The sequence below is a fragment of the Accipiter gentilis genome, chromosome 18, assembly GCF_929443795.1.
Source record: "Accipiter gentilis chromosome 18, bAccGen1.1, whole genome shotgun sequence".
Lineage (NCBI taxonomy): Eukaryota > Metazoa > Chordata > Aves > Accipitriformes > Accipitridae > Astur > Astur gentilis.
In genome coordinates this window covers 10,772,332-10,844,420 of record NC_064897.1, presented here as the reverse complement: position 1 = coordinate 10,844,420, position 72,089 = coordinate 10,772,332, and the positions used below count along the sequence as shown (strand labels likewise).

Sequence of the window (72,089 nt, the reverse complement as noted above, 5' to 3'; positions counted from 1 at the left end):
CTCTCCCTGTTCTGGTTAAACGTCAAAAACATTTTCTTTTTTTAGCTTGGTGGGCTTTTTCTTCTCCACCTATTTCTAAGCTAAACCATCACCACTGGAATTGAGGAAGATGAGGTTTCCTTACATGAAGTGCCGGGTACCTGCAAGACATTGTATTCTTACAGAAAATAGGAATAGAAAGACCAGCAGATAGAAGATTTATGAACAAGCTCTTAAAATGCAAATCCAAAAGCTACTTTTGTATTACCTGCATAGCAAACAAAGTATAATTCTAACTTCAACTGGTCATAACCAAAAAATACAAATGTAGGATATTATTGTACAATGCTGGATTAATGGCTCAGTCATACAATAATATCCTACATGTGTCTTAAAAAACTCCCAATGATACAACTGTATAAACCCATAAAAAGGCTGTTATGGGATTCCTTATTTAATAAAAATAATTAACTTTACTTTTCCAATTTTTGTTCATTTAAGAGAACTCAGGATTAAGACTATAAATATTCAGCTTGCCTGGTCATGTCACCATCCTAAGACAATAACCATAATTAGCAGTACTAAGCTCTTAGAGGCGTTCACCCACTAACACATTTTAGGTGCCTTAAGTAGTTACTGAATAAAACCAAAACCTCATCTGAACTGTACCAGTAACAAACTACAGCATGAAATAATTAAAACCAGAGTACCTCATGCTTTGGTCTCTGAAACACTAAAAATATTATTAATAACACCTAGTGTTTAAATAACACTTCTTAACACACAGATCTCAAAGGACTTTATAACAGCAGGAATCATCATTATATCCAACTTACAGACAGACAAACAGAGGCAATGCGAAGAGGGCATGAGCGAAGGTGACTCAGCAAGTTGGTAGCAAAATCATGGCTTGAAAACAAATAGGTAAGAGAAAAATAGGAAGACTCCAGTCCTTCTTGTTAGAGGGAGGATTGCAACAACACTGCAGTATTTCAGGTGCATGCATGGTAGTATCATTGAACCCATGCATGGCAGATTTCCTACTTTACTATCTTAGCCACATAGATCTTGTAGTAAGGACCCGATTCTGGAAGACAACATTTCAGACTTTATCACTCTGTAGCCATAGACACTACAAGCACAGCAGCAACACATTCTAGCATACAGACTGTTACAGAGCACTGCATACCCAAAAGTGCCACCCAAACAAACGAGACCTTGACTGCATCAACTCAGCTCTGACTAGACTAACCTGGTATGAGCTGGAAAAGAAAGCAGTAGATGAACTTCATTACGTAAGTGCTGTTAATTTCATGCTTTTTGGACCACATTTGGGCCAAAGACCAAAGAGTGATAGAAACCACAGAGGAACCTTATATGTCCCTAGGCATGGAGAAAGTCAAAGACTTTGGGCTGGGTCTATATAATTAGCAAAGCCATCAGTCTCTTATGTCTCCCGTTAAATCTTTGGACAAATTGATGAAGTACAGGCTACATAAACAGACAGTGAGCTGGACTGAAAACTGGCTGAACTGGTGGGCTCAAGGGGTCATAATCAGCAATTCAAAGTCCAGATGGAGACCAGTCACTAGTGCTGTGCCCCAGGGTGGTCAGTACTGAAGTCAATACTGTTTAACTTCTTCATTAATGACCTGGATGATACACTGCCCTCAGCAAACTTGCAGTTAACGCAGAACTGGTGAGAGTGGTTGATAGACCAGATGGTTGTGATGCCATTCAGAGGGACCTCGAGAGGCAAAAGAAATGGGCAGAGAGAAAACCCGTGAAGTTCAAAGGGAAATGCAAAGTCCTCCAGCACCTGAGGAGAAATAACCCCACGCACCAGTACAGAGTAAGGACCAACCAGCTGGAAAGCAGACCTGCAGAAAAAGGCTTGGGGTCCTGGTGGACAAGTTTACCAGGAGCCAGCAATGCACCTTTGCAAAAATACCAACAGCATCCTGGGCTGCATTAAGCAGAGTGTCCCCAGCAGGTTGAGGGAGGTGATCTTTCCCCTCAGCTCAGCACCAGTAAGGCCACATCTGGAGTGTTGAGTCCAGTTCTTTGCTCCCCAGTACAAGAGAGATGGATTTACAGGAGCAAGTCCAGCAAAGGGCTAGGATTAAGGGAGAGTTGGGACTGTTTCCCCTGGAGAAGAGGCAGCTTAAAGGAGTGGGGGTAGATCTGATCAGTCTGTGTAAATACCTGATGAGGTGAGTAAAGAAAACAGAACCAGACTCTTCTCAAGAGTAGCCAGTGAAAAGGCAAGAAGCAATGGGCATGGTGAAATGCAAGAAATTCCATTTAAACAAGCAGTTCTTCTGTTGTTGCCGTTTTTCTAACATGACAATGATCAAACACTGGAAGAGGTTTCCAGAGGGGCTGTGGAGTCTCCACCCTTGAAGACATTCAAAATCTGACTGGACACAGTCCCAAGCAACCTCTTTTAGCTCTGCTTTGAGTGTGGAGGCTGGACTAAAAAAACCTTTGAGGTCCCTTCCAACCTCAAACATTCTGTGATTTATGGTATTCCTAAATCCCGCAGACATTTGATATTGTTTTCCCACTGTTGCCTCCCCAAAGTGGCAACAACTTACTTGTTATACCTACGCACAATCAGCTCCCTTCACCAACAAGCTTCACTTTGAGTTTTAAAGAAAACCAGAAATCAACAGAAACTTGTTGCCATCTTTTGGTGTTTGTTGTTTTTTGGTTTGTTTGTTGTTTTTTTTTTTTGTTTGGGGGTTGTTGGGTTTTTTTTCCAATTTCAGAATAAACCCTCTTAATAGCAAATGTTGTAACAACGTTGCTTGCTTTGTTCTCTAAAAGAAGGTAAGTGACTAAAGAGCTCAAATAGCTTTCCTTTGTGGTTGAAACCGCATTGGGCTCAGTTGTGAAGGCTGGTTTCAGGAAGTGCCATGGAGACAATGGCGGTTGGTTAATTACCAGGTTTCTGCATGGGTTGTGATGACAAGCGGCCTCTGCTCCCTTTTAAGTGGACCCCCCTTCTTAAACATACCAGTCAGATAGAAAAATGGCAATGTCCCAGTATTTACAATGTCAATCCAGAATTTACAGGTGAGTAATTAGCAGTGAACTTGCTATTTTGAAGGCGAGGAGAGAGGGGAAATAAAAATACCATGTTTTTTCCTCTGACAGAAATAACATACAGAAGTTCCCAAGAGCTTAAAATAAAATGGAGAAGACTCAAAGAACATTTTTTTCCTCCTCTGCTACTGAGAGACAGTAACTCACGGCACCCTGTCAGAGGGTGCAGGTCCCTCCTGCTGGTGTTTAAGTCCCTGTTTCTTGCCTCCTCGACCTCAGTTCCCACTTCTCGAGGGGGCAGGAGACCAGAGATCTCCTCCCTTTCCCTCTCCTTAAGCCATGAGACAATGGGAACTATGGCAGCCAGAGCAGCAAGGCCTTTGGAAAGGAGAACAAAATGCCATACCCTGTTTCTCTCTCCACTTACTTTAGCCTGTCCACCACAAATTCATCTAATAAGGATATGGGCTTTGTCTCATTGACTAACCCCTCCCATGTAACCCAAGTTATACACGGTCTAAGCAGAGAAATAAAAAACTATTTTGGTAGCAACACAGCTCAATGCTTTGCAGAGATACCAGCATAAACCCCAACAACTAACTCACCATCGAGATCAGTGTGCTCACATCAGCATGGGGTACTTCCAGGTCCACAGATCCATGCTAATGCGCATACATTTCTCTCAGGGCCTCAGCAAGTACCTCTGGGCAGTACAATCTAGACTTCTGCAGCTACCTCAATGCATTTAAATCTTCTCTCTATATGCATTATCAGTGAGATTGCTGAAAAAGAGGTTCATTTTCTCTTGCATAAAAAGAGGTGACCAAGAGGCAGAACCTGTTTTTATCTACTTCCAAGGATGATTTTAAAAATTGAGTTTCAGTTTACTCCTCTGTGAAATGGGTCTAAAAAAATGGGCCAGATCCTTGGCTCAAAATAGCTCCATAGACATCAGTATTCACCCTTGATGAAAAAGCAGTGTTTTCATAGAAAACAAGGAATATAAAAACAGACAGTAACTTCATTATTTTAAGCATCTTGTACTAGATTAAAGTTTATGTGTATGTCCGTCATCTGAAGGCACAATTTTGTGTGGCCGTGAAGAACAGTTTATTTGGAAGACAAATTTAATAGAAAATGTCTTTTCTTCTTGAGAGATTATGTGCCACAAGCATTTTTTTGTAATGGCTCATCCACTAAAGAAAGAATTGATGGCAGTTTAATTCCCTGAGTTAAAGGGGAGAAAAATGTAAATGATGCTGCAAAGGTAACTGGGCTACCAAGAAGCAGATGGCTTTAATTACGTATTTACAGGATTGTTTATACTGGGAATTTGAAAGAGACACACGGCTTAGAAACAATACTCATTGTGGGAACACTGTGTACATTTTAATTAAGCTGGATTTTAAATGGGAGTAAAAAGAGATTATTGAATGTTACCTGAAGTAAAATTAACACTTCAAAATCATACGTGCCTTGCGCACAAAGATTTACTTATCCCAGATGTGTACAAAGATACACAAATCCATACATGCTGAGCCTCATCCTCCTTTTTGCTCCTTTTGTTTCCCGGTGCTCCAGTCCTGCAAAGAGGCCACAGCTGTGTGAGGCACCATTACTGCACGCAAGAGACAGGTTCACTGGGTCAAGTTCGTTTCCGAAACTGAGTGAGGTTCTCTCAGAGGTGAATTTAACTCTTCGTGCTGGACTCCAGCAGTCTGAGCCGCATCTTCCTTTCCCTGAGAATCTTTTCATAGTGCCAGAATTTGAAGCAGTGAAGCACTACCAGCCTCGACCAGGTACTGAGCACCTGCTGACCTGGCCCAGCGCTAACTTGGGATGAAGTTATGGTGGCAACGCATTGAGCTGACCTAGCAGCTCACTGATGCCAAAGTGGGAGGATGAGCTCCCACCCAACAGCGTTACTGGCCTTTCTTCCCTACTCCCAGGTGATGTGGCCCATGTCCCATTACTTTTGTAGGTCCTCAGACCCCTTCCAGGAGCCTCTGTGTGTCATTAACCTGACAGAAAACTAAGCTAGAAGAAAAAAGAAAATGCTTTTTGCAGCGTAGCAAGCTCTCATGAGGCCCAGACACAGCAGGAGGAGAGAGCAGGACCACACGCTCCCTGGGAGCGGCTGCAGGGGAAAGGCAGAGCAGCAGCTCCGAGCTCTCCCTCCAGCAGATGCAAGCAAAGCTGCCACACATGAAACCACAGCCTCAGACCAATTTTTGCAAAACAGTTTAAACAAGTGCAAAGCCCTGTAGGGCCACCCGGTGTATTGATTAAAGTATAGTTTCCTTCAGATCTTCTGTCCCCTTCATTCCTTCCCAAGTGCTTTTATGGTCCAAACGTGGGCACACAGCCAACAGCAACCAAGTTTGCAATAGCTGACCAAACGGCACAAGAGCACTGGTCTTGCGCACGTTCTTTAGCATGCTAAATCCCAAGCAAAAGGTGTTCACTTGGAGCACTTCAGCATACACTACCTCTTCTACCTATTTACTAGATCAGTCTAAAATTACACTTGAAATTAAGCTGGTTAATGGATGCCAGGTGTTATCTACAACTCAGGGCAACAATGAGCACTTTTTTATAATCAAGATCAAACATAAGTAGCATAAACACACTAATAAATCAAGTGAGCAAATTATATCTGCAAAGAAAATATGCATAAAGAAGGGCTATTCAGCTTCAGTGACTCAGTACAAACAAACCCCTGGGGCAAAGAATAATTACAGTATACTGTCTACAAATGAACAAAATAACCAAATCAAGCCAAAATTCAAATGTATGGCAGTAGCTCTGAGGTACTTTTAAGTCAGAAAGAGAGAAGACATATAGAAACATTTTCCATATGAGACAAATCAAGAACAGCAGAAGCACTACCCCTTTACCTTCCCTGGAAAAACTGAAAATATACATAACTTCACAGAGAAAAAGCCTAAGCCAAGATATACTATTACAAAGAGAAGCATTCACCAAGAATTACCCTGGCAGTTTGTGGTATAGCAACATGCCCTCCACGAATGATGCCTGACATGAAATGGTTATATCAGTCCCCAGAAGAGTGGTGTAACACCAGAAATGGGACATAATAGCTCTTCAGGATTTCACAAGTCTGGATTGAAAAACTTTTTTCAGGCTGTCGTATATTTATGTAAAAAAAAAAAAAAAAAAAAAAATCAGTTACTTCTTACTCAGCTGAGACCACAGTCAATCTAAGCTCATAGATACTGGGTTTTTCTGCCCTTGCAAACTCTTTGGACACTTCCCTGTCCCTTCTCTTGGGCTGTGACTGGAAAGTCTTTGGGACTGAGACCACAATTGTTTCCTAGGTGTGTACACCGTGAGGGTCAAATCACAGATGAGGCAATTACAGCAACATGGATGTTCCTGTGTGGTGGTATTTTCAGTTTAGATACCATTTGTAGTTAACAAAACATCAGAGGTCACCTGCAAATCCTTCACAAATTAGTTTTTTAAATACCATACACAAAAGGAAGCACATAGAAAATTAAGAGAGGAAAAATAAGAGTAACAAACATTCAAAGCTTAGCCTAGTATTTTTTTTTCTGTTGCCAGTGAAAGCCATTACAGAAACAAGGGGATGTCGCTTTTTCTTTCTCCTGTAAAATTTTCAATGATCCAACTTCCTCACATTGATATAAAGGACTACAGAAGGTGCAAAGTCTCAAACCGAGTCCATTCTACATTGTTAAAAACATGTCATACTTCCATGGAAAACCATCAAACTGCAACAGCATGTGCCAGCTGGGGGCCTATTCTGTGTGAAAAAAAAACCTGGCCAAAAAGATGAAAGTGGCAGAATTCCCACTGCATTCAACAGGACTGGATGCTGTCCTTGAGAGTTTCTTCTATTTTTCATCTATGACAAGTTTCCATGGTTTATCTTTATCTTACTTCTAGATTCCAGGTACAGGTTTACTGTTTCATTTTATTTATAGACAGTGCTTTCTATTAATTTTTTTAATACTTTTTTTTTCCTATCATCCCTGCTGTTATGATTTTTTGGCATACTGACTGCAGCCTTCTGGACTATGCTAATCTCTGACAAGACTGAGACACAGACCTAACTAAAATTGTCTAGTACAGCCAACACTGTGCTTAAAATAGTTTCACATTTTTTTAATCTATTTTTACTAGCTAGGGCAGGATTTAATCTTTCAATCATAAGGTTGTGCCTTAGATTTTATTTTAAAATGTGTTAGAAACTTTTTAAATATCTGTTTTACTATGTGTATTTTCTGATGTGGCTTAGATAACTTCAAACCAATATAAAATTAGGAGATGTAAGTTAGTCTTCAGCAAGCAGAAATATCACATAACTTGCCTTTTCCAGAAGAGCATCTTATACTGAAAGTCTGATTATCATCATGCCAATACATGGTTATACCTGGAGGATATCCACATTTTTAATGCACAGTCACCCTGTCTCTAGATTGTGATTTATTTTTTAATTTTCCCCACAAACCAGTTGCTCACAGTACTATATTTTGTCCCCCTTATGCTGCTAGAAAAAACAGAAGAACAATAGTTATAAAAAAAGAATGAAATTGCTCTGAAGGTTGCTGTAGTTTCTGTTGGCTTTCTGTTCAGCTATGGGAATGGGTAAAGACCTGCAGGAGTCTCTCAATGGCCAGGTATTCAGTTGTAGCCCAAAGGATAGAGTTATCGGAGAGCATAGACAGTTATAGAAGTTATGCCACTCAAGTCCCTTACCCTTGTTTATAAGTCCAGACTCATTCCTTCTCTCTTACCATCTAGAAACTCTGCACTTGTTTTTGTCTTTTGGTTACCAAGCAGTAGCAATTTTGAATATTTTTATGGAGTTTGTCATTGAATTTTTAAAGGTTTTCCCCAGACATTCTAAAAAGCCTTTCAAGCCAAACACAGGATGAGACCCTGGCAGAGCCTATGGGAGAATGCAACACCTGAGCCTGGGACCACATGTTTTAAATGAGCTGCTATATATGAGGTAACAACAGGACCAGATATATGCAAAATTTATAATGCCCCATATAACATACCAAAAAAATGGCACTTGTATCCTGTGACTGGCAGATTACTAGGATGGTGGTAGTGTCTTTTACTGCAGGCCTCCCAGGAGCCAATCAAGACAAAGTACAAGGAACTGAAATAAGAAATTTGGAGATCAGCTTAAGTGCTACTTGCAGCTCTGCAGCAGCAGGCAAGGGGGAGCACCAAAGCCCCCAGAGCAGCAACCTGGTCTGTCCCACTCTTCTTGCAGCTGCTTGGCCTCTTCCTCACAGCCCCCACCAATGCATAGGAAACTAGCTTTGCATGCTCAAACCAACAAAAGGGCTTTTTTCTCAGTATCTCAGACCACCTAAGTCACAAAGGCTGGGAAGCCAAACAGCTGGCCATCATTGCCCACTTCTCTACGGCACTCGTCAATGAAACAACACAACTGAGGCTCAGTTCCCTTTGTCATGGATTTCAGGGTGAGAAAAAATGTTATGTTGGGATACCACATCGACTTGGCTCTTTGACTAAAGGGTCTTCAATTAAATTTCTTCCGGAAGTGGAGAGTGCTATTGTAAGAGAAAAGTTTGAGTTGGTATTGCATGGTTGGAAGAGAGAGCTGATAACAAGGACTTTGATATTCTGCTCTCAGCTCTGCACTTGACTCAGTAAGTCGCAAAGCTCAAATTTTAGATAGTTTTTGATCTGTAGCTACCAACAAGGTCGGTTATTCTAAGCCCTATATACATTAACGTCCTTTTGAGAAAGTTGTCCTTAACCAACTTAGGTTTCAGCTCCTCCTCGAAGTTGGGCATGGTAATGCTGACCTCCATCAGAAGAGCAAGAGTGGCTTAATTAATTGTTTATAAATTCCTTTGAGATGTCAGAAGAAAAGTACTACTTAAATATTAAAAATTTAGTATGAATTCCTTCTAATCTATTAGAAGTTGGAAAGTAATTTTCTCCAGATATGCAGAATCATCTAGAAGTGATCTGTGACTGAAGTTATGAGACATTAGTGGTATCTACACAAGTAACATGCAGGCAGACAAGTTCTCCTGGTTTCAGCTGGGATAGAGTTAATTTTCTTTCTAGTAGCTGGTATAATGTTATATTTTGGATTTAGTATGAGAAGAATGTTGATAACACTGATGTTTTCAGTTGTTGCTAAGTAGTGTTTAGTCTAAGTCAAGAATTTTTTCAGCTTCTCATGCCCAGCCAGCAAGAAGGCTGGAGGGGCACAAGAAGTTGGGACGGGACACAGCCAGGACAGCTGATCCAAACTGGCCAATGGGATATTCCATACCATGTGACATCATGCCCAGTATATAAACTGAGGGGGAGTTGGCCTGGGGGGATCACTGCTCAGGAATTCAGGGGTGGGTGAGTGGTGAGCAATTGCATTGTGCATCACTTGTTTCATATATTCCAATTCTTTTATTGTCATTTTATTATTGTTATTATCATTAATAGTTTTTTCCTTTCTGGTCTTTTAAACTGTGCTTATCTCAACCCATGAGTTTTATTTCTTTTTTTTTTCCAATTGTCTCCCCCATCCCACTGGGTGAGGGGTAGTGAGCAAGCAGCTGCATGGTGCTTAGTTGCTGGCTGGGGTTAAACCACGACACAAGTCTATGATTTTCATTAGAGATTTACTAAGGTTGTATTAATTTTTAAGTATATACTCATTAGCAAAACTACATTTGTAACATCTGACAAGTAGTGCCTCTAGCATAACACTGTAACTGGGACCTATGATCAAAGATATCAGCCTAGAGCATATTGGATCCTAATAACAAAGTTAATGATTAGAAACAATACCAGTTATTGAAACAGACTTTTAAATTAATAATTTGAATATCAAAAAGTCACATGTAGTATATGTATGTGTCAAATACACCTCTTTTCTGCAGATATTTCACATCTACAAAAAACCATGGGTTCTTCTACCAGAGAAGTTTTTTGCTGAATCAGGACTATGTGGAGCTGATTGTAACTTGACATCTTTTTAGAATGAAAGTTGTGTATTGCATAAAATTCTTTTCCTGGGAAGAAAAAAATATGCATTGAACATGTTTTTACAAATATTTTCTTCGGGGTTTTAGGGGGGGGGGTTGGTTGTTTAATTTTAGGGACACTGGATTTTGTCCTCTTGTGTTTTCCATTTTCTTTTTGTGGTTGAAAGACAGGGAAAGAGAACCCAAAGAAAACTTTTTAAAAACACATTTGCATAAAAGTGCAGAGTACTTTTTTTTTAATTTAAAATGAAAATAATTTGATGGTTTCTCAAAAACTGTCAACAATATTTTTTCTCTTATTGTCAAGTTCCAACATTACCCCAATGACTGCTGGGTTGCAGCTCTGTCTGTGGGGCAGCTATAGCTAAAGATTCCTGGAGGAAGCATTCAGAAATAGCTAGTAGTTTCCATTTCTATTAGTAAACTTCCTTGATTATGGGAGAGTAAGCTACTTCTAGAACACAGATCAACTCGTAATATACAGCCAATTTCTATACTTATTCAAAGCAAATGAAAAGCTAATGTTAACATTTGTGTGCTTTGAAAATGTAAAACATTGCATACAACTAATGCCAAATATAAACTTAACAATATTTGTTACCTAAAAATGAAAGGGTAACTTATTTTTCTTATGTTTCTCTGTTAATTTTCTGTCATTGTTTCAGGCTAACATACTGCTTCTTAAAAAGGATAGATTGTAGGTAAGGAAAACATAAACCCTTTATTTCACCATTAAAAAAAATATAAAACATAGCCTTATGCAGGAGAACTTTCTTCATGGTAGAGAAGTAATAGGGATATACTGAGCACAGGTTTTAGAAGCATGGATTCAAAGATCCATTTATTTTACTACCTCTGAAAATCTGATGTTCCCAGAATAACGCATCCAATCATCTTCCCTAAAAAAATTAGAACCTGTTAGTTTTATTAGAAAACTGAATCTGGAATTGCAGCTTCCAGGCTCTTCTTCTTTTCCAGTTCTTACAGTTCAGATAAATAAGGCAATCATGCTTTGTAAAACTAAGAAGCATCTCTGTTGCTTAAAGCAACTTTTCAAAAAACAACCTGCCCCCCCCCCCCCCCCCAAAAAAAAAACAACAGGACATGCTTCCTCATTGGTTTTAATAAATGCATAATAAATGCAGGACTAGGTTTCTAAAACACACATTTTGAAACCATATAGTAGTCAACACTGTCAGAATTGACTGGCAATTTAGGTGCAGTGAGTTCAAGGTGCCTAAATGGAGACACATCCAAGAACTTGGCTTTAAGAGCAAGGATGTTTTTAATCATCAGTCCCCATTGAAAATCTTGGCCCAGGCTTCTGTTAAGAGTAACCAGCATCAGCCTTTGTGCAACAGTAGCTGTGCACCAGCTTCTGCCTGAGAAAAAAATCCCTTTAGTCTCCTATGCAGGCAGGGACTCCACCATTCCCTTGCTGCTGGAACACACCTTCAGTTACTTCTATCCGTAATTAAAGCTGGCGTATCTTACTTGGGCCATTCACCTTTTATTCAACATGAACAGCCTGCAAAAATGGCTGAGAGGTTCACAGGAAGGAAGCAGTTAAATGATAAAAATGTGAAATGTTATGCAGCAAGCTGTGTACAATTAACTAGAATTCAAATATACACCTTGTTCCAATCCAAGCCATTTATCAGATAAAAATAGTCTGCTAGAAGAATGTCATGATTAATGAGGTGAGACTCCAGCTAATTACTGTTTCCTCCAGAAGTAATTAGGTTGGCATTGCTAATCAAGATGAATGAACACTCTGACCCGCTTTTTTAAATGTAAAACTATGAGCTGCAGCAGCAATAACATCATTTAGTTCAGGCAATGTAGTCTTTATTAGGCTTGTAGTTTGATTAAATTCTTTTGTTACACCAGGCTTTCCACACATGAACAGATGAATGCTGTGATGTTCAAAGAGTTTGTCACCCTTAATTAAAGGCTGAAAAGGCTTGTTCAATTCACAGGGCAATACACAGGACAGCTCTAAATTGATAGCTTTTAAGTGGGGGATAACTGAGGGAGTCATAGGGTTTGCCCATCTGCAAGAAGATCCCTCCTCCTTCCACAATTTTCCGTCATAGTAGCTGGAAAATTAATATCAGATATTTTTGTATTGATTCCATTAGGCAACACTCATTTCATCAGAGCACCTTTTCACACACAACTATACAGCTTTACTTGTACAGAGCAAATCCATTATAAATTAAGAGAAAGCAAGCCGTAAGAAGTACATTCAGAATATAAGCTAATTTATCATGCCGTTTCTGACTGTGACCCTTTTGCACAACTAACGAGTCCCAGAACAGCCTCACCCCCCACCATTTCAGCAGCTTACATCGTGACCACGTATATTTTTTCATACTGGGGGGGGGGAGGGGGGGGGAGGTAGGGGAAGTCACAGTGAAGTGTCTGAATGATGCAGAGATACAACATGTTATAATGGAGTTAACACATAGTAATTTCCTTTTTCACCTCTTCCTATTACATAAAGCACTTCCTTATTCCAAGGATTTATTTTTGGTAAATGCTAGATCCAAATTTTCACTTGAGAATTTTAAATTAAAGCACAGGTTAGACTGGATAAGATAGCAACCCTCATCCCACAGCAGCTTTTTGGATCTACTCGCTGTCTGCTGAACGAAAAGCGCTGCAGCGGAGACGGTGGGGCCTCGGGGCCAGGAGCAGCAGCGGGGGCAGAGGGACGGAGAGGAGGCGGCAGCACAGAAGGCCTGTCCCTTCCGTGGCAGCGGGTACAGGTTTAATTGCAGGCAGGCAGTTAGGCCACCGTGCGCCTATTTCAGCCTGGTACAAACCAGCAGCTGTCCTAGCTGGGGCACAGAGCAGCCCAGACCCTGCTCCTCCCAGCGAGAGGGGACATCCTCCTGATACCGCCACGACCCGCTAGCACCACTGGTAACAGCAGCTAACCCTTGGCCGCAGGATATGTCTTTATCAACTCGACAACGCAAAGACCAACCTGAGCTTTCTTTCATGCACGCTCGGTGGGCCGCAGGCTCGTCTTGCCAGGGGGGATGAAACCCAGCACTGGGGCTCCCCAGCCAAAGCTTTCTCCCTGACGTACCAGTACACAACGTGAAAGGCGCCTGACCTGAGCAACCTTAGACCTATCAGTATTTGGCCAAGAAGCTACCCACACACCTCAGGTGAAAGCCAAAGCTTCACACCTGACCACAGCACTCAGACACCAAGCAAGCAGAAGGTCGCCATTTGCCTCCTTCAGCACAGCTCCACTCAGCCGCTGCCCACGGCAGACACGACACCCCACCCCAGCGGGTAGAAGTCACTTGCTGCATCTCACACCTCCATCACAACGTTTAGTAGGACCACAGCAGCCCCCACAAGCCACACCACGAGGGACAGACAGGCATCAACCCTCTGAGAGAGCTCAGGCTCGCGGACCTTGCCATGCCCGGCTGGCACAGGGCTACACGGCGCCTTCTTCCTCTCCAGGCTTCTGGTACTTAATGATTTAACAAAAATCCTTACCTAGAGGGTGGGAATAGCATCTCTTTCCTTCCTCTGCCATCTGTTTGATATTTCCGCTCGCTAGATTGCAAAATCCTATTTTTAACCTCTTCTGCCTAATGATACTGCAATGCCAGCCGCTGATTGACACGCACTTGCCTCCCGCTGCTACTTCTCCCCGGCGCCTCACCCAGGCCAGGCCGGCCTCACACCCCGCCGTGTCAGGGAGCAGAACGGCAGTCAAACCCTCACACGTACTGAGGACCAGCCCGAGCAGCCACGCACAGGCTTTTCAGAGGGAGGCTCCAGGTGGAAACCCTGAGGGAGCTGATTTGGGGGGTGGTGCCTGGGAGACCACACTATAACCGATATAAAACCTCTCCTTCCTCACTGCTCCCTGATGTGGCCTTTAACTGCCCTCACCTGTTTTACCTCACAGCCACAGCCCCTCTCAGCATGAACATCTAAATCCCCCCCAGGAGGTGCAGTCCCCTGTCCTGCTGCCTGTGTGTCAGGCCCAGAGCCCCACTAATGTGTCTGTGGTGTGGGGGCATTTAACTTCTAATTTATGTGTTACTTCTTTTTTTTGTTCTCCTTTCCAGAAAGTGAGGGGTTTTTTCTAGAGTCAAGGCTTCCTCCAGTTGGAGCCAAGATGTTGGTGCTGCCATCCAAGAGCTTTGACTCATTTTTGTTTTGCTTACTGGATCAGCTTGCTGGTTACAGATTCCTGCGACGATGAATTCACTAGGAAACGAGGAAAGGAGGCACTGCCATCGTTCCTAAATGCTTCACTTCTCATCCCAGCAGTACCCCTTCATGGCTGTAAACAGGGTATTGCAGCTACGTGCAGGCTCGCCTGCTGCCTTACAACTGCACAGTACTAACCGCAGGGCACAAAACTCACCTCACCTTCAGCGTATATCTGCCCCACCTCCCTTTTAGTGGTTGAACAAGGAAGTACACTGTGTAGAAAGTTATTTAAAAACGTAAAACCGGTAAAAGACAGAAGTTTCATATGGCTGCACACCTAATCTCTCAGACAGGCACGCTAGTCTCACAAATGCAGACCTCTGGTTTCCTCATAATCCAGGGAGAAGCGTGAAAGGACAGACTTCAGGTACGCTGCTCTGAGCTGCGCTAACTCAGCTAAGCATGCTAAGTATTTCTTTATTAATGCAGTTGGTTCACGCATCCCTGGGTTGTCGATGGCTCCCTTAACTGTGTAGCTCTTAAAAGCGAAGCATGTCATTTCTGAGCTGCTATATGCTACTGAAGCAACTCTAGTGATTTATTTATGAAAGGTTTATTGACCCACCCAAGTTGTAGATACCCATTCACTTTTATTGACATCTACCCTTAAATCCTGTGGTGAGGACATTGGTTAACTGAGCCAAATTAAAACAGGGTCCCCTATAGAAGCAAGCAATTTCTAAAATCCCTTTCTCTGGTCACAGCTGTGCCACAAAGGTGGTTCCCTTTCTCTCCATGCGTTATTTCCATGCATTCCTGTTGCCTGAGTGTGCTCCAAGGTTATCCAAACAGTCCTATTCCGCAGAGCACGGGCAGCAGCTCTAGTGCTGCTTGAACACATTCATTTCCATGTCTCAGCCTGCTGCTACTAACAGTGTAGGCGTTGCATCAGTGTTGTTCCTTGGACTCCTTCAGACGCATCGCTCTAGCTGCTGCCCCAAGGAACAGTCTAGTGTATAGGGGCTGCTGGATTTTTTTTGGCTCTTCCCTTCTCTACATGTGGACTATGACCATTCTCACAGTGAACTGTGATGTCCCATCAAAGGTCTGCCGGGAAACAGACCTGTTTATGCAGGGGTTGTTGCAGACGAACTCTCATTTTGTTTAGGACATACGAGATCTGATTGATCACTTCTTTTTTTTTCTAAGTAATTTTTGTATTAGTAGAATTACAAACATCTTCGCTGCCAAAGACTGACCTCTACCCTAGCAGTGTAAGCAAAATTATTCTTAGTTCCCCTTTTTTTCTGCTGATAATAGGACCCAAGGGTAGCTTAAGAAATACTGAGAGAATTAAAATATTGGATGGGTAAATGAAAAATGCAAGTGAAAAAATGCAAGTGAAGTAAGAAGTAATAATAAGCTCATGAGGTCACTGATCATGTCCAGACCACATTGGGATGCAGGGAACTTGCAGTCATTCACACGGCCGCTATCACCCCCCATGGAGAAAGGAGGGTGGAGTCCAGATCTCATCAGTGAGGTCATCCTCTTTCTAATCCTACGCTCTTCGTACTTTTGGATCACGACCGCTGTGGTTTTAGCAGGAACTGAGCTCAGCCCTGCCAGCCAAGGGGCGCAAAGTGTCAGGAATTTCCAGACCGCTCATCGGTCCAGCCCGCTCCCCCCAGCTGACGTTGTTTATAAGTCCCTGGACCCTCTCTGCTTAAAGAGAGCTCTAGATCCACCTACTCCCTGCACATTTTGTGCTGTTGATGTATCACAGGATTGAACTTGGCCAGCCTGGGAACCTGACCCACAAACACTGGTGCATGCACTGGTGGCGCCAGGTTGGTGTGGGTTGGGTGTCTCTAGGTGCCTAAACCACAGGGCCAGTAAATCAGTCACACTTCTCTGACCCAAAGTGTATTAACATGAAATGGAGAAATAATTGTGCATTGTTCTGAGGGGTCCCCAGTTCACTGCCCTACTAACAGACAAAGTAGCAGGTACTATGCTTATTATGCATCATGCGTTGCATTCAGTCTGGTTTGGACAGCAGAGATCAGAGTGAGCTATTTTCCTGCCTGCTCTGCACAAGCAACCGGAACAGTTTGTCCCCATCCATAGGTGAGGAAGACTAGGTTTTATTAAAAGAGGCACCAGAGCTGGGTATACAAAGGTGGGCAGAAGGAATACTGTCCTCCTCCCATGCAGTTTTTTGGTGTTTTTTTTTACCTCCAGCAGTTTTCCAGCCATGCTCCAGGGCTTGTCAGATTTGTGAAAAGCACAACCTGGATCCGCTCAAAACTGTTCTTGTGCTTTTCAGAGCCCCCTGCCTATTGTGCTGCTGCAGCTATGGGTGAGGGAGCGTGGGCGCACAACCAGGCTTGTCTGCTGCGTGTTTCCTTTAGCTATTTTTTTTCAACAAATCTAATTCAGGTTTTGCAATTCTTGATGTGGGTTTTTCTTCCTGAAAGAATAAAATAGAAAAGTCACTGATGATTTGTTCTTTCACTATATTTCAGTGCCAATGCATCATTTAGCGCTGCAGCAGCCATCAATACCCACTCAGCCACTATCATGCAGCTTTTCCCTGTCATTCACTGTGTCATTTAGAAAGTGATAAAAATCCCAGCTTAGAGCAGTATATTCGCTTTTGTGGTCCCCTACTTCCAGCAACCTTTTAAAGCACTGAACAAAATTAGCAACAAATTACTTTATGAATACAGAGCCCTTTTGTTACAATGTTCTGAGAGTTTGCAATACTGTCAGATTTCAATTAAATTTAAGAAAAATTAAGCTGCTCTGTGTGGCTGCTTGCTTAGACAGTGAAGTAATTATATATAATAAGGAGATCTGTTTAACAATTGCTCCTAGTCATGGCAACGTTGCACCGTTATTGTGCTTAACATGAAGACAGACTGTTATATTGTTTTTGGGATGTGGGAAACCAGCAATAGCGGAGGCACACCATGAGCTTAACGCATAGAGTGGGATTTTTAAAATTACCAGCTGCAGTGAATTAATTGTTACAACTTTTTTGTTCTTTCGGGGAGTCTGGTTTTGCACATAGGTTCAAAAAGTGTAAGATCTCCAGTAACTTGTACGCTGTGCCTTCAGTAGTAGGCATGCAGCAAAAGTACCATTAAGTCTAAGTTTTTGTTGACCAAAAAAAAACAAGTCTATGGGTGCTGCTGTTTTCTTTTTTTTAAAGAAAAGGAGGCCACAGCATACAATAGTCATTGTCCTATCCATATGCCCCAATAAGATGTGATTGCAGATAGTAACATCAAACATCCTGGAAGAGACGTCTTCATCTCATCATCAGGCAGTGCCCGAATGCCTTCCTTTCAGCCATTGTGCCATGGGGTACGATAACTAGAGTATATACTACTGTGATTTTACAGTGCAAGTGATTCTGTGTGTTTGGGAAGACTAATGGATATGGAGAGTTCAGAAATAATCTTTCACACGTGGGCACAACGACTTTTGCTCCCTTTGCCCGAGCAGCCCTAAGGGCACACATGCTGTTTGCCTGGAAGCATAGCCTTCCACTGAGGAGAGGGGGCTCTGCAGAGCATTTTACCCTGGAGGATGGAAAGAGGAATTTTAGAAACAGTAGTGTAGGTTTTTTCTGGTGTTGGTAAAGTGTCTTGTTCGGGGTTAGAAGAAAGCAGCTCTATTCTGGGACTCTTCTTCACAGCAGTGTGGCATTTTGAACTCAGAGAAGCAGCTGAAAAAGAAAATGTCAAAGTTCAGTTCTGTTCAAAACTGAGTTTTGAATCTTGGCTAAGCTTAACTAGCTGATCAAGGAATGTAAGTCAGCTTGCTGATTTGTGCCATGAAAAGGAAACAGCTCAGGCCTAACCAAATACAAAACAAACAGCCACGCTTTTTTGAAGGGGACAATACAGAAGTCTGTGAAGATCTCTTACCAGAGCAGGAGGAGAGCTGGGGGGGAGGAAGCAGCAGGGAGGCACACACAAGAACTCACTTGGTACCGAGGGGTTTTAAGAAACATTTGAGAATCATTTCAAAACTAATACTGAAAACAGAGTGGAAACTTCTTGTAGGGCGTCGGTAGCCAAGTTGAGCTCCCAAATATCTCAACTACAGCTCCCACGCTGGGACTGTGACACAAGCCAGCAGCACAACTATTTGGCACAGGCAGCGTCTCGGAAATCCAAATGTCCAGCTGTGGGAGAAAGTTATTGGGCAAGTAGGTGATAAGGTAGCCAGGAAAAGCACATAAACACCAAGAAAAGCGAAGAACCGCGCTTAGGCATGGAGTCACTAACTATCACTCAGGAAAGAGCTTGGCGTCACTGCAGATAGTACCATAGGAACATCGAGCCCATGCTTCACAATGATCAAAAAGGCAAATAGGACACTGGGAACCATGAGGGAAGGAAGAGCGAACTGAACAGAAAGGAGAATCGCACACTCTGCCCGCGTCTGCTTCAAGTCCCTGTCGTTCCTCTCAAAAATGACACAAAGTATATAGAAACAAGAGGGTAACAGCCACGACCACAGTTACAGAGCAGCATCTGTGCAGGGAATGGAGAGGTACCCTGGGACTCTCCAGCCTGGAGGAGAGAGAACTTGGTCTTCAAAGTGCTGGTAGCTGCAGCAAAGGGCAGGAGGGGAAGATTTGTGGCTGCTTCTCAGCATCTAAGACCTAAGGACATTAAATGAATTATCTTGCAACAGAACTGGAATGAGCGGAGGAAGCACTTTTCCATGTGGCACATAATTAAGCTCAAGTACAGATAACTCTGGAAGCCAAAAGTATAAATTGGTTTAAAAAGTAATTTGACAAATACATGGAGGAAAATCTATCAAGAGCTGTTGAACACAAAGCCACAAGTCTTCAGCTAAGAGCGTCCTTGAGCAACAGGGGAGGGGAAAGTTTCACGACACATTAGACCCTTTCCTGCTCTCCTTTTTTAAACTTCCACAGGAGGCAGAAAGCGTCATCTGGTCTGACACCATACTGCTATCCCAGTGTTCCTAAATTAGCCTGCCCCGGCTGCCGTCACTGGACTACCCTAAGACCCAGCTGTATGGCTGTACCCTACAGGACCTGTTGGGGGAAACTTCATCTCTCCTATTTGCAACTCATTCCCAGAACTACCTCTCCCAATTGCTCTTTAGGTTATGTTATGTCTCCTTTATATCTCAGCTATACAAAGATTTTTATAAGTATTTCATGAGGAAGGTTGCTTACACTGTTACAGGGAATAACAAATAAGAAATTACTGTGAGAAAAAGAGGTGCTTTGCAGTAAAAACAAATTAAAATCCCTATTGAAAACTCTGACTCATGGTCTGAAGTAACACAAGGGAAAACACAGGAAAACCATGTCTATCAAGCCCATGAAAGTAGTTACATGAAGTACAAGAATAAAGGCTACCGGGAACGTGTCTGTCAGAGCAAAGGAATTCGGGAGATTGATCAAACACTGAGTGAGTTACACTTCTTAGGACCCGAGTCCAAAGAAAAGACATCAGAGCAGAGCAGATGGTTACGTAGAATGAATACACCCAAGAAAATTCCAGTGTTTTTATATGGCTTCAGAAACAAATCATAGTTGTTCTGATGTTCTCCAAATCAATTGTTTCATTTCATTTCAGTGTGTTAAGCTGATCTGTAACGTGTCATTTTGCAACAGATCAGGGTATTCAGTACTTGCCTGCTTTGGCACAGTGTCTCCTTAAGAGTCGTTCAGGAGCCCAGTGCCTCCATTTTCCTCATGGGATTTACCTGTTTGTCGTGCAGCAGCTGGCTCACTCACAGGAAAGTATTCATTATGTTGTGGGAGATGTGGTCCTCTAGGGAGCCTTGCTCATAGAACAGAAGAGACCCCAAATGCCTCAATAAAACAATGTGTTGAAAGAGAAATGTAGTTTAGTGTTTTATTGCAGGATGAAAAATTCAATGTTCTTTGTAATGTTATGCATTAACTACTTCCACTTGGATCAAATCAGCTAAAACCAGATTTTTATTTTTTTCAATCTCTTTAACAACATTCATATTTTCCCAATTTTTAAGGTTGAATTTTGCATCAGAAAATAATTTTTCAGGAAATTTGCAATAAATTTTAATAATCAGACTTGCACAGTTAATTATTAATTTGACAATCTGAATAAATAGATTTTTGCCATAGATATCTAAAGGACTTTTTAAAAAAATAATAACAATAATTGGCCACACTCTGAAGCAATCTAGCACAGAGCTTGATAGCTCACAGGAAGAATAAAATCTATCAAAAAGCATAGTAACCGAAGAGGAGGGGCTACACATGCGTCATGAGCAAATATACTATCAATATTGTGACACTGGTCAAAAAGCCACTGAGGTGGCTGCAGTCAAACTCACAGAGGAAATGGATTTACCAAAAAAAAGCGTATGTGACAACAGCAATTAGTTAACACCTAGCACAAGCTACTACAGAAAGACATCAGACCATTATATTTCTGGTTGTGTTTGCATATAACTTTCAACCACAACGGCTAAGATCCAAAGGAATAATTGGAAAGGGACCTTGCTGTGCAGCTTGCTATACATACATAAGCTCAGCCCACCCTGGAGGCTTCCAGTTAAAAGTCATGTGGATGATAAGTAAGAAATGCGAATAAGCCACATGAGCAAATGAATACAGCAGAGTATTAGCCCAGCACAGTCCTCCTACATGCTGTTCAAGCCACTGCAGGACACAAACCATTATTAGATTATATGTAGAGTGGAATAAAAGATTAGTTTGAAAAGCACATTCAGAGTCACATCCTAAATTAGGTAGAAAGAAAGATTCCTGTCTAAATGTTGAGGAAGTTTGGGGGTGGCAGCCAGTCTGCCTCAGGTTTTAGTCCTGTTTTCTCCTAGAGCATGTTGAACTCATTGTCTCATTGAACAAGCTTTAGCAGTGAGCAACTGTGAAAAACCTGACTCCAGAAAAGTCTGCATGGAGAAAAGGAAAAACGCAGTGTTATCCTCCAGAGAGCAGAACTATCCACTCAAAAAGTAAAAGTAATCTAGTGTCACTTTAAAAAAAAAAAAGGGGGGGGGGGGGAGGGGTGGCAAACAAACAAACAGAACAACCTCTTCCTTTCTTTAATTGTAACAATCTTTAAAAATATATAATCACCTTTGGATGCAAAGCTGGCATGGAAAATTTCAGTCCAAATGGTGAAAGTTCGAGGAAGTTAGAGACATTTGAAACAAGGGGGTTATAGATGAAATCGGGTTTTCAACCCTACCTCAGGCAGATTCAACCAGTCTTCTCATTCAAGGGTGTCAAACCCATTTTCTCTGGTGGACACCAACCAATATGTTGGCAAGCCGTATTCAGTGGAGGCTAATGAGAGGTGGACATGCTGTACAGTAAATTAATATATCCTTTGTTGAGATTGCTGCTTACTGATCTCTCTCACACCTGGTAAGTATTGCTGGAACCAGGTGAGGTTGGCGCAACATTAGTAATGCAGCACACGTCACACCGTGCCCAAGCTGAAAAGCCCCCTTCTTGCGTGCTGCCTTCAGCATAGGCAAATGCACTCTTTCTGAAACAAGCCTTCTCTAGGTCTTCTCTGATGGAGTAATGAACTGAATGGCATTATGGCCACCCGTGAAGGCCTCGCTATAGAACAGCATCCTCTTTAGACACTTTTCGTCAGTAAAAGAAGAAAATGGTATCTATATGCTCACATTATAGTGAGGATAAAGCGCAAACTGAGTAATGCGTATGAGTTTCATACATATAATGCTTCCAGATGTTGATGTTGTCTTGCTGCTTGCACTTCTCTTCTTGTATATTTCTTTGTTATCTATTGTTACTTGAGTGGCTTGTTTTGTTTAGGTTGGAATTTTTTAAATTCTCTTTCACTCTCTACTTGTTTTTAATTTATGTTAGGCATTGCTTTATGGGACACAAATTAAGCAGGAAATGTGACGTATCTTTTTATCTACTTCTGTAAAACATAGCGTGAAGAGCAGAGCTTCCATATCTTCAAATATGGAAGCTACTTGTTAAAAAACTCTGAGGTCTGGAGAATTCTGGCTACAAACTTCATTTGATCAAAGGAATGAAAAACTCTCAGTCAACATTTCATTGAACCTGAATACAAGCCAGAAAAATACTTCAAGACAGGACATAAATGTCTACCAGAAAAATAAAAAATAATCAAAGATATGTTGTGAAGATTTTATAGAGACTAATCATCTTTTGGTTATACATACAAATTGGGGGACGAGAGGCTGGAGAGCAGCCCCACAGAAAGAGATCTGGGGGTTCGGGTTGACAGCAAGTTGAATATGAGTCAACAGTGTGCCCTGGCAGCCAAAAGGGCCAACTGGGGTGCATCAAGCCCAGCACAGCTAGCCGGTCGAGGGGGGGGATTGTCCCACTCTACACTGCACTGGTGCAGCCTCACCTCGAGTACTCTGTGCAGCTTGGGGCACCTCAGCGCAGGAAGGACATCAAACTATTAGAGCGTGACCAAGATGGTGAAAGGCCTCGAGGGCAAGACCTACGAGGAGCGACTGAGGTCACTTGGTTTGTTCAGCCTGGAGAAGAGAAGGCCAAGGAGTGACCTTATCTCAGTCTACAACTTCCTCAAGAGGGGCAGCAGAGGGGAAGGTCCTGATCTCCTCTCTCTGGTGACCAGTGCTAGGACACAAGGAAACTGAACAAAGCTGCGTCAGGGGAAGTTCGGACTGGAAATTAGGAAAAGATTCTTCACTGAGAGGGGGGTTGGTCACTGGAATAGGCTCCCCAGGGAAGCGGTCACGGCACCAAGCCTGTCAGAGTTCAAAGAACATCTGGACGACACTCTTCATCATACGGTTTAGTTTTCGGTAGTCCCTGTGCGGAGCAGGGAGTTGGACTTGATGATCTTTATGGGTCCCTTCCAACTTGAGAAATTCTATGATTCTATTTGCATAACATCCATACTATAGTATACAGACATAAAAGTATATGTATGCTACTTTTTCCATACATCCAATGTACCCCACATGAACATCTTAGCAAAATGTTTTTCATGTTTGTCTTTTCTATAATTTGTACTAAAAGTATATTGTTCTTCTGTAAAGCAATGACAGAAAGAAATAGTATTGTGTATTCATAAACTGTGCTCAGTGTGTCAGTAAGCTCATGCGTACTGCTACCAGTCCTAAAGATGCTATCTTAAACACCAAGGGCCAGGAGTTTAGGCACCTATCTCAACCTGAATCACAATCTAACCACTTATCCTGTGCTATCAGTGCTCTTTACTGTCCAAGTGCTGTAAGCAAAGCACCTTCCTTACACATCACTAACATTAAAGGTTCTTCAAGCAAAATTAGGTTCTCTATTAAAATGTGCTTTCTTGAATTTGCATGGGAGAAATAGAATAAAGTTTAGCAAAATTCTCTTCCTGATGCAAAAGAGCATCTGGGTCAGTCATTGCTACTATTTCTCTGCAGTGTTAATGGGAGAAAAAGCAGTAAATCTTTGTCACTCAGAATATGACTCAAAATAAGAGACATGATCTACTGATTAGGAAAGGGGGGGTTGTTCATTTAATTAAGTAGTTACTTAATGAAGTAAAATGGCACTTTAAATCTAAGTACCTAAGCCTGCAAAGAGTTTAGGAACACTGTAAGTGTTTATATTTCAAAAGTAGCCTGGGTTAAGATTATTTCTCCTCAAGAGGTGACATCTCAGTTTTACAGATAGAGAAAGGACTTTGAGTTCTAGCAAGATTAGTCATTGCCAGTAATATCACCACTGTACAGTAAGAAAATACATTCTTGGGTAGAATGTTAACTTCCTACTACACGGGGACTGCAGTTGCATAAATGTGGTAGTTTTTTGGTTTTTTTTTTAATGAAAAAGTTGTCAGGGAAGACAATCTCATTTCAACATTTTTTCTTAAATTTTCTTTTGTCCAAAATCTCAAACCATAAAGGTTTGAACATGTACAAACTGAAACATTGAAGCTGAAAATAGCACGTGTAAATTTTTAGCCAAATATTTCACCAGCTTGGATACTTAACAGCTATTACTAAACCATTTTAAAGTTTAGCTGTACTTTGGAAAGAAATTGCTTTTTTCAAAAAAGCCCTTTATTAAGAAAATATTTTTTGTTAAGAAAACCAAAACAGTATCAGATTTAAGTCTTTGTGCGTGATAGAGAATTGAAAACAGACATTTCCCCTGGGAATGTCTATTTCATCAAATTTTCCATTTTGACCAAGCAGTTGTTTTTCTACACACAAGGTGGGGAGGGGAGGTTTATGACCATTTTTCTATTAACTCTACTATCATTTCTTACTCTTTATATTACGCCCACCTTGGGCTGGGGTGACAGAGCTCCTAGATGCCCCCACCCCACAGGGTTTAGGCACCTGCCTGCTAGTTGCTGGGAACAAAAAGGCTTCACTCGAAGCTTATTTATGACTCACTGGTTTTAAAGCGAGCTCTCTTCCACCGCAGCTTGATAAAAGCGATTGCTTCCTTCACACATTTATTAACGAGCAGATGCCTTCAGCTCCTCTGCACGAGCAAAATCTTCCCTCAACACCTAATGACACTCAGTCATTTAAAATCCCATTTACTCCAGAAAGGCAGGTACTGGACAGCCTCTCCTCTCCTCGGCATGCTTTTCTACAGTGGTGGGGCCTTATGTGAAAAGTCAGCTATTCCGCAAGAGGCTTAACCGGATTTTTTCCAGCCATCCCTTGCGGTGTTGCGTAGCGGTAGGAGAAGAGGCAGCTGGGGCTCCTTGGGCACTGACCGCGCCGGGGAGGCTGCGGGATGGCCGCCTGCCAGCGCCAGCTGCGCGGGGACGGGTTCGAATTTGGATGCCGCCATCCTACACGGACCGAACAATGGGATTCTTCGTTCGCGCACGGGCAGATATTCAGCCACGCTGCGGCGGGGACGGGAGGAGGGGAGTGAAAGAGAAAAGGCGGAGGGAAGGAGAGGTTGAAATAAAGAACCTATATGCAAGCCAGAAACTGCAGAAAAAGGCAGGATTGTGCCTGACAGTCTATTTTTAAATTGGCTGACAAGAATCCGATGTGTTTGGGTAAGGATACTGTGCCACCTACAAGTGGAGCCAGTCGTGGGATGGGAAGAACAGTGCAAATCCCCGTTTTTTGCTTCTGCTCAGACTTCTAACCAGCAACGCTGGTCTCCAGCTGCCACAAGGAACCCAGAGCACTGGGCCTGAAATGACAGGTATCGGAGCTTCAGCTGGTATAAAGCCTGCCAATCTCCAGTGATGTTGCTGCAGCTTGGTGGCTGAACACAAGCTGAAGGCCTGGCCCTTCATTATAAAAATTATTGTGCTCTGTTAGTTCTGAGGGGAGGGAAGACATCCAAAGAGGACGGAGGGCTGCAAGGGGATGTCAGGCGAGCCAAGCTGCCTAACGTCATCTGGAGTCGTGCCACAGGCTCCCCATTGTGCCAGAATTTGTCTTTTAATTTGTACTCCTTTTTGGAGCGAGCTTCGGTAAACCACCCACCTTTTGTGCCTCGCTTTACCCATATATGAACCGCAGAATGATAAACGCTATCTAACCTCCAGGTCAAGGGAAGCTCACAGCTTTTAGCGTCCCTAATGTTTTGGAAGACTTTCATTTGTTCCTTTGACACATACACAGATATTTCGATAGGTGAGGTACTTTGAGATGTCAATGGCACTTCATTATTTCTGTATCCTGCTCATGATGGGTGTGCAGCGGAGCAGCCATAGCTATGCACCTGGGTAGATGGACTGAGAGACAGCATCAGCTTGTTCTAGCTATTGCTATTTACTGTGCAAACAGAGACTTTACTTGGAATATTTACCTATTTTACAAAATAAGCCTCAGTAGTTCCCAGGAATATAGTCAACTTCGATAAATGAGCATCTCCACTCCTTTCCACGTGACTTTCACCAAAAGCCAAGATCCCTTTTCCTAACCTGAGTAATGTGGAGTAAATCACAATGGGAATTTCTGCCGGGGACATCTTTGGCCCACAATTTCACTACCCATGTCCTACTTAGAAATTACCATCTATTTTTGAAGCCTGTAAAAATGAAAGATCTTCAGCCTTTTTGGAACATTTCTACCAGTTTCATCCAGACCAGTTTCATTTTGTTATGCCCCAAATGGAGATACACTGTGGAAGAGCTAGCAGATGGACAAAAGAGGAGCATAATGCATAACTTTATTGCGGCCCTCGCCACACAAGCACATCCCCAGAAGCCCCAAGGCTGCCCCTTTGCTTACATAAACATAGCTGATGGTTGTGTTCACTGCAGATCTCTCCCCTGCTTTCATGGTAAGTCTCAAATGAATTATTTAGTTGCAAAGGAAAATACTAGCACTTTCTTATATTTTTCTTCATATATGACTCTTTTTTTCCTTTTTCTTGGTGCCCCCATCTTTCATTTCTTTACTGTTATTCCTTCCACTCACAACCCTGTTTCAAAGTCCATTTCCCAACCATTCAATTTCTGATCTCTTTTCAACGCTTCTCTTCTACTCCAGCCATGGGCAACTTGGAAAAGTCATTCTTGTACAAATCATTCTCTTATTTCCCCACTACCCACCAGGGCAAAGGTCTGCAACAGGCCAGGCTCCATCTTCTTGCCCCACTCAGCTGGGTAGCAGTGTGGATACCTGCCCTTGCAACCCTGCAGTGTTTCATATTTCGGTGGCCAGAAAGCTGCTGCAGCACAGCACCCACCACCAAGGCTTACAGCCCAAACTAGCTACGGGCTGCTGCCTAAAAGCATGGCCTTGGTCTCGTTTTGGATGCCAGTCTTTACACTGTGCCCTTCCCACGTGTTGGCTTCCATAGCCACATCATAAGCTGGGTCAAGAAAATGCCCCGACTGATAATTAAGCACCCCCGAATGTTGACTTCTGGGGGTCAGGCTGCTGCTGCCCGGGATCCTTTCTCAGGCACCTGGCTGCACGCTTGGGGCTGCATCGAGACTGGGGTCTCCCCCCTTTTCTCTGCAAACAGCTTTTTGCTGGTGGGCTCCTGTTGGTGGGGAAATTGTGAGCGGCACAGCTGTAGCCGTTGCTGCAAGTTGTCCATACATTTGCCAAGAGATTTGCAAAAGAACGCCCCTGTCTTATTGCTCTTTCACTGAAATGGTTCCAATTTCGCAAGGCTTGGTCTGTAGTACTAATGTGTGAGGCCCTGGCTCCAACATCTTAAACCGTGACCCTCCCAGATGAAGAACTGTAAGAAGACAGCTTGCATAGCTAAAGCTCAAAGAAAACCCCTTTAAAATTTTTTTTTTTTTCCATTTAGAAAGTGACAAATGAGGTCTACTTTAGTAGGTGGAGCAATGATACTACCATTATAATTAAAACACTGTTACTGTTTATCATTTATAGAAGGGATGCTAAATGGATCCAGAATGCAAAGTTACCTTGCAGAAAATTTAGACTTCTGCAGAGGGGCTAAAAAGGTTTCCAAATCAGAGCAAAATTTTGTGACTTCAAAATTGGCAATGGATTAAAAATTGTCTCCCATTTGATTTAGAACAACCAACACATTTCCAATAATTCATTTGGACAATGTTTCTCAATCTCATTTGAGCTTCTCATGTTAAATATGATGTGTTAGCTGGTATATTTAATATAAAGCATTGTAAGGCTATTTTAATATAGAAAGAAAATGAAAACACAATAAAGTCAAAACAATTTTATCTTATATCAAAACAAAATGTTTTGATACTATTAAAATAAATCAAGAAAGTAAAAATGAAATGTTTTGACTTTTTCTTGTTAAAAATATTTGTCAGAATTGACACATTCTTGCAAAACATTTGGATTTTGACAAACAGAATTCTTTTTTACAGAAGAATTGTTTCACTGAGCTCTAATTAAAAACTGGCTAACTCGCAGATCTCAAAAAATAGTTGTCAGCAGTGAATTATTACTGTGCATCAGATATATGGTGAAAGGGATCAGTTTATGGCCCAGTGCTGTTTAATATTACCATCTGTGATCCTGAAATGAATATAAAAGCACTTTTGACAAATTTCGAGGTAATAAGGAGTTTGGCAGAGTGGCCGGGGCCATCGTAGTGTGATGGGGATCACCTTGGGAGACTGGTGACTCAAACATCACATGTTTTAAATCAGGAAAATCTAGACCTTGGCCCCATGAACAAAGATTCCGACTCTGCTGCCTGAAGGCAACACTGCCTTGGCAGGAAGGGATCGATGAGTTTTAATCGATAAATAACTAAGCAGTAAATGAAAGCAGGGGAGAAACAAGTAGGATACTGAGAGTGGACCAATAGTGAAATATGATGTCCTACTCTGGTATCAGCAGTGTAAAACTGTAAGCATGGAAAAGTGCAACGAGGAAAGTATTTATAAGCTGGAGTTAGTGTGCTTCATTGTTTTGCCTGTCAGAAAGAAGACTGAAAGGTGATGGGGGGGAAATGAGATTAAAAGGTCACTTTTTTTAAGCAGAGAGTTATAAAAAGGAATTTAAGCCAGACGTTCAGAGGAAAAATGAAGCAACTGTTTTTTACTGATGAGTCTGACCATAGGACCATGGTACCTGTCAAAGCAGCAAACTTGCCATTTGGGGCTTTCTTTAAATGAAGATTGGCTGGTTTACTGAAGGCACAAGTTATTTTGGTTCAGCCTAGCTGTAGGGGGGAAAAATTTATATGACCCGTGTTACAGAAAAGATCAGAGCATTCTATTAATATCCACTACATTTAAAATGCATGTGATTCTACACATTAATTATTTGCACATGGTAGCTTATCTGAAGATAGCCAGGAAATTGTCAGTGAATCTTAAATTATGCTGAAAATAATGAATTTGTAATCAACATTTTCAACACTCACTGAAGGTGGATGTTCGGATTTAAAATACTGTCCCGGACATAATTTCACAAAAGCATTTCCAACTTTCAACATTTTGGTACTAACTCTAATTAAACTGAGTTTTTAACCTTTGTTTTAGGGGAGGAAGAAGGGAGCCAATCTAGAATCACCGCCCTGATGACAGGGAGACTCATGCAGATGCAAGAGAGATACCTGCTTTCCTTCCCAATTCAAAGCTTACTTCATGCTTCATGCATTGCCCAAGATCCCAGGAAGTTTTCAGCAAACAGAACATAATTGTATAAACATTTCATTCTCAGTGAGCACCATTTTCTCAGAAAAAGAAAGATGTATTTGAAAAGCTTGATCAATTTAGTATCTGTGTTTAATTCCTGTTCATGCTACAAAACTCATTGTGTGAAGCTAGGTTTGTAATTTATATTTCTATTATGTTCTTTTCTACTGGTAAAATGGGAATATAACCTTCCTCTACTTTTATTTCTATTTTAAGGTCCTTGGGCAGAAGACTGTCACTTTCCTTGTGTGTGTATATTTACACACAAAGTAAAAAGCAAAACAGTATTCTATGTCAGCTCATTTGTAGCATAGGTAATGTTTGTTCTTCTATTGCTCTATTTAAAAATATAGTCAACAGTTAGGAAGTGCAACTCAGAGTTATTATCTGCCATACATGTCTTGAATATTATATATTTAAATAAAATATTGAATTATTTGAAGGAATGGAATTATTTTATGCCATGTATTTCTTTGCAGAACAATATGACAGTAAGATAACATTTTGCAATTTCAGATCATTTCCCATGGCAAGAAAATTATATTTGCTAGCCAGCTGGTTTTTTTCTCCATTTAATGTACACATGATAGATACTGGTTAGGACTGATGTTTTTAGTAGAACATAGTTCACAACTAAGTCTAATAACTGATACAATCATAGAAAATCATGTATCAGCTTCTGGTATTTTCAGCTCTCAAAATCTAATCATGCCTTTCAGTGTTAGAAATCTTTATTTTGTTTCTAGAGCAAGATGGCTTTTAATGAATCTAATTACATGTTATGATAACACATTATACAAGATATAGAATGTAATACATAGTAACAGACATAACGTAGCATACAGAATAATGTATATTCTATGATAATATATTAATAGGTTTGCTAGTGTTTAATATATTTATAACTATATTAAGTTTACATTGGTTGTATTAATTTTCTTATACAAAATTATGTATGAAGAAAGGGATTTGCTTGTTTTAACTGTGACAGTAGCAGCTGTTTTTGTGTCTGACACAGGGGGCTCCTGACATTGTTTATCAGTACCTAGGACAAATCTAGGACTTCGGCAATCTAAACACACAAAATACAGCGGAAAAAGAGAAATAGAGAAAACAAGATTGGCCCAAATCAGGTTAGTTAATAGGTCAGTAGCAGAGCAAGGTATTAAACTGAAGCAGTTGCTCAGACAGATACACGTGTTCCTGCTAGTCAGCCCACCTGTTAATATGTATGTTTGTTCACAGCCCAAAGGAAGATTTGAAGCAGCAGTAGTACCCTATTTGGTCCAGCATTATGAAACATAACATAGCAACAATAGCATTACCCAGTGGCAAAGTTTAAAATATCACTTATTTTTGCCACTCAGAGTTATTCTCCTCCTGCAATATCCTAACACAAGCATGTACTTCTCAAGTGAAGCAGCCGTAAATCAGGATACTGAATGACACAACTTACAAAACCTTGGCATGAAGAAGTGATCTCAGTAGCCTCCATCTCACCAATTCCTTGATGCAATACATATATTAATTTCTCAGCCATCTCCCCCTGCTAGTTTTCACCAGCCTCCCTTGCTGAGGACCAGGTTATACGAAGTAAGAGGTAATAATTACAGCTCTCTCGCCACACACCCCCCCTGGAATAGGTAATAACCAGCAACTTATTAAAATCTCTGACTTTCTGATTCACAATACATAAAGCCAACTGCAGCACATTCTGCTAGTCTTAGCCATAGAAAATGGGCTAGGAGGAATTCTGCAATGCTACACTGCACCTCAAGCCAAAACCAGATAAATATTGAGAGAAACTCTTTTATCCCAAATATTCTTGCTTTATTTGAGGTGACCTATGAGGTTACTTTATGCCTATTTCCTTGTCAAACTTGCATAATCAGCTGGACTAGTAACGTTTGGGCACAGATCATCAGATTCACGTTATCACAACACAAATAGCAGCAGTTGAGTTTTATTCAAAGAGTAGTTCTGGGACTAAATGTGCATGCACACTGGAGAACTATGTCCTGCATGCATTTCGTATTTTTTTCCTCTCAATTTTTTTGCCTATCATATCCTAAGTAGTTGAAATGAACCCTACCTCTACTCAGTAAATACACTTCCAAAACATGAAGCTCAGAACTTGCAAGTAGACCTGGTTTTGGGGCACTGCAGCAAGCTGCCTTGAACACTGCTGGATCTCCAATTAGACATTCAAAAAAAATATCCCAAATTCACTACTGCTGTTGATAATACATGCCAGAGAAACAAAGTAATGAACTATAACACCTTCATAAGGAGGCCTCCATTTTTTTCTCAGCTGCAAGCTGATTATTTGCAGCAAACCTCCAATATATTCTCGCCTCCCTATTCAATATCTTCTTCTCCTCCTTATCTTGGGTGCTCCCTTTATTTCATGCCTTCATTTTTTAGTCCCCCACTGTCTACCATGTCAGTACACCTTTCATTAATCACTTTTTTCCATTCTTTTCCCATAATCCTTTCCTCATCTTTCTCCTCCTCTCATCGGAGAGGCACACTCTTCTTTCTGATCCCTGCAAACGAAGATCCCTTCTTTTACTCTTCCCTCTATATACCACTACCTTAGACGATGACTCCGTTTTAACCACAAACATTAGTATTCACGTATATTAAGATTAGGGTAAAGCATTTTCTTGGTTTAGCGCATAAGATACAGAAAATACTTTTTCATTGTTGCGCGGCGTTATTAGACACAATTTGATTAGTTTTGTTTGTTTTAACCTGCTTTTGAAATCCTGGTACTAATCAGTATCTGCAGTGAGAGACTGCACTATTTGGGCCACAGTTATGAGTCATCATGCATTTCTAGTACACACAACAGGGAAAAGCTTTTGTTTCTTGTAAAATTCTACCAGTCTGACACCTGCGTGACAACTTAATTGATCCACCTCTGCAAGTTAGTCAGCTCCACTCTTATACAGAGGAAGTATGAACAAGCTGCAAGAGAGTTCAGTGCAGATAGAACATCACCACTGACTAGTTACTAGAATTGCTAAATCTGGACGAGTGCAACGGGACAGTCAGGAACCCGACCCTCCTTCCCTAGCTTTTAGACACATCCAGTTGCACAATCCAAAGGAGTAGCCAGTAGATCACTAGTCATCATTTTTCCAAGCCTGAAAGTAAGTTTTACCTTAAAAGCTTAACTGATTTTTGTAACGAGAGACAGAGGAAGCCCAGTGAGTCCATCCTAAGAGGCCAGATCAATGCTGTAGCTTGGAGCAACTCAAGTTTGGTAGGCGAGACCCATTTCAGTCCCCACCAGCTCTCACAAGAGCTCTCTCAGTATTACCACAGCCCAGAGAAAAGTGGGGCAGCAGCTGCTTACACCCTGAAGCTTCAACCAACTTTCAGAGAGCATCTTAAGTATTTAAAAGGTCAAATAAACAAAGGGGTTTTGATCACTCCCTCCATGGTCTTTTCTTGTTATTTTACTGAGAAAATCTGGGGAAAACATGCTGCTGTTTTTATAGTGCAACACGATTGGCAAACCCCCACTTCAGAGAAGTGTAGGTTGTAGCACGCATGACTAACGATTAATGATGCTCATTAAAAAAATGAAGTTCTGATGAAATTCATTAATGCTTGGCTTGAGTCTTGCTAACAGTTATGCAACATTAAGAGCAAGGCAATTACAGATCTTGGCTGCAACTCATTGAGAGATAAAAGAATACCCTTTTCCCTGTTTAACTCAATGTATGACATGCAGTACTACAAAAATAAGCTGTCTTGAAAAAGCTTCTTCAACAATGAGACACAGTCTGCAGCTCCATTGCCACCTGCGGGTAAGTGCTGGAGTCTGTCATCCCACTCGATTTCCCAGGGCACGGAGAAATAAAGGTATCAGCAGAAATTCACTACAATAACGAGCCCTGCTTCTGACTTGCCTCAGTCAGTCACTTGCAGTAGACACCACCTTCGGCCTCTCAGGTGACTGCTATTATTTGAACAATTTTATGTATTGCTCCTTTCACACTCCTAAAAGTTTAAAAACCAGATGAGCAGCTTGCTTCTAAATAGCAGAGCAGGAGACCGGGATAAGGATGAACTGCAGATTAATTGTAGGGAATATTAACAGGGAATTGGAAGCAGCTTATGTCTGGAGTCTCAAGGAAGGCTTCCAAAAGAATGTGTGACAAGACGTTCGCACTCCTGTCTCAAAGCCAGTTCCTGATGAAAAAAAATATTTTTGGGGCTACATGTCAGCGATCAAAGCACACTGTGGGGCTTCAAAAAAAAAAAAAAGCTTTCTCTACCTGTTCAGTGGCAAGTGCCAATTCCTAAGGAGAACTGTCCGCAGTGCACACCTGCGGATGTGCATAAGAGATTCCCGTGCACTCTCCCTACAGCTTGACTCTGCAGTGCAAATGGAAATAAAGCCTTCTATTTAATGTATCTATTAGCCTATAAACATCCTATATAAGACAAATCAGCTTTCTATTGTTAAGGGTAAATGTGCTATTTTTAATTCACTCAGGGAATCTCCTAGAAATGCACTTTTTTATATAGTTGACATTTCAATACATTGTCTTGGAGTCCACTACACATGCCACTGTTCTCCCTCCTATTTTATGTCTCTAGTTTGCTCTATCTTGAGGAAAATAAATAACCGATTCAGGACCATATTTTCTGGGGTAGCCTCAAAAAACCCTCTTCCTTACTTCCCACGGACAACTTCTAGCTCAGTAAGAGCTTGTTCTATTTTCTGGCCAAGTTGTGAATGAAGGATTTTCACCCGGGGAAGAAAAGAAAGATCCCATGTTACAACATATTATTTCATCAGCACAGGAGATCTCCTCTTCACTGCAATTACAACAGCGAACAAAGAATAGCCACAACTTAGCTCTGTGGAAAGTTCTGAGGATTTGGGCAGTGGACACCAGAGAAACACCATCTCTTGGCTCTAAGCAGCAGCAGTTCAGTAGGGATGAGTAACCCTAGATAACCAGTCATAGTCTGAATATTTTCTATTAAATTGAAAAACAATTCAACTCACCCATTTTGTAGTAGTAGTACTTCAGCAGCAAAAAGCTCCATGGAAATAGGCCACATGTTTAGGTCAAGAGCCAGCAACGGAGCATTTTGATAATCTCGGGGGGGGGGGGGGCTGCTGAAGTTGTGTGTATAGACCATCACTCCGTGATCATTACACTTCCAGAAAACAGAGTTAAAAGGTGGAGGCCTTGCAAATTAAGAAGGAAATACATACAAAAACCTACTTAAGCAAAGACACATAAGGCTCAAGTCTCCAGTGTCCTACAACGCTGGGTCAATGCTTTTTCATAGTCTAAAGGTTACTCTACTTTTGCACTCAACAGAACTTTTAAGGTTTTGCTTTATTTGCTTGTTGCCTGTCCCTTACTACACATACACAAACTCTGATAACACCTTAACCAAGTCCACTATGAACAAGACCAAAATTTTGTATTGGGTGTATGCAGGAAATGCCCATTTTCAGTGACATGGATGGCAGGGCACGGATTTTGGCCCAAGGAATGTTTTCCTCAGATTCACTGCAGGCAACTGCACAGGGTTAACTCAAGCCCACATAAAATCTGTATCATGGTGAAATCATTCTCTTTAGGGTGCACAATCACGATGAAGGAAGCAGAGTTTTGTTGATGTACATCAAAACATTCCAGTTAACCCCCAAGCAAGTATTTAACATTGTGCCACTAGCACTGGATGCAAAGCCTTTCCTCAAGTGTCATGGATCAGCCTGTAAAATAGGTCCCCCGTAGTCAACATTGCCTTCATTGTGCACAAATTAAACTTCAGAGCAGCCAAACTCCATATGCTTTCCTCCATTTCCTCAATGGTAGTGAACCCTCCTGACAGCCATGTTCCATCTAATTCCTGCCTCCCAGATGTGACATTTCAGTGGTCAATGACCAAGCCTATTTAATACGCAAATACTTAACTTTGTGCAAGCCAAATACTGGCTCAAATTAGCTGGGTTGTTAATCCCAGAAAGAGGTGTCCATTTGAACACAAGTCAAAAGCCTTGAAGAACTCTGAAGTATTTCGTATCAGGTGCTTTCAAACCTGGGGAAAGCAAAATCATCACAATATATGCTAACAGTGCAGTTAGAAACAAACTTTATTGTTGCAGTCTGAAATTATTTACACAATATAAATCTCTTTGAAAGGTACATTACTTCATTTAATCAGTGGTAGAAGGCCTTATAATAGCTTCAATAACATTTAGTTCAAAAGAAATACAATTCACTCCAATGGATAAATGATGCATCTAAACTCCACAACACACAAGAAGGGTCATGGGGACCTTTTTGGGGGATGACAGTGCTGGAAGATGACAAAAGCTTATTTGTAAATTGAGCTTATTTTATTCACAGGACATAAATGGACTCTTGTTTAAAAGAACACTGAAAAATAAGCAGTAACAAAAAAATGACACAAAACTGAATATAACCCTAATATGCTACGGCCCTGTTTCTGCAAGTATTTAAAGGGTTTTAGATAGCTGGATTAAGAGGCTTGAGATAGAACCAATGAATCTAACTTTAAGTCATATTTAAGAAAGACTGGATACATTCTCGGTGCTGAGACTATTCAAAGCACTTCTGTACAAAGCAGCATTATTAACTACCACAGACTGCATCTGAAATACAAAATGTTAAAAGGAACATTTCTACAAAACAAAATAAACAAAAAAAACTTTCACACACTTAAGACTTGACACCTACCATTTTTTTTTTATAACACTTAAGAATTACTACTACCAAAAGCTTAGAAACATATACTTTTATGAGAAACATTTTTATGTTTCTCTTCTATAGTCTCTTATCTTGTGTTTTGAATGGATCTCTATGTGGGGAAAAAACCCAAACAAACAAAAAAACCACTTAACATAGAAAAAACACAGTTGCAATACAACAAAAATAGGCTGGTGCAGTACCTGAAGCTATTTCAGCATTTATTTTAAAATTTTATTAGATTTCAAGTAACTTGTTTGCTTTCTAAATGTTCACACAACTTTTAATTTCCACCAAGTTTTCTCTGTGTCATCTCTCTATAAAAATCAAATCAAACATATTTGGGAAGTCCATGAATTAAGCTGCACACCAGAGACAGGAGCTCAACCATTTTGAAGGCTACAGAAACAACCAACGTAAAACCCTGAACCAGAAGTTTGGTCAACTGGTGAAGTCTGGCCAGTTCCAAGATCGTAACAGGCTTCAGGGCCATTTCAGTCAGTTTTCTGACATTTCACAATAATAATAAAACCCTTTAATAAAAGAATCTCATGCAGACCACCACCTTATACTATTAAATACACAGAAAAGCCCAACAGACACTTAAGTGTTGCGAATTGATCAACAGCATAGGGCTTTTTTTAATAACCTTTTGGAACATTTCTTCCTTCTCTCCACCCAGGTTGAATGTTTCCAAATCCCAGGAACTTAATCTCTACAGATCAGACCAACTGGAAAAGTCATTTAAAAAAAAATTAAAAACAATGCTTTTTCCAGTGTCTTACCACATCACTTAGATGGAGCACCTCCATACAGGTGGCACATGCAAACGTTTCACACATTTTCCTTTCCATTCCAGAGGTCTATAGGCCACAAAGTTTGGTTTCTTCCAACATGTCCCAACTGGATTTGTGTGGTTTCTCACTGCTGAGAGCCCCTTCCTTAAAAGTTGTGCAGTTGGCTAACAGAACACCTACCTTGCACAATACCAAAGGTCATGGCTTTTCCCATCTTTCACAACTAATGAAAACAATCAGCTTGCAGCCCACAGTAATATTAAAAAAAAAGGGGGAGGGGGGAAGACTGCTCAACATCAGCTTTGCACAACCTCAAGGTTTGCTCAAATGCTTTGTGTTCTCATACTATAATTACAACCTGCCGGGTGTGGAAGAGATGATAGGAGACGGTAGCCAATTCCAGTATGTTAGTAATACAGCACACCTCAGAAGGCATCCAAGAACACAGTGAACAACACAAAAACATTAAAAGAAAGCAAAAATAGACAGCCACCTCAAACACAAGACAGGTAAGATGTGGTCAACCTCCTCTGCAAATTGGAGGAAGGACTACACCAAGCAAGAGATTATATTCCTCTGGGTTATAGCACAAAGCTCTGTTTAATCAGAAAGTTACCTAAATTTGTTTTAAGATTTCTTCTGGTAGAAGTAACAAAAGAATATTTTTGTAAGCTTTTGTTAGGTGCCAGAGACTGTTAAAAAATCTGAACTTCATTTTGAAACAAACTTTACCTTTTACCATTCACTCTTGTTCTTAAACCATGCAGGTAAATAAGCATATCCAATACCTTGCTACATTAAAAGCCCAGGTTTCCATGTGAATTACTTCCCTTTACTTACAGTCAATAAGCCCATCCCTCCTCTTGACTAACACTTCTTTGATAAACTCACTTCCCAGGACCCTAGTAACATAACATGTCAACACCGATAAGCATGCATACCTTTCATCCAGAGCAGGTAAAGCTGACAGGATGTACAAACTGTATCAAGATCAATTTGTCAGATGGACAATGAGATTTACACACCAGTATCTTCCAGCAGAGTTATTAAACACAGCAGTGACAAGAATAAACTAACAGCTTGAAGGACACTATGGAGTTCAAAACAGACAGTGAAAGGCAACAGTAATGAAACAGTCAAGCATTTGGGAAAACTATGCTTCATTATGTCTGTGCTTCCAAGATTAAAGGCCTCTTCAGAAAGGGAATTCCTACACAAAAAAATTCTGATGAGAAGTCATGTACTGACTAAATAGAACACAATTTTAGTCCAGGAGGAAATAGTGATGATTAAGCACGGAAAGGAAACTTCTATACTCATGCTTCCCCTAATGAAGTAGGGTTGTGGACACAGGGAGGAGGGGGAGGGAATGGCACACAGGGGAAATACCTCAGTTAAGTTTCAAATAGTCTAAAGGGGCTACCAATAGTTCTAGTGTTGAGGAAAATGACTGGCAGAACTATTTTAGTGATTTGGGCATTTATTATGAACATTTACAAGTTAGCAACTAATCCCATTATAAGGCTATATTGACCAAAAACATTTAAGTTGGGGGACTTCTATCACAACTAACTCAATTGCTGTCACCATGGGAGCGCACACTTTAAGAGTACTTCAATTCAACATGCTTATGTTTAGAAGTCACCAGCATTCGAGAACGTATAGGAAATTTTTGGAAGTTTAAACCATTTTAACAGCTTTCCCTATTCCACAGGTACTACATGTACCTCCAACACAGTTTGCCCTATTATTAGAATAGACTTTCTCTTCATCTTAGTTCTGTACGAATTCCTTTATTCCCAGAATCATTCCCAAGAGCAAGATGTCAAAAAAAGCTAACGGGGAAAAAAAGACACCAGACACTCAAGGCTATAAATGGATACCTTAACAAAAAACTATTATGCTCTGTTACAGGTCAATTTAACAAAAGAAGTCCGCACACAGAGTTAAGATTTCTTCTTTACATCAAAATTTCTACAAAATAGGAGAGAATACAATGCAATACACGAGTCCATAAATGCAAGATACAGTACAATTCACACTAATTTACAAATGGTTATTTACACTGTTGTATATACATATACAGTCAGACCTGGTTAATGCAAATTTGGTAAGTCCTTTTAAAATGCAAATCAAAAAGTGTAAATGAAGGAATTTAAAATTATGTGACAAGAGACCAGTTATCATTCAGAAATCTGTAATGCCTAGGTGACCTAAGAAATTAGGCATGGATTAGCCAGATCTGACTGCAGAAATGAGAAGAAAAAAATTCACACTATTCTGCTTTACAAAAGCAACCAGGCCACTATGGTCTATTGACTTGATGCTATTTATGCAAGAATGCCCTTACTAATAATTCTATTCATATTTACAATATAGGTTTAACTACAGTAAGAATTATTAATTATGGCATTCATGCCCTTAGCTTAACATAAAGGCAACAGAATATCTTCTTGGCAAGTCACAGTCAAAACTACTACAGGATGTTTCTAGAGCTCAGTCATTTTTTGTCCTCCTTCAAGTATCTTAACATTTTTATTAAAGAGACTGAGATAAATTAATTGAAACAAGTACATGTTCTCTAGTTTGGTGCTCTAGTACCTAATTTACATTCAGAAGGTCCTGTATTCACAGTTTCAAGCTACCTTATAATCTGCAATGCTATTGCAAACTACTACTTCAAGCTTAACACATCTGTAGATATTCCTTAGCAAGTGAGAATATCTGAGTGCTACTGGCTCAAATGATGTGGAACAAGGCTCAAGGTAACTGGCATTTCATTTTGGAAAATGTTTTACAGTATTTCCTCAGAACTTATCAAGAATTGTTTTAATCTGCACTTGTCTTGAAAGAAAGCTGATGCAAAGCAGCATTTCAGTGTGTAAAATCAACTTCAACATGCAAAATGAGAGCCTCTACCAGTACTACAGTCAACCACTGTAACCTGTGATGATCCTTGTGCTTCTTCAAAGTGGCTCAGGAAAAGCTTGCAGTATTTACTATCTGCTTCAAAGTGCTTTTACGGGATTCAGTGGAACTTCGCTCCACAAAAATGAGATTGAGCTGCACTCATGAAGAGCTTTGGTTCTGCAGAAGCAAGCTTCCGCTCCTACAGTTATTGCTACTTGAGCTATACAACCAAAAATACTACTGAAAAAAATACACTAACTCCAAACTTAAATAGTACTGGTACCTGAAAAGGGAATGTGTTTTGCCAACTGTTGGAAGAGTTAGGATCTGTCAAGTGTTAGATTTCCCAAGACCAAGTGAACTTCACAGCCTTTTTCAAATATTTCACAGATACAAAGCAACACTGCCAGAAATAAAGCCACCACTTGAAGAAAATAGTAGTAAGAGTTCAAAAACCTTTATCACTCTTACTTCCAAGCAAATCTTGCTGAACTTAAAGGGACTACTACCAAGACAGCAAGGTATTATTCAACATACGTCAATAATGTCAACAGGGAGAAAGTACGGAAGATTAAAGTCTTCAGTGCTTTCATGAGCTCTAGCAACATCCTTGATAACTGCTACAAAGGAAAACGTAAATGTCTATTTTAGCTATGTGTTTCTATTTAACTACCAGGAAAATTTGTCCAGTTTAGTAGCCTCCAGCTAACAAATGCTAACGAAAATGGTTACCTAATTTCAAGTTAGAAAAAAAAATCCCAGTTCTCTCATTTGTATTAGGATTTTAAGGGTTTTGACTGAAGGAAATAAAAAAAATGGAAAGAGATGAATATAAACAAGAGGAAAAAAATCCCAAACCTTGCTTTTGTAAAATAACAGAATGCCATTCAAAATGGTCTTTCAATGTGAAAATTTTTCATTCACATCAATTTTCTTTGTCCTGAATCAATCCAAGCTTTTGTAAAGCACATATGTATATATATGTATGCGTGTGTGTATACACATATACACATATATACACACAGCAGTGTGCCATAAAGCAATTTTGAATAAATATCTTTGCTGGAGCCTGTACAACAGACTCCCCACAATATTTACTCTTCAGGTAAGTTTGTGTTTGCACGTGTATATGCACACACACAGACTTTGTACATGTGGGCACTTATGTGACCAAAGTGCAAAGTTTTTCAGAGTATAATCAGAGTTGAGTACATGCCTGCCCAACTCCACACTGCATTGTTGGGTTTTATTTGTCTGTTGTGGGTTTCTCCTCCTCCCACCCCACCCACCCCCCCTCCCCCTTCCAGATTTAAAGCCTCTTTTCCACACGAAATTATACATTGTTTAAGTAAACATTTTCTTTTCAATTCACATTTTGTAATCCAGACCATTCTTAGTATCATAGCTTTAAGAAATAAGAAAACGTGTGTGACGATCAAAGCCCCATTGTTCAAGTCATATACTTTTCCATATTATCCTTCAAACTGGAGACTTTGAAAAGTAATTCACTGCCACAGGAAAAAAAACAAACAAAAAAACCCCCAAAATACAAAACAAACCCCAGACATACCAGTATCTGCAACTACAGGACCAAGCATTTAAGACTAGAATCCAAGGTTAGAAGATGACAAAGCAGAAAGATGTCAACAATATATGAACTGTAAACCTAAGTGTCTGCTCCCCAGTACAACAGAATCTCTGTTCACTAATCTTCAGTTCAATAGTCCATTCCGCTAGATACTGCTGAAGCACATCAGATATATAGACACCAGAATAGTGTTCAAATTTAGAATCAAGGTTCAAAATGGAATATAGTTTTTGAATAGGGCTCTTTTGCTTTAAAAGTACACTTAATAAACAAGCAACTTTCCCACACAGAAGTTAGAGATGGTACCTTGTCCATCTAACACTATGATGGTACGTATCCTCAAAGAATCTGATAGCCAACAGAACTTTTGCATTTCTACAGCTTAATGCATCAAGAAGGAAAAAAATCAAAACGTCATTTATCATTTCAGCAAGCTGGTTGATTCTTATATGAAAGAAAAGTACCATCATATGGAAAGCTACCTTTTTTGTTTTTTAAAAAAGGGGGAAAAAATAAAGATCATCCTGATCTTTTTCCCTGGTTACACCACAGTGGTGATCTCACAAGTCTATTATCACTCATTTTGCTTGTATACATCTAAAACATTAATATTCTCTGACCATGTTTTCTTTAATATAAGTTAATGCAACTTCAATAAAATAAGTTGTTTAAACAAATCCTTTGGAACAACTTCACTGTCTGCACCCAACTTTTACAAAAATGATGAAAGCAGCAATGGAATCATGTTAAACTTGTAATAAATAATTCACATACAACATATGTTAAATTACAGAGAAGGATTAAATTGCCATTTCTACAACTTTTTATAGATTTAGCAAGTTTCTAATCCGTTTTATATCAACAGCAGTACATATGATCTTCATATTAAATTTAACATTGAAGGACTGTTTAGAGGCATTATTTATAAAGCAAGAACCACCAAGTGAGCATTACAGAACTTCAACAAATATTTAGCTTTTTTTCCAGTATCTGTTCTCAGAAAAGATTCAGGGGTTGTCTATCCACTTGGTAAGTTTCTTCCTCTTCATTACTCAGGAAGAGTTAGTGTCATCACCTCCAGCTTCATTTTGAAATACTGGTTAAACCGAACTATTGCATACCTATTCAAAGGAAGAGAGAGATTTGAAGTTAAGAGCAGATAACTCCTTATACAAAACCAGCCACACCAGGTGGGACTAGTCAAAAGTCCACCTACCCCAGTACACTGTTTCCAACATTGACCTTTAGCAGCTGTCAAAGGAAGAAATTAAGAACAGAGCAACCATATTATGGTACTTCCTCAGCACCACCACCCCACTCCCAGCTTGCTACAGTTTGCAAAACAGATGCTGTTCTGGAATTATCAAAGGTGGTGGTTTTGTGTTTAATAGTTCTTAACAGAATGTCCAACAACGGATAGCTACAACTCCTGAGAAATCTTATCTTGATCATTGCAAGAATGACATTTTATTCAAAACTGAGAAGTTTTCGGGTTCTACCACCTGTGCTTTAACTTGGGGTTTTGTGCCATCTAGTGGTTACTAACAAGTACTTCTACTTGAGAATAATTAGATACAAGAAGAAATTCGTATTTGTCTCATTTACAAAAATGACACAACTAAGCCTAGTAAACTGGCTTAGTCTGTGCAAAAAATTCTAAAGTGTGATCTTTTACCAAATGAAATGATTAATCACCTCGCCCAGTCCCCAATAGAAAGATGAATTCCTCTGCTTGTGAGCAGGAAAGACCATTTAAAAAAAATGCCAAAGACATACATCTACACCGTTGGCCAGCATCTCAGGAAACAGAACTTAACTTTCATTAGCTTTACGAAGACTCTTAAAAAACCTAGGAATTTCCAAGATCAACACTCCATGCAACAAATAGTAAACAAGCCCCTTTGTACAAAACAGCCCCGTTTCCTGACTCTTGGTCCTGGTTTTGGCTGGGATAGAGTTAATTGTCTTCCTAGTAGCTGGTATAGTGCTATGTTTTGGGTTCAGTAGGAGAAGAATGTTGATAACACTGATGTTTTCAGTTGTTGCTAAGTAGTGTTTAGACTCAGTCAAGGATTTTTCAGCTTCTCATGCCCAGCCAGCAAGAAGGCTGGAGGGGCACAAGAAGTCGTGAGGGGACACAGTCAGGGCAGCTGACCCCAACTGGCCAAAGGAAAATTCCATACCATGTGATGTCATGTCTAGTATATAAACTGGGCGGAGTGGGGCGGGGGGGGGGGGGGGGGGGGGGGGGAATTGCCACTCAGGGAGTAACTGGGCATCAGTCAGCAGATGGTGAGCAATTGCATTGTGCATCACTTGTATATTCCAATCCTGTTATTGTTAGCATTATTGGTTTCTTCCTTTCTGTTCTGTTAAACTGTTCTTATTTCAACCCATGAGTTTTACCTTTCCCCCCGCCCCTGATTCTCACCCCCATCCCACTGGTTGTGTGGGGAGTAAGCAAGCAGCTGCATGGTGCTTAGATGCTGGCTGGGGTTAAACTACAACACTTGAGTTGGAAATGCAGGTCTTGCATCTGACAGATAGTACGCCATACTGACCAACTTGGCATTAATGCCTTTGTCTCTCCAACAAAAAAAAACAAAACCAAAAAACCCAACACTCAATGCCCCAAAACATTTACTCCTTTAGTTATGTTCCTTGCCCTGTTATGCCATGTGTTTTAAGCCCAGGGCACATACTAATACAGAGAACTTTTAGCAATAAAAAGCACAGACAGACAGCTTTTACTGTCTTGTTTTTTCTTAATTTTTAAGAGTTATAGTATGATCACATAGATCAGGTCTGTTGCTCAGACCTCATAGTTTCTGATAGCTGAGGTGCTGGACTAGATGGCCCCACAGATTCTTTCCAGCCTCAAGTATTCTATGATTCTATGTAGGAAGCACACTTACCCTAGAAAATCAAAGTCAATGGTGGAATATTTGGCTTGAATTAGAGCCCACAATCCCCAAAAGAAGTGGGAAGCCTGAAAGAAAAAAAATGAAACATGTAAACATATTCTTGCATCGAGACAAAAAGTTATCTACAAGAGAACTCTCAAACCCCAATCTTTTTGTAAAGTTATTTGATATCTCTTTACCAAAAAGACTGGTAAACAAGTATTATAGAATTAATTACTGGCAGCCGGAGGAGTAAATCCTGACTCTCCATGTGTCACTTTGAAGAAAAATAATGTTGCATTTATGAAACAGGCCATCTATTAAATAGACTGTTGTACAACTATATATACCATGTTAAAAAATGCACATAAATAAGACTATCTCATGTCTACTGCTGCTACTTAAATTTGTTATTCTACAGATACTCAACTCTAGTGCAAATACAAAATTCCTTTTGAAGCTTTGATTACAACCCTTGGCCATTATAACTACAACTCACTTGGACAAAGAGATATAATCTGTAGCTATAGAAGAGAATCTCTAATTCATCAGCATTTACACAAATTTCTCATCTGTTCCAAACTTACTTCTGAGTCCAGATAAGTAGTCTAGAAGCACATTTCAGTTTCAGATTGAAACTATGGATTACAGTCATGATATGATTGCTAGTATACTTCAAATGGACAAATAACATGTAATGGCCATGAGCTTGATACTCTCCTTGTGCAAGGCCTTTCTGGACCACCCAGGTTACAAGTGATATACTTTAGACTTCTGTTCAGTAAATAACTGCTTACAGTAATTACCTAAATTGCTTCCTGAAACTTGCATGTAACACTTTACCAGAAGCATAGAAGACGCATGCACACATGCCTGAGAACACCTTAAAATGGCAACTATTGTACATACACGTGAATCTTTCTTGTACCTGCAGTTTAAATAACTTCACCTGATAGCAAGCAGTTTGGCATTTTACACCAGCATCCAGTAAGTTTAGTTTGTATTTTCTCTTAACAAAGCTTCCCATGTTAACTGACACAAGAGTGTTTAGCAGTATTTATGCATCATGTGTGATCTATAGGCAAGTCTTGAGCTGTTCTCCAGGGACTCTATCCTCTTAAACATTAGCATGACCATAGTTTAAAACTGACAAAAAATGCTATGTATTTTAAAACAGACCACCAGCCTTCTTAATTGCAGATCTATGAATAGTTTGGCATGCTATTCTTCAGGAGAAAGCAAAATAAAAGCTACCTAGCTATTGGGTAAAGGCACTTTTGCTGTAGCATTTCCTGTCACATCCTCTAGGCAAAACAAGATCAGCGCTAGTCGGAAAACATAACAAAAATAATGTGAACATATAAAGTATCTTCCAAAATCCCACAGACAGAATTTGGAAAAAAGATGACGACATCTTCAAACTGCTTCTAACAGCATACATAATTGGGACATTCAAAGACTCAATGCCACACCTATTTGACTTCTTATTCTACCTCCATGAATTACACTTGATGTGGGGGTTTTTTTTCCCATGAAGGACAAGGCACCAAAGACAGATCAAAATTGAACATGCTCCATCCTTTCAAAGGGAAAGAACAAGGGAATGAAGCTTTTACATCCAAAGCCTGTGAAAGAAACTGACAAACAGAAGACAGCTTATAACACATGAGATACAGGAGGAGCAGGGAGCAGAGTAACACAGCCAGCCCTCACACACTACAGAAAGGCAGAAATTCTGGGGAACCACATGAGACTAACATGTGCACTTCACTACCATTTAAACCACTAAGGCAACCAAAACCAAATCTAAAGGCAACTTGCTGCTTGCCAAGACACTGCAAGCAAGGAAAGAGTTAAGGTAGTATTGAAAGACTCTAGAGTGACCCAATTATCTGTTAAAAACAATTCTTAAAAAAATTAAAGTATCCTAGTTTCACTCTTAAAATTTTAACATCTTATTTTAAAAAGGCTTTTTAAGTCATAAGATTTATAGGTCTTTATGAAGCACTACCTTGCTCTTCTGTCTTACCATTACAAGAAATAGCACAGACCTACCATAAGCTCTAGCCAACTCAAAATGCCAGACCAATAAGCAGCCAATAGAAATACTCACTAAAAGCTCATCTTGTTTGCTGAATGCTCACTGCCTCTTTCACTAGGAATATTCTACAGAGAATTTTTAACACACAACATAGCAGAAAGCTTCCATAGGCCAGGTTAAAGAAGTTTTTCCTTACATTCCACAGCGCTCAGAATAAGAAACTGGCAATTAGATTTGTCCATAGAGTAGCAGGCTTCTCTTCAGCATTTTAATATATTCTAATCAAGTGTTTGTTATTTACCAGTGCGAACTGATTGACTTGGACATATAGAACTTCAACTTCTTTTTCACTGACTTCTGTGCCAAATCCTTTATATTCTTTGTAGGCCTCAAGGTAAGATCTCAGCCATTGTTCCTGTAATTTTCTGTTAGGATAAAGGCTGTAGTCTACCTCATTTACTCCTAGAAAAAGAAAAAATAGCTTTTAGACACCGAAAGGTTCTAATAAGACCGTTAGAATCACATTACTGGACTAATTCCCCCCCTCCCCACCCTCAACACACATGCACAAATTGATGTGGACTAATATCAGTGTTTTTATTTTGACCTGACTTTATCAGTTACGTGTTGGCAAGAATGTCTCTCACACAAATCAGAGCTTTCAACGTAGCAGAGAGTTTTATGCTATATATGTTTTCAGCCACATACATATTGAGAGAAGACTCAAGAAAAAAGTATTTGCATTATGAAACAAAAGCCCTCCCAAACATATTAAATATTACACATTTCATAGGAAAAGGGACTTGTATGCAACAATATCCAAAGCTGAATCCAGATGCATATACATTGTCACCAACTAAGCTCAAATATGAGAAAAATTTACTAGCAGTCTACTTCTCTCCTCCACAGGGTATTAGTAGAATTAGAAGTCTTATCTCCATAACCACTCTTTTTGCCACATTTTTCTTCCTATACTGGAGGATGCTTAGTCACAGGCCATAAGGAGTCTGTCAGGAGTCCCAAACACAGTTCACTCCCACTAGCTATCATTACCAGAGGACTTGAATTCTCCTTAAGTCTTATTTTATGAACTGTGCAACCCCCTAGCACCTAAACTCTTTCCTATGTCAGATCTACTCAAATTTAGCTTTAAAAAGAATATCAGATTTTTACTGGATGGATAGAGAATAGTGGAGTGAGAGCACAACTGTCCTTCATAGGCAAAAGAAAAAAAAAGGTATTTGTGCATTTAAGTCTTCTTACTGTACTTAGCCCTTTAAAGATGGCATCAAACTCTGAGAAGTCCCAGATGAAAAATCAAAAGCTCTCAAAGGCATTTTGTAAAGAATTCAACTTGCCTTCCAAATACTTAAATTACCAAGTACACAAATTATCAAGTATACCCTCTGAGGTTTTTTTTTTTTAAAGTTATCTAGACTTAACATTCCATTTCTGAAACAACAACTGGTAGATTAAGGCCCCTAATTTCGCCATAGTGCACTTTCTGTCCGTACTAATCATTGTGTAGGTTTTTCCTGTCGCCCCATCATCTGAAATAACACAGCAAACGCTCAAGGTTATTTCTGTCTTACAGAGTAAATGGAATGGGCATTCACTGAAAAAGTTTGAACTAGTTAATGAATGACTGTACAAACACCTTTTTCCCATGTCTTAGCTTTTACCTCTCATTTTATGACATGACTCAAGGGCAAGTACTTAGCACACACATTCAAAGCCACCAAAAAACCCCACATAAGCCTGCCATTTGGAACTGTAGAACCACACAGCATATTCTCAATATACACCTATAGTGTAAAAGATACATCCGCAGTGTTTAATTACAGTGAGCTGTCTCTGCTGTGTCATTTCACAGAAGGATACAGTCAAAGCTGCGAGTTCTGTATTTATTTAACTCTACAAAAACTTAGGCCATGATGTTCCCATTTCTGGGTTAGCAGAGCTGCAAAAGAAGGGCATTAACTGGCCTGCAAGATAAGACATCAACATATTTTGATACCATCAGATAAACAGCTATATAACTGTATCTGGATACACAGAGACAACACGCAAGAATGAGGCTTTTCATAAAACCAGTTTGCCTTTACCTCAGAAATCCAGTTTTTACCTGCAAATTCATTGAAGTGATTTCCAATGTCATAAGCCAGGTAGTTGTATCCAGAGTACTCATAGTCTATGAACTGCACATCACCTATGAGAGACACAACAGCAGCAACATCAGAGTCCATATCAAATGAAGTCACAGCCCTAATCCTTTGGTATCCTCTGAAGTTTTGGGGGAAAACCAAAACAAAACCACACACCTGTCTTTCTTGTGCCCAGTTGTGTGCACTCAGACATTCCAGGGTAAGGCTGTGATTTTTATGATATGAGATCCCCTGGAGTAATTACTCAAGAAAGCTCTTAGATAATTACTTAGAGCTTACCATTCTCTATTTTTAAACTCTGAATAGCAGAATTTCAATTTTAACTTCTACCACACGAGGGCATCCCTTACCTTCAAAATCAGAAATACAGTAGAGGATCTTTATTTTATGTAGAAATAGCAGATCAATTTTTCCCGGACTTAAAAAAACAGTCCTGTTTATTCTCACACAAGTGTGCAACCACAGTGGACTGACACATTGCAACATGCTGATATTTCCTTTAACATGTTGATATATACTGCTTCCCCCAACCACACTTACAAAGCAAGACTTCGTTGTTGCTTTTTCTAGCTGGATTAAACTAGTCTCAAGAAATCGTCAGACAATCCCCAAGTCCTCAAAACTATGAAACTCTGTAGTGTTATGTAAACAATGACTGATAAAGCAGTAAATACAGCCCCAAAATGTTTCTAAATTACATTTACCTACAGTGAAGCTGGGGAAAATGCTTCACTCAAGGTAATACAGCATTGAAGCTGCTCAACAATGTCTATACCACATCAGTCAAAACATTAACAAGATAGATTAGGTAAAACTAGAGCTCTTGTATTTGAAGGGAAACCAGCAAAATTACTAAAAACATCAGAAAAGGAAGCAATGGGTTAACTTAGGAGCTGTTTGCACTAGAACATTACAATGTAAAACCTTACGTTTCCCACTGGTATGCTTAAATGGGCAATTTTGACAGTTGCACTCTTCTCCCTCCCTATACCCATTCTTTTGAAGACTAGCTGCATATTAACTCAATAAGAACATACTCCTATTAAAACAATCAATCTTCTTAGCATGACTTAAAACATTTTATAGTTTATAACTAATGCTAACTACCAAAACTTCAGATCAAAAAAAAAAGTAAATAAAAAATGTTAAAGTATGTTATGTACTTCCAAGACTAAGGATTGTGTCTAATATACTGCATCCTTAAGAATTGCAAACATCACACACATCAAATACAATAGTTTTGCCAGATAAATTCCTGACCAAGTTACCACAGAACAACTTTGTTAGAAGTGTTCCTTCCTATGCAGTTCATCTTCACCATATTTGAAACACTAACATTAATGTTTTCCAGATGGAAAAATCTTGCGTAAACACTTATAATGGAAGTTAAACCCCGCAATGTGAACAAAATCACTTAAGTCACAATCCTCCAAGTCAGAGTTTACCCTTACTTTCACAGAAAGGAAGGACTGCTTACCAAGATTATGAGGTTAAACCTTTTAGGCTCTAACAAACCAACATGAAAGTGGCCTGAAAAGTGGCAAGCTCCTCTCAGGAAAATCTTGTTGGCAATCGAAAATTGAGGTTCTCTAGAACTCTGAAGGAACAAGAAATTTTACAGCAGCTGCAGCCAAGGTCTTATAATATTGTCACACATTAACTTTTGCCACTGTTTGACTGGCAGATTCATACACTTGTACTTCTCACTGCTTCTTTAGCACCACTTTTTAAAAGGAGACACCTGTAAGTTACAAGCCAGTCAAAATGCACAGCCCAACCCTGGTTAATATTCTGCTACACAACTGATCTGAATGCCCCCACACCCCCAAAGATTTAATACTGCTTGTATTTAGGTGTGTTTTTTTTCTTCCTCCCTCACATGAAATACAAACACGGCAGGTAAAAGTCTGCTTGCAAAATAACATAAGAAATACTTTACATTTTTCATGTGCAAATTTCATCTTGAACATACCTATGTGCTGTTATGCATTTTTAAGTACAGCTAACATTTAAAACTTACTTCCAGATATAAATAATATTACATACAATTAAAAAGATATGGGTGAGGCTGTTACTGGGCACTCTACTATGGGGAAATGCATGTGAACAAGCGATATGATAAACCTTCAGTCAGCGCACAACAGCACAGTGCATGGCACCAGAAGCCAGCAACAATAGCATACGTAATCTGTAGCAGATGAAGAAAATTTGGTAAACTGACATTTGATAAGACAAGAGTTCAAAGTGAGAAAGTCTGGCATTTTTACTGGTATCTTTCAGGCTCATGCTACTATGGAACTCAACCTTAAATTTAATTTTTGCATGAAGGCTCAAAATAAAGATGCAGAGTTCTTTCCATGAAACTGAAAGAAAGCAAAAACTTTAAGTTTGCCACTTCACAAATGTGTAACACATACATGTCCCAGCTACCGTGTTTTAGAAAAAGCAGAAGAAACTTTGCATTAATTGTTTAAATATCTATAGTATTAGAAGTTACTCTTAAGTTTTACTGCAGTTTGTACAGGATAGCCACTTCTAAAAGATATGGCTTACATTAGTAATTAAGCAGCTAGCTTTTGTTTTAAGGTTTCTAGTAAGTAAAAAGAATTGGTACATCCCACCGATATCACTGGGAGCAGGCAGACAACAAGAGACACTAGGCTAAGCACATTTGTATTTTATTGAAGCAAGACATGATTTAAAACTAAGCTCTATCATCTCTCTGGAGAAGCTACTATTATCAACAGGAACAGAGACATCAAGAGTAGTGACTATTTCAAGTCGAAATACATTCCTTTCTTCCAGGGATCTCCTAGTGTAGGCAATATGCAATGTCATCTACGAAAACCATAAAAAGATACAAAAAGATACACATTTCACATGTGTTCCATACAACAGAATTTTTATATTTTTTTTTTTTAAATAGATCAAGTAGTAGTCAATAAAGCATCTGCTAGATCTCCTCCGGGAACTGAAAGGTATGAGTGTGATGACATCTCTCTAGCTGCTCTTCACTTTTAATGGTTTAATAAGGTGAGCACTTTCAAGGTGCAAGTCCTAGCTGTATTTACCACAGCAGAACGATGTGTCCTGAGTTCTGTCCCATCCTGCTCATCAGGTAAGCCACTGAGGCCCTAGAAGACAGCTTTAGTAAAGACAATGATCTATGCTACAAACATTCTTGAATTCGCAAATGGGTCATATACCTAAAGAATAATTTTAGCTGTAAATACCCAATATAGCTTTGCAAAACGAAATAGGTTTTTATATCAAAACCAGAAGCCTTAAACATACCTCAGTCTTCAGAAGCACTGAGCACCCACAGACTCCTACCAAAGATCATAGAAAACATTGGGTAGGCAGAGGGAATAAACAGAACAAAACTAGCCATCTACCTACACACAACTTCCTGGCAGGTGGTTTTAATACATTCAAAAAGAGCACATATAGATACAAACAAAAGAATACCGATACTTGGGTCTTACTGAATAGCAAGTATTTGATTACTCTTAAAACATCAGGTATTTTTTGAAACTCCCAGGTCACGCTGGAAAAAAAAAACCCACAGAAAACTAAGAGCATCAGAACACAAGGTCTATAAATAAGCAGTACCAAGCACCAAGCATATTTTTACTATCTTGATGTTCAAATTGTAATTAAAAGCAACATGCAGCTCCCACTTATATCCTTCAAGGAGTAGATGACCAATAATTATAAGTTATGTAAACTAACACTTGCAGATTTTCATATCCTGAGTGACTGAAAACGGACATTAACAAAACAGCAAGAGACAGAGTTCTCTCAGCCACAGCATGAGCAAATTTAAGTCAGATGAGTGAAACTCCATTAAATGAAGCTAGCACTCAATATGCTATTCCAGTCTCATAAATAAAATTTAAGGACATGAGACCGATTCTTCTTAAAAGCAGTATGTAGCACAACTATGATTTCTCTTCCAAGCCTGAAAACACGAATTCGAATTCAAGGCAGAGCACAAGTCTGAGGCAAAGCACTGGGACAAGCCATAATCGTTCTAACTGCATTGGATAGGAGTCCTAGTACATGTTGATAGTCTGTAGGTTAAACACATACACACACAAACACCCCCCCCCGCCCCCATGCCTAGTAAACATGCAAATTAAGCATTCACAAACAACAAATACAGTGTTGCTAAAACCAATAAATGAGTTGTTTTGTTTGTGCCAGCTTCTGAAAAGCCAGATAAACAATACCAACTTTGCACAAATTTTACTGAAAAGAAAAAAAGTAGTTAATCTACAAGACCAATTCTCTCACTTTTAATTCCAGTTTAGGGTCACCAAGGTCTTTGTTACACAGAAACAGAAGCCTTTCTAGATGGAAGACTAAACTTAGTATGTATAGCATCACCATAGCTGTTAACTACCTTCATACGGTTTGTTGCCATTCCTAATGAACCTTTAAAGATTCTATTTTGTGCCCTTGCAAAAATGTTTTGTATACCAATAAAAGCTTTTGCTCTGCTAAACAGAATTCCAGCAATACATGTTTATTTACAGTTAAAGCTGATCTTCCACTTCTAAAATCATGTTCCTCATCTTAGGATTGTACTAACAGACTGTAAAAAGTACACTATAAGAAACAACTTTCAAATGACAAATATTCTTTCTACAGATGGCATTGAGGTTTGGTTACTATGAAAATGGTACCTGCTGTACCCAGTTTGCAGAAGCTTTACAACACAGTACATGTATTAAACTTATGTTTAAATGTTGCATATTTATTTCGTATTTCCAAGTCTCTATTCCCCCCCCACAGCTGTTTACAGCTAGCTTGAAGCCAAAGTACTTCACATACCTCCCTCCTCCCCACCCTGTCCGGAAACACTAAGCACTCACACACTCATTATTGTAGGATTGATTGCTCATAAGTGATGCACTGCTGGCATTGTTTTTACTCCATTCTGTTTACAAAAAGAAAAGGATATAGCATTTGTTTTAAAAGTAGGAACCTCAAGCCTATTGACCATGATGGTGAACCTTTTAAAGGCATTCCTTTGCTTTTTTGGCAGCATGGTTCTACTATGAAAAGTGACTATAAAAATTACTTTTACCTCAATGGGTCTGTTCTGGAATGATAAAATTCAAGGTAGTGTCAGCACTGAAAAAACCCACACAGTAAAAATAGATTTATTTTTCATACTACAATATCACAACTCCAATGCGTGCAAGACCACAAGCTGATTATTTTTTTTTTTGCATACCTTCCATGCTTCCCCCCCCCCCCCCCCTCTTTTTAAGCAGAACTATAACCCATCATTGAAACGAAGTAAAACCAATGGAGTTTGGTACTGAATTCTTACAATTTAAAATTTACATTAATAGCATTGTACAGGTATACAATACATATGTATATACCTATGTAACTAGAAGTACTAGCAATTCCCTGCAAAAGTGGTATTACTCAGAAAAATTTGTATACAAGCCACCAAAAAGACTTTATTTTCTGTTTGCATGCATTCAGCGCATATCTGATGCAAAAAATTGGCTATACATACACAGCCAGTTTTCACAGTAGAACCAACTCCACCATGTTTCTGTTAAGTTTTTTAGAACTTGAGGCACATAAGCTTAAGAGGTCAAAGACCAATGATGACTGATGGAGGCGACTTCAGTTCCATTTACAGCCATGTACTTCACACACTTTTGGCTTACATACCAACTGTCTCATCATCAAACTGTCACTAACAAATATGAAGCTACTAGAAGGAATGCATCATCCTCACTTTCAAAAGAAAATATTGATCTGATGAATTTGTTGCACTCAGCTAAATTCAGATATTTGGGATGGGAGGAAAGTTGTGCATTTTTACTGCACAATGGCCACTTTAATGTCAGAAGTTTGCCTTTTTTGTTTTAATATCCTGTTTAATTGATTCATTTAGTAACCGAACCTCAAACCACTAAAAACAAATACAAGAAACTGCAGGTATATACAGAAGCTTTATAGATTTTAATCCAAGGCTTTCTTTAATAACATGAATTATGAGTTAAATGTATTATAATCAAAACAAAAAGTAATTAATCTTTACTAAAACATGTACTGCCTACAACTGTTTAAATAAACTATGTATTTACAAAAGAAATCTTTAAGATGCCTATGTACCTCATGCAGAAAATAGTCACTGAATGTAGCATTAAGTAGCACTAAGATACCTCATTATGAAAATGTATTCCCACAATCACAAACCAAAACAATACATGTATAGGAGATAATGTCTTCAGGTTATTTTCTATGCTTGTATGATTATTTTTTTCTTCATAAAAGCTTTATACAACTGGAACAGAATTAATGTGAACTACATACTTTGAAGCCTAGTCATACAGGCAGACTAGGGATTAACAAATTCATTAATTCATTAAAGAAAAGCAATTAACACCAACATTCTTCCTCTGTACATTAACATACAGATGAGAATTAGCTAATAAAACAACTTAGTATTTCTACAGATATCACTACCATTACATTGGGTTTAAAAGCTCAAACTGAGTTCACTTGAACAAGTCAGTAAAATGACACCACTGACGTAGCAAATGCAATTACAGCATAAAGCCATTCACTACTTACTGTTTAGTTCAATACCTACCTCGTTTCTTGTTGTAAATAATATTTTTACACAACAGGTCATTGTGACAGAGTACCACTGGTGATCCTAAATTTGACAGTCTTTCCTTCATCCAGGCCATCTCTTCCTGAAGAACTTGAGGACTTGGAATGTCACGTAAAAACCTTTTCCGGTATAAGACATTTGAGAGTTAATATTTAGTACTGTGTGTACCATACCAAGCATTTGCAATGGAATTACTTGTTTTCCTCTACATTCTTCTTGCAAATAATTCAAAAGACCTTCTCCCAAACCAGGGCACTCTTTCTCCTGGCACAACAGCAGTCAAATTATGACAATTATTTCCCTGTCCTCCCCCCCAAAAAAATTTTCTGAAGATTATCTGTGCTGTAAACATAACAGTAGTCCAAAAATCAGGAGTAGAACTTGCATACGCTCCTGCACATTTTTAAAGGAGTAAAGATTAAAAGGGTTATAGCATGAATTTCATTCACTTTTTGCTCATGTTACATCCTTCAAGGATACTAAGTACCAAGTACTATATGTATCTATACAGAGGAAATGAGACATTCATTTTTACTTCCAGTCACAGTAAATATGCTTAAGTAGCCATTTTATCTTCTAGATTTTCAATGAACTATTCAAGTTCTCAGTTTTCCTAAGAATTTTTTGTTGTCAAAGAGAAGAAAAAAAAAAACCCAAACTTTGCTAGAGCATTCTTTAATTACAATGCAGCAAAAAAGCCAGTTGGCATCAGTGATTTCAAAGAAGTTCCACAAAGAATGTTTTTAAGCGGGAATCTGCTTCCTGAGCGATATGAAGTTTGATGATATTGCACAAACAGTGCCCAATTACAGTTTTAGCTTAAAGTTTGATCTCCACTCCCCAAGAAACATTGTCTTCAACTCAAGACAATGATTACATTTAGATTAGAGCACAGAAATTTTATTTAGGTTAAATATTGCTCCTAGTTTTGCCGTTCCTCTCATCCCAATCTTCCAGTGACTGACACTAGAACCCTTTGAAATACTTCCTTATTTTGTTAAGCTCCTAAGAACCATGGTTTGACTTACAACTCAAGAGCTATACTGGGATGCAAAAAAAACAAAAAGAAATTAAACCCTTAAACCCAGGTGACACCATTATTCACACTTCATGATAGCACAGGTCTAGAATGACTGTGTGGATACCTTTTCCTCCTCTGGAAAACACTTTGGGAATTCATCCTATCACTCAAAACAGCCTTTCATTAACTTTACTTTTACATCACCCAATTTTAGACAAATTTATAAACTGAACAAATACAAGGCAGATAAGACATGCAGGTTAGAATGAACAACAAGCAGCACTCTTGCAACCCCAGGAAACATGTTTTTAGTATTCACCCTAGAACATAGATCTCAGTTTGAGACTGATGGTTCTCTTAAAAATTGTTCAGACAACTACCTGAAGTACATTACTTGACCTTGATTCTTTAACATTATTTAAGTGTCCAGTCAAACCAAGAGCTTTATGTACACATACACAATATACCAAATGAATTTAAAAACTCTCCTTATCGTATTTGACATGTATACAGCTACTTCAGTATACAAGAGTATGACAAAACTCAAAATTTTACAAACTTAACATTATGTGGCAACACAAACCTGTTTTTTTAAATATTCTTCTACCCCTCAACCAGAAAGAATAGGAATTCAGGCAAGCACATAATGAAATACCTACCTTTTATTTACTTCCTCATCTGCAAATTCTGTGGGTATAAGAGAGAAGTATTTCCCCATCTTCAGCCACAGATTAGATTTAGGGATCCATCCATTGTGTGCATGAATAGTATGGATTTTAGCAAGCTGTCTGGCAATAAGTCTAAAAAAATAGAGTTTAAATTAATGTTACATTGAATGTATATCTGACAGTCTTTATTGTATTATTCCTAGCACAAAGACAACTACAAATAGATTTAACAGAAAAATTGTAAAAAATGCAAAGACGGTTTAAACAAGAGCAGCACAGCTATAGGGTAGCATCTTTCAAGACTCAAAAGGTCATTAACAGCACTACTTGAGGGAGAGGAGGCAGGAGGGATTGGAGTTCAGTTACAGCATGCATACTTCACCTGTATTTACAGTCTCTTCAACTTGCTTATCTTTAGAAGAGTTGACTCATATTAGCTGCCATTGTTAGGCAAATGCATTTCAGTATGTACATGAAAAACTAAAATCTTAAGACATCAGTACTATCCGTTCATAGTTTCAAACTTATTCACAAAAGGAATGTATTAGAGCTAGGAGTACTTGCTTTAATCATGTCCAGCCCCCTACAACTCCACCTTGTTAAATGATCTCCCTAATGGTAACATGCAAGTGTTAAATAATCACAATAAGCAGGCCTCTAAGCAGTCTTCTGGGGAGGCAGCAAGGGTCATTTGTTCAGCACTGGAATACCATGATAACTAAGATAGAGGACAATATGCTGCCAAGAGTGTGAACATCAATTTAGTGCAGGCTTATAAATATTTATTTTCTGCATCCTCATAAACTAAGCTTGAGATCCTTTGGGCCTGACAGAATACCACAAATGCATCATAGAACTTGAAGAGTGAAATAATAATTTAAAAAACCTTACCTGAAAATATCTGGATTGCATACATGCTCTGGATCCAGTGCTTCTCCCTGCATGAACTCGTAGCACAGGCCATTATTGAAAGTACAGTATAGTTGAGGTGCACAGCCATGGGCCTGCAACACACGGAAACTCTTCACTTCCTCATCTCGATCTACTAAAAGCTCGGTCTTATTTCCATAGATCCTAACTAGAACGACATCATCTGTTATGTCACCCACATAGCAGCCAATTAATTTATTGGTGATTCCATCGGTGAACAGCTGAAAAGTAAAAATAATGTGTAAGCAACTCAGATGTGCATTTTCAACGTGCAGGAAAAGAATGCAGGGTTATTCTTTAGTTCACAAAACACAAATGCTTACTAGATTGAGCATTAACAAAATAAACCTTTAAGATATAGGAAAATAATGAAGAAAATTGCAAGGATTTTTACCAGTAACATAGAGGAAAATGTGAAAACATGCTATAGTGAATTACAGAAATACTACATGTAAAAAGCAATAACCGAGAGCTCAATATTGTAAAATGTGTTTCCACATAACCACTCTGAAACTGATAGATTAAAATGGCTGAAATCAAAGCCCCAACAAGGCAGCAATCCTAACAGGTATAGAAACAGTCTTGAATATAGGTAGCATGAAAACAAAAACAATTTTGATGCACTTCAGAATTTCAGTATCTCCTGATATAACTGCACAACCAGTAAAAGATACTCCTGGAGTTCTAGACTACTCTTTTTAAAAAGCAAAATTCAGGTCAGAAACAGTTCAAGTTCAGTAGTTATCATCTTCCCACTAGCCTTCAGGTTTAACTGATTGAGAACAATTCCTACAGCTGCTCTGGCTCCTCTGCAAATTTGAGACAGTAATTAAAATTCAAGACCCTAGCCTTCAGACTCAAGTACCATTCCAAATTTAAAAGCTTCTGACAAGACCCACTATCCTCTCGTTTTACCTCATAACTGGTACATGCCATTTAAAAGATTAAAAATGCATTTTAAGTCCTTATCATTAACTTGTATATAAATGTAATTTTTAAAGCCTTCCCATTTACTAGACTTTGACCGGTCTAGTCACTAATGCCTGAACATACTGAAGATGAAGCAAGTAATTGTCTACAAAAGTAATAGCATTATTTAAGCATTATGTTTACATCTAATGACAATCTACTCGCTGCCTTTCAAATGATGATGGAGGTATGGATACTACAAGTTCCCAGCTATGGAAAGAATAGGGGTGGACCAAAAAAACCCCACTCCTTAACCACTGCTTTTCCTTTCACATTTGATGATGATGCCCAAAATAGCCATTATACAGGCTGAACTCTTGCAGATGCTACCTGACAAGCAGACTAGATCCTGAGTTACTGGGCTCCATGTACCCAGTTGCACGTAGTCAAGCATTTGAAATCCCACTCAATGCCTGCAAGAGTAACACAGCAGTTCTTAATCTCCTTGTACAATCCAGGACAGTTTTACACCTCAGAAAACAGACGTTTGGTACTTTCAAACTCTGCACACTGTCAACTCAGACTGAACGTTTAAGAACTTGCTAGATAAGCACTACCCATATTAAATCTAACTGTTAGGTAGGTGACTGAAGGACAAGCCATTAACATCCTCAGGTGACAAGCAACATCACAAGCAAGAGCATCGATGTTTTTGTAACTACTGAACAGTCTCCTGCAGTCTTAAACATAAGTAGTAAACAATTTAAAGTCAAGGTTCTCACAGAAACTGTAATTTATATTCAAGTATATTTTTTTCTTGCTCTTTACAGTCATGCCTCTTCTCCCATTCTGTTGCCCCCAAAACCCTAATTAAAACTTAATTAAAAAAGAATAATCCCTCCCACAAAGAACAAAGCCTCCTTTCAGGACCTTGCACTAAAACTGAAAAGTGAGCAGCAAGAAGTAGCTTCAAGTTGGTTAACATACACAGTTAGACATACAATTTTCCCTTGGGAGGACATCCTGCAAGTTTAACTTAACACCTTTCTTTAGGAAGTGCTTTCACCATTAATTCTCATTTAGTTAACTCTACTGCCATACGCACAAGACAAATGGAGATACCCTGGATAGATTTTTTTAATTCCTAATTGTAATAGAAGTCAGAAAATCAGCTGAAGAATGAAACCTATTTTTCAGGCTTACAATACTAAGTGTTCAGTGACAACAGCATGAACTCATTTACTGATGTCCACTCACACATCCTCCCTCATCTCCTCCCTCAAGTCCTAAGTCAGGCCCAGAACAAAAATACTGACAAATAGAGTGGTCTGTTGCTTTTCAGATCTTATACTAAATCTTAATATTTAATGAAAAAATACTTGTATTAAAAATACATGTCAACAACAAGAAACTTCTCTACAGGCAATATAATTCCTTAAAACCTTGGACAGTTTGTGGTTTTTTTTTTTTTGTGGGTTTTACATTTTTTGGTTTGTTTGTTTTGTGGGGTTTTTTGGAGGGGGTTGTTTTTTGTTTTTTTGTTTGTTTTTTTTTTTAAATGAAGCAAAACAGAACTCAGAAACCTTGACATCCCCCCCCCTCCAAGTGGTAGCCTTTATTTTGAAAAGTAAAGTGGTTATCATTCAAATGCAAGTGACAGCTTATTTCCAAATCTCAGGGGTTTACAGAAATCAAGCATTAGGAGCAATTTTTTTAATTCCTAAAGAAAAAATTCTGAAGTTGGCTCAAGTCTCCCCGTTTAAGAAGACACAGGACTTTCACAGTGGAAGATGCCGTGTTTTAGCTATTATGCCTTGCCTTCCTCAGCAAACCAATGTGATGAGGTGAACAAACTCCTGCAGAAAAGGACTGGGAAAGCTTTAGTTGTCATCACAAATAACAAGAAATAGCTCAAGTTCCCGAGTAGCAGAGGATATGAAGATATTCCATTTTTCTTAAACAGTTACGAATACTCAATCTTGCAGAAGTAGGTTCAGCAAATCATATTCCTTTCATCCAGACAGGGTAACCATAAATTCAAATAAACCTGCTTACAAAGCCTCCTTGATTGACTCAAAATTAAGACTTCACAATTTATGGACACATTTTATTACTAGCTATTATTTTAATAACCCAGAAAAGGAGACAAGTAATGAAGAATCTTGCCTTAAACAGTGTTCATAGCAACTAAGTGTTATAAAGTTAATCAGCGCAACTAAGAAAACTATGCCATTTAGCACCACAGATACTGGTTTTCACATTAAAAAGAATACAACTGTACTCTTAGCACTGTTTTCTCTGTGGACATAAGCATGTTGTTGCAACAATGCACATACCATATTCAAGAGAAGGATAATGTGCTGGAGCAGCGTTACCTAGTTTGAACAGGGAAGTACTTAAATGCATTTCAAGTATGGCTTGTAAATCACAAATTACATGTTTATATTATAACATATCCATTCATAATCTTCCCCCTTGTAAGTGTATTGCCACAAAACTATTTCAATTAGAAGGGACCTCCTGTCATCATCTAGTTCAACCTCCCTGCTCAAGAAGGGCCAGCCAGAGCCAGTTGCCCAGGACTGTGTCCAGTGAGATCTCCAGGAATTCTGGAGACTCTACAATCTGTCTGGGCAACCTGTTCCAGTGTTTGACCACCTTCACAGTAACAAAAAAAAACCCAAACAAAAAAAGCTTTTCCTGTGTTCAGACAGAATTTCACATTTTATTCATTCATTGCCTTGTCTGTCACTGGGCACTGAGAAGAGTCTAGCTCCCTCTTTTTCATTCCCTCCCATCAGGTATTTTTATGTATATAAGATCCCTGCAAGCCCTCTTTTTTCCAGGCCAAACAGTCCCAGCCTCTCCTCATATGAAAGATGCTCTAGTCCCTCAGTCACCCTCATGGCCCTTTGCTGGACTTGCTCCAGTAAGCCTGTATCTTACACTGGGGAGCCAAGAACAGGACACAACACTCTAATATGGCAAATTAATGTAGAAGTATTGATTCTCATACATTTTAGCATAAAATCAGAATTAACTCATTAAAAAGTGTAAAGAGCACTTTGCAGAATTGTTTTGTGTTGAGTTGTTGATCGAGTTAAGTATCTTGTCTGCAATACTTAAATGAAAACTTCTGAAATGTAGCATTAGAAAAAGCTCTTATCCTGTCATTGCAGGGCCAAAAGAAAAGTGAAAGTTCTGCTGAACTAAGATGGATCAAAACCAGTAAGTATAAAATTCACTACCCCCTCTGAAGAGAAAGAAGTCTATTGTCTTCATCGAATAGCAAAGGCAGCAAACAAAATGGGCAGTAATTCCCAACATACAACAGCACTATTTCAAATCACTGGAACTTGTGCTACCATTCTCTACCTCTTATAAAACAATCCTCTAATGAAGCTTGCCTTTCCCTCCATACAAAATTGTACTAGGAAAAGACAAAGCTCTAAGGCTATCAAAAATAGTCATACTACAAAAAAAAAATAGTCATTAAGTAGCGCTGATGCAAAGAAACAGTAAGAATTTGACTTCCTTATGCTGTTAAACAAGAAACTTTTGACACTGTACAGCTTCTGTCATGCTGCACAGGTCTATTATCCCCTTAAAACAAGTCTCATTAGTGTTAATAAAAAGAAATCTACAACAAGGAAATTGGACTCCCTCAACTGATAATTTAGGAGCTCTACTTCTTATTAGCATCTATTTGTAACATGCTGCTATAAGTAATTGTTTACACCCAGGAGCATTTTAGTTATTGCTTCTTAAAAAGGCAGAAGGGTTTGCTTACTTTTCTAATAACATTATTCAGAGTAGACAATTTACATATTCCATCATGAGAAAACATCTAATGTTTCCTACCAGTAAAAGAATGTAATACTTGCTTTATTCTTTTATTCAGAATGCCTTTACTGTAGCATTTACAGAATCAGCTTAGAATGCCTTGCCTGAAACATAACTTGAGATGCAGCAGAGCAAAACAGGAATTCTATAACAAAAGCATCAGCTGAGCAGCATGAACAGAGAATGGACTCTGATGACATGGATAAAATAATCAGTAAACTCAAGGCCATGTGGAAGATGATGGCAGAGTCTACAGAATGGTATGAATACCAGGTAGAAAATTCTGGTAACAAATAAAAAAATACAGAGAGCACCAATAGAAGTCAAGAACACAATGCAACACACAAAAAAAATCCAGCAGCAAAATTCTGGTACCCTTGCAATCTGCAAGAATTTAGTTATTGTGATATGTACTTACCACATAGCAGTAAGTATTTTCAGGTGAGGTGATGCCAAGCTAAAACTAATTCTGAAAACGTTTCTAGAATGGTAATTATACTAGCCCACAATCCAGTCAAGAGATCTAGCTTGAAGTCAAGGCTTTTTAGCTCTTGGGAACAAATAGAAACTGTTTACTGAAATGCAGAGTGAAGGTCAGAAAGCTACAAATAAGTTGGAGTTACTCAAATGCAGTCTCCAAAAGCAGCCCATGGTAGAAACAAAGCCAAGTGAGTCTAGGAAGACCAGAGAAAACTCAACCGAGACATGAAGCATCTTTGAGACAGACTTTACCCTAAAAGCACTCCTATCAGCAACAATCAGGTTATTAGATTCCTGAAAAGGGCATGTGATGGGTATGTTCCCATCTCATAAGCAGATGGTTCAAGAAAAGCTTATCTCTCATCCAGTTCAGATAAAACCAGGATTGTCTACCTGGTGGTCAAAACCACCAGATTGTTCCAGGTGTTCAAAAGAATGAGAGTGAAATTATTATCACATGTAACAAGCATGAAAAGGCAGAAATAAAGCATCACAGGGCAAAGTAGAAAGCACTTGGTTCACAAAAGAGATGTAAAACCAAACAGATTTTTTCCTTCTAGACTGTTATTACATCCATAAGAGGAGAAATATAGAGAGCAGTATTGTACTGCTGCAGAAACAAAAGGGTGATGTGAAGTTTCAACAAAAATAAGCAGGTATTCCCCCAATTCTGCTGCTGAACCGCAGACTGCATATTAAGATCTCCAGAAAGGAACAGACTTTTAATACATGCTTCTTTAATGATCACAAAACTTCAAGTTTGTATTTAATATAAAACTTTCATTTTTTCTGGAAAAGTATAGTCTATACAAGCACATCTACAAGTATCCATCTCAAGAATTTAACTTTTTGAAACAAGGTTAGTTATTTCTCCATCTCTTCTTTCTGTAGCTATTCATAAAAGGACAAAGTACAACTACTGGAAAATGCAGGCCTTGGGTAAAATCTCATATATTCAGCAGGGCTTATGAGAAACATAATTCAAAGGTCTCCAGGCTCTGGAGCCATATCCTCTAGATCACTACATTCAGCAGGTGAAAGCCATTGTCTAAACAATTTTGGTTGTCAGATGACAAGGAACAAGACCATTTGGTGTTAAAAGTACTAAGACTAGCAGAGAGCCAGTAAGTCAATGGCACCATTCTATGGTAAGTTTGGCCATAAGCTGAACTAGCAGTGTTCTACTGAACTTTTGGGATGCACCCATGACAGCAGCATGGAGAAAGCAATACCACAACTACCTATGCTATATACTATCACTTAAACATTTTTTTTTTGCGCTACCAAACCACAAACCCTGCAATTTCAAGTAAGAATTGGGGGGGTGGGGTGGGGAGGTAATGATGGGGGGAGGGGTTCTTTTGGGGATTCTGTTTTGGTTGGGGGGGGGGGGGAGGAGTTGTCTTAAGGTCTTAACTGAAGTTTCAGATCCTCCATATTCTCAGTATAAATACCATTTAAAATTATATTCAGTAGCCTACTATTAAATGCTATAGATATGTCACCCATTGCAAGGGCTGGTTCTGACCTAAATGCATGACTTTTATATCAGAAGAAAAACCCCAAAGAGAAATTACATATTTTTCATCTTGTTTCTGAAGAATATTCTCCTACCTGAAAACAGTCAATATCAGGTAACTAGTTAAGACTTTTAAAGTTGTGATTTGCTTTAGATCTTTTTACAGATTTTGTGATACTGATGAAAACAGTAACAGATAAATAAAAAAAATAAGCTAATGGAAAAGGAGTCCAAGATTCTATTCGAACTCAAAGAATTAATTTGCTGCTCCTCTTCGTGGAAGATTTTGACATGAAACAGCTACATAACTGTGTGTGAGAAAACAGGAACTAAAACATCTTAGCTACCTTCCTTTACAATGTTACAAGTCTATAGCATAAGTTATATGCCATTACACAACCAGATCCAAGCTGTGCCTAAGCAAATATTGGTTCTCTGTAATTAGAACCAGTCACCCAATACAAACACACCTATATCATGCACTGTGATGTGGCACATCGATCACAAAGTCACCACATGCACAACTGCTGCCTCTCCCACTGATACAACAACAACAAAAAAACACTTTACAGGAAGGGATTGAAATTACCAAGCTTCATAAGAATGGAGAAACCAACCCAGTCTCAAATGACATCTAATACTGCCTACGTTTCCCACTTACTGTGACACTGCATTCAAGGCACACCTCAAATTACAGTTTTTCCACAAAACATCAGCAATGCAGCCTATTCTGCAACTCTTAACTTTTCTTTTTCTTTCCTTCACTCATCACTTCTGCATTTAGAGATACTAGCACCTCAGGATGTTAATCTGTGAACTCAGTCCTTTCTCTTTTTATGGTAACTACTTTCACAACTGCTGAAGAGCATGAGGTCCTAAAAACACCCAAGCAATAAAAATATCTCTTGAAAAATGTAATGACATTGAGATACAAAATAAAAAGTTACTTTGTTTCCCAGAGACTGACATTTTCTGTTTCCATTCAACTATTACAATGCTTTAAATCCCACACACAGTCTGTTTAAATAAACTGTGAAATATTTTAACTAGTTCAGAAATCTGAACCTAATCATAGTTTGTAATAAAGAAAATACCGAGATCTACACAAGCAAAGAAATTAGAGCAGCAGCCAGAAAATACTGCCTGAAGAAAAGCTATTGAGTACAAGTCAGAAAGAAAAAGCAGATACAGGGAAAAAAGCTAACCTGGTATATATATAAAAAAAGGGGGGGATGTTGTTTTGCTGGTGAAACTACAATTGTTTATAAGCATAGCTCTGTCTTGGATGGTAACATTTCATAGCTGCAGGAACAAATTTTTGCAAAGAATTATAAAATGCTGCAGTAGTAAAGTCATGCAAAGTGTTGATAAATGGAAAGACATGTACATCTTGCCAACAGAGTACCAGAAAACAAGCAAGGTCCACTTATTTCAGAGAATAACAAAAAAATATTAACTAAACTTATTTGGAGATGATTGGAGCTTGCAGGATTCAGGGGTGGGGGGCAGAGGGAATCATAATGAAGAATTTGATCACCTTTGCAAAGCTGATCCTCCCCCCCCAGGTTTAGGCCACAAGGAGACTACTGTTTGCTAACATACAATTTTTATCATTTTAGATCTCTGGATGATTTTGCAGATGATTTTTTTTTTTTTTCACACATAAGATATCATGCTGGTCTATCCAAATAATGGTGTAAATTAACACTATGAATGTTAAGTCTTTTCATCAATAAAAACAAGAAGCCTTTATTCTCAATGTTAAAGATTACTTCAGAATGGAAAAATATAGATTGTTTTTCCTGCACTGTAACATTACACTGCAGATAGGAAATTATGTATTAATCTACTGAATCCTTCATTATAACCAGACCTACAAGATGGACAATAGGTCATGGGATAAAAGAATTCTGAATCTGCACTTACTGAAAGGGTAACTAACCTTCCCATACTGTAACCAAACACAGATCCTCCTTCAAATACTAACACAAATCAACCTCCATAAAAGAGGAAAAATAAAAAATTCTTAAGGCAGGCAACAGATTCCAAACTGTGATTGTATTTTTACACTAGGAAGGGTGATACAGGCTCTTTAAGACAGTAAAGAGTTAAAACAACTAAGTTTATATTTTTCATTAAAAAAGAATTGTCCAGAATATAAAAACTGGAATGTCCACAGTCACAATTCAAGCTGCTTACTAACTCAAAACAGGGTTTGATTAAGTTTTGAAGAGCATTTTTGTTTATGAAATAAAAAAAAAACCACAAAACTGTTTCTTATGTTCACCACAGCCAATTTCTGAATTTAGCATGCAGTGAGCTTTTCAGCAGGAGGTTGGAAGAGAGGCCTCCAGAGATCCCTTCCAACTGAACTACTCTACAATTTCATTACTGAAATCAGCTGTTACAGAATGAAAAGCGACTACTGCAAAAAAGCACAATTTGTTTTAATGACATTGCTTTGTATTACTGTAAAGCAGAAAAAGCAAGCCTCAAGAATTATAGAGTTAGAAAATATAACACCCAGTGCTATACAGCTCCTAGTATATCCACAGATGACAACTGCACAAAGTATGTACATGAAGATCAGCATTTAGACAGGAAAATTTTGTTTCTTCCTTACCAATGTAAAAGGACTTCAATATTTGTACTGCTCTGTAGTGATAATACTCATGTATGCCTTGACAGAGGAGATACATTACAGCAGAGCTGCTTGTGATTCAGCAAGTAATTGGCAATGCTTACGGATTCTATAGACTTTCTTGACAAATAATGCAATAAAAGAATAATTTAAGCACTGAAGATTTAAATTATTTTCATCCTCTATCCTACACTTACGTTCTGTGCTCTGATGCAAAAAATATAAAAATGTTAAAATATATTCATGAATTTAGGTACTTATAAATCTTACAGAAAGTGAGGATTATGCATTAAAATTTTCTAGCTACACTGTTTCAAAATTGTTTACCCAACTAAACAATTTGACAAACAACTAAATTTTTGCCAGAGAAGTTAATTAACTTTTTAAAGTCAAGCTCCAGACTCTTCAACTTCTTACTAATTGTTTTGACCCAAGAAGTACTAAAAGCAAAGGCAGCTAAGAGCAGAGTTCAACAGAGGAAGTAGTAGCTCGTTCCACCTATCTATTCTTTGTCTACTTTGCTATGATGCTGCTGTCTCAGATTAGAGAAGGCAAGCGTATTTTCCATGCAATACATGATTCTCATTTTCATCTCCCCCCCTAAATATATGCCCCCCTAATGAGGGGACTCCAAGGCAGACCTTCTGTTCACTCCATCCTCTTAACAAAAACAGTCATCTTTCACTTCAGCATCTTACCATATGTGATGCATGTGTAAGATTGCAGCAGCAATGGTGGTAATACTACTAGTTTCAAACCACATGCATTCTTGCTTGTTAGGTACACACAGCAGTTTAAACACAGACTGAAGAGTTAAAAATAAAAGGCCACTGGTAAGCTTCATGAATAGGATGTTCTTCTGCTGTTCAAAAGGAAAAAAGTGAGCTGGAAAGTTTTGGTCTTAAAGTAACTTGGTCAAAACAAAACTCAAGACAATTTTTAGACAGAAACTTCTAACCACAGACAGTAGTCTATTACTCTACTATTGTATGACCAGTCAAATGAGTCCCTGTTCCACACCAATGGTACCCATGGTTTTTATTCTATTAATTGCTTTTTCTGAAGAGGATGACAGAAGAAGCAAGCAGCATTTTTTTTTTTTTTCCTTAAGCCTACTACAACTTTCCCAAAAGCTTAGAGTCATCCCTCCTTAATAAGAAAATGTTTTGGGTTTGTTTATTAGCATTCCTGTATGAAAGAAAGAAAAATATTCTGTTGAGAAGTACCCTCATCAGAGAGTTGAAAGAACAAAAACATGTCTAACATGAGGTAGTCTTGCAAGGAGCAGGGAGATGACTCATGATCCTTACGGGTCCCTTCCAACTCAAGATATTCTATGATTCTATGAACTCCAACAACTCTGTTTACTATTACATATTGTAAAGCTGTCTTCATTGCACCTCAAGATGTTGGGACTGTGCTTAACTTACAGCTACAGCCAGCCCCCAACGAAACTACTTGGAAAAATCTCATTAGCTTTATTTTCACACTAACTGGACTGGCATGCATCAAGTTTCTTTTCTTATCAAGAAACTTCAGGGAATTTAAGCCAATTCATGTGCTATTACCTCAGCGTGCTCAGTTTTTCTATACAAGTTACTTCCAGCAGCTCTCTTCAGAGGAACTTCACTAAAATAAGACACTTCTGCATATTAATAACTGCTGAATAACAGAGTTTAAGAGCATATAATAAAACGCTCAACACAGACTGTAACTGAACTGCTATTTTAGCCAGGTAAATCGACTGAAGGCTCGTATGGGGCCAGGTTAAGTATATTCTAGAAGCACAACAGCAGCCAATCCTCAGGCAGATGACTCGTCATAAATATGAATGATCGCTCACCTAGAGAATACCAGAGACTGAGCGGCGATACTCCTGCATACCGTCAAGACGGAGGGACGCAAGCAAGCCTCACGTTAACGGGGCTGACACTCACCGGGATACCGTGGGCCCCAAAACGAACCCCGCAGCGAGTCCAAGGCGTGTATTTACTCACTCCACGCGACGGCGCGGGGAGCAGGGCCCGCCAAGGGCTCCCTCGCCGACGGCGCCCAGGGGAGCGCCCCAGCCCCCGCGCCCGCCGCCTCGGCGGCCGTTACCTCAGCGGCCGTTACCTCAGCGGCCGTCCCCCTCCGCGCCACGGCAGCCAGCCGCCCCCCCCCCCCCCCCCGCCCCCTCTGCCCCGGGGAGGAGGCAAGTCCCCCGCCGCTTTACGAACACGCCCTGCTCGGCACGGACCCAGCGAGGGTGAAGCTTCCCGGCGCCCCCCCCCCCCCTCGCCACCACCGCAGCCCTCGGCCCCCGGGCCGGCAGCGGGCGTCGCGGGTGGGAGAGCAATCCTCTCCGCTAACCGGGGGCGGGGGGAGCCCAGTTTCGGCGGGGAGGGCACAAGGGGAGGAAGAGGAAAGCGGGCGACGGGGAAGGAGGAAAGCCGGGAGGGGGCAGGGGATGCTGCCGCGCCGACACGCCCCGCCGCCAGGCTGCCGAGCAAATGGGGCTCAGCGCAGGGGGCTGCGTTTGGAGAGCGAGGGGGAGGGGGAGGGGAAGGAAGCGAGGCGGCAGCTCCCCCGCACAATGGCCGCCCGCCCCCCCCCCCCCCTTCCTCTCTCCCCACGCTCGGGCTGCCGCATCCCCCGTGGGGGACGCGGGCGCAGGCCCCGCGACGCGCCCAGGCCTCCCCCGTACCTGCAGCGTCACCTCCTCGGGTCTCCAGTGGGGCCGCAGGCGGCGCAGGAGCTGCAGGGCGCCCTGGCGGTAGCCGGGCGCCTCCCGCTCGCTGACAGTGATGTCCAGCTTGGGCACCTCCGGGGAGCCGGGCGGGACGTGGATGTAGTTGGACATGGCGACGGGCGGGACGCGGCACGGGGCGGACAAGGGCGGGCGGCTCTCGCTGGCGTCTCCTCCGCGGCGGAGCCGGCAACTGAGGGGGAAATTTCCACTTGGGCTCTCGATAAAGCGGCTCCACCTCCCCCCGGCTGCGGCGCGGGGCAGCCTGGGAGAGCGGGCGGGGCCTGGCGGCGCACTCCCCCGCCACCCTCCCCCGCGCTCCCTCACCTGCCTGCCCGCCCGCCCGCCCGCCGCCGCCCCCGCTCCCTCCGCGGCCTCCCCACCTGCCCGCCGCCCCCGCTCCCTCCGCGGCCTCCCCACCTGCCCGCCGCCGGAGCCCACGGCCGCGGGGCCGCCGGGGAGGCGGTCCGTAAAAGCTCCTCGCAGCTGTGGAGGGGGAGCCGCGAAGGCGGCCGGCGCGGGAGAGCGGCCCCCCCCGCCCCGGGCCAGCGGGGCGTGAAGGAATGCGGCCGGCAGCTGCCGCGGCGCCGCCCAGTCAATCGCCGGGCGAGCGACCGATTGTAATCGGGCTTCGAGGGAGCTGCTGCCGTTAATTTTTGTCTTTTCGTTTCTGCGCCGGCCTCCGCAGCAGCCCCTTTTGTTCCCCTGCGGGGTGTTTGCCCGCTGACCGCCTTGCTCCGCGTCCCGGTTCCAGCCCGCTGCAGTTCTATAGGGTTTGTGGCCCCTGAGGGCACCGAGAAGGTCCCAGGCGACCCGCCCGCCCTGATCGAAGCGTCTTCGTAAAGATCATCCTTGTCGTGAGCAGTACAGAACAGCTACGGTCGTCTCTTTTTTTTTTTTTTTTTTTTTTGTTTGTTTGTTTTTTTTTCCAACCCCCTGTTTTACGCTGAAAACCTTGCTACCTTGAAGGTGCGTTACTTTCGGCCAAAACAAACCAGCCCTGACTACACCACAGCAATTTTACCGATCAAGCAAAAAGGGGAAAAAAGAAACAAATGATTCTGTCTCTTTTAGAAATATTTTGATGCTGCCCCTAACATTCCTACAAGTACTCGCCTCCTGTCACATTCTGTGATCTTCCCACGTAGGAAACACTGAAGACTCGAGAAGTTCCTCTGTTATAAAGCAAGTTTATTAGGTTAGCCTTAGACATGAGAACTATGCAAACAGAAACAATGGCTGGTCTCTTCCCTGAAGAGTTGTTACTCTAAACAGACCCAAATCAGGGGAAAGGGGCGCAGTTTATGCACAAAATGAACAATGTCATGAGGGAAACGGCTAGTTCTACAGGTTCAGTTCTCATTAATTTCATACACATTCCACCAAAAGTGGAGTGCATTAGTAACCTCTCCACTGTGTCATCCATGACCATCTACTTGTGAATGTGTCTTGTCTTTTACCAAGAATGGTTGTTGTCACCACCGATGGGTTTTGCATGACCTCACTACGTAAGTGCATCAACACTTCTATTCCTATTATTTCTGTTGAACACCTCACCTTATCCCAATATTTCTTCTTTGTTCACTCACCTGTATGCCTTTTCCCTCAGACAGGATTAAACATCTGGAATAATCTGTCAACAATTTTTCAAGTAATTTCCTTCTTAAATCTTTTTTCTCTTACTCCTCATGATCATTAATCTTAGCATTCTCTTCCATCTAAACTTTGGTTCAGACCAACTGTTCAAAACCTTTAGAGCCAGGAATCCATCTTTGTGAGAGTTCAGTAAAAAAAATTTCCTTCTGTTGTATTTAAAATGAAAATATAATGTTTATGGTTGGTGTTATTAGTGTAAATATGTTATTCTATGTTAATAGCCTTTTTCTATCAAGGATTAAATGGGTAAGAATAAAGGGGTCTGAATCAAATTTCAAGTTTCATAAAATTTCCAGACCTAAATGTTATAGCTTGAGTACATTTCGAATGGTAATATGCTTTTGGCTTGTCTTTGTTCAAATCTGCTCCCTAAGAAAACCTGTTGCAAGTTTTATAACCCTCTTTCCTGTGATTTTGGGTCTGTCTTTTATATACACTGACTTACCACTTTCTTAAAATCTTCTTTCTCTACCTCACCTGATTGGACCTAACCATTTTTTCCATTAGCCTACTCTACT

At 39.9% G+C, this 72,089-nt stretch overlaps 1 protein-coding gene across 1 annotated transcript; it reads right to left on the bottom strand.

Annotated features, from left to right (window-relative positions):
- Window positions 1-35,489: 35,489 nt before the first annotated feature.
- ETNK1 (ethanolamine kinase 1) lies at window positions 35,490-70,165 on the bottom strand. Its single transcript, XM_049822418.1, has 8 exons — window positions 69,874-70,165; window positions 57,757-58,016; window positions 56,857-56,997; window positions 55,153-55,295; window positions 48,488-48,571; window positions 46,664-46,824; window positions 44,334-44,407; window positions 35,490-42,539 (listed from the first exon to the last, which is right to left on the bottom strand). Exons 1-8 carry the CDS (start codon window positions 70,027-70,029, stop codon window positions 42,467-42,469), a joined length of 1,092 nt encoding a protein of 363 aa, XP_049678375.1. The 5' UTR covers window positions 70,030-70,165; the 3' UTR covers window positions 35,490-42,466.
- Between the last annotated feature and the right edge of the window lie 1,924 nt (window positions 70,166-72,089).

Coding starts and splice junctions, on each gene's coding strand:
- ETNK1 (XM_049822418.1), bottom strand. CDS start 70,029: ATGTCCAACTACATCCACGTCCCGCCCGGCTCCCCGGAGGTGCCCAAG. Junction 58,017..69,873: donor CCGAGGAGGTGACGCTGCAG/GTACGGGGGAGG, acceptor TTTACTTTTCAG/CTGTTCACCGATGGAATCAC. Junction 48,572..55,152: donor TATTTACAACAAGAAACGAG/GTAGGTATTGAA, acceptor TGTCTCTCATAG/GTGATGTGCAGTTCATAGAC.